Below are 72089 nucleotides of genomic sequence, written 5' to 3'. Positions count from 1 at the left end.
CTGACGGCTGTCTTGGCAAACAAAGTGAGGAGGGTTATTAGTAAGCTGATACATCCCGACCAGGCGGGCTATGTCCCAAATAGGAATATTTGCAATAATCTTAGGCGACTCCACCGAGTCATTGAGCATGTAAATGAGAGCGAAGGCGAATTGGCAATTGTATCATTGGACGCAATAAAGGCCTTTGACTCGGTCAAATGGCCATGGCTGATGGCGGCCTTGGTTGGTTATGGAATAGGACCCGGATATCTGTGGTGGGCAAAAATGTTAAATAGTGAGCCGTTGGCCAGAGTTAAAACAGGAGCAGTGATATCGGAGAGATGGCAACTCCGTAGGGGAACTAGACAGGAATGCCCATGGTCTCCTATGCTTTATAATTTGGCCCTCAAGCCTCTGGTGATATATCTGAGGTAACAGTACGACATGATAGGCATCGCCGTGGGAGGGGAACCGCATCTAGTCTCCCTGTATGCGGTTTACATGTTGCTGTATTTACGACACCCGGAAGAAAACCTCCAGTACATTCTGGAGGTGATGGAGAGATATGCGGGGCTGTCTGGTATAGCTCTAAACCCCCAAAAATCTAGCATATTCCCATTGGGTAGGTATAAAGGGACCCCGTTACAACAACTACCGGTGTAACAGGTACCATGGGAGGTTAGCACATTTAGATATCTTAGGATAGACATATACCATACGGTGGAAGAAGAACATCAGCATAATACAGAGGTAGCGATCCAGAAAATTAAAAACAGTATGAGGTTCTGGGCGAAGCTACCTTTAGCAATGATGGGGCGAGGGGCAATGTTGAAAATGGTAGTCCTACCAAGACTCTTGCACTACTTTGGGAACATACCATACCTGATAGCAAGGAGGTTCTTTGCCAGATTAGACAGCATGTGCAGGGATTTCCTTTGGCATGGAACGAGAAATAGAGTAGCCCTCCGGAAGATACAAAACTCATATGAGAAAGGGGGTATAAAACTGCCAAACTATGAAGTTTATTACATAGCAAGCCAGCTGCAATATGTGGCTAAATGGCTCTCTGACGAGCTGACCTCTGAGTCTAGGTTGTTCCGACAGGACTGTGCCCCATTCCACTTAAAGGAAATTGTGTGGCTGCCCAAGGAAGATATGGAAGGGCGCCCAAATATGATGACACTTGGGTGGAAGATATGGCGCAGGGCGTGCCAGGCGATGGAGAACCCTTTCCCTTGCTCACTCCAGGTACCATTAGTGGCGTTGGTGGGTAAAGAAAAGCAACTAAGGATGATTAGGAAACACTGGGAACCGGCAGGGATAGTAACAATGGGTGATATCTGGCAAGAAGGGACTATAAAAGACTTTGAGGTGTTGGGGGAGGAAACCGGGTTACACATAGGCCAGTATATCACATACCATAGAGTGGTGCAGAGAATCCTGGTCCGAGGCGGTACTAGAAGAGGAACCAGACGCCATCATAGATACAATATACTACATAGCAGAGGGGGGACATGAGATATCTAGAATATATGAGATGATGATGTCCAAAGTGGGGAAGGAGGTGGCACAACTGAGACAGGACTGGGAGGCAGAAGTGGGAGCCCCGATGAGTGATGAGATCTGGGAACGAGCCCAAAGATATCACAAAAAGGTGTCAAGAAACGCAAGGCTACAACAGATGAAACTATATATTACACATAGGGCGTATTTGATGCCCCAAACAATAGCCAAATTCAAAAATGCAAGTCGACAAGCATGTCCCAAATTCGACAAGGAGAATGCTGGAATGGTGCATATGTTCTGGTTATGCAAAGTGATTGAGCGTTTTTGGGGTGAAGTGGCACACAGATTAGCGGAGAAAGGTATTAAGATTGTGGTGGATACAGTGTGGGCCTGTTTGCTAGGACCACGAAAACTTAAGCAGGTTAGCAAATTGAAAGACCTGGCGTATGTACTCGCAAAAAGGAGAATTGCTATGGGGTGGAAGGCACGCCATAGACCAAGACTAGAATTGTGGTGGAAAGATTTACAGAAATGGGATGAAGCAGAAACCACGGTATGGCAAGAAGCAAGATATGCCGGGGGAGGAGGAAACAGAGACCCTGATGGCCTGGAAGCTATTAATAGCAGAGTTATTTGGGCCAGTGCGAGACTCAACGGAACACATGGAAGAGGAATCCCTATCTCAAGGCGCAGGAACAGAACATGAGATGAAGTAGGCTCAACAGGGGGAGAAGGAAAGGGAGAGGTGGTGGATATGATGAAGCGATGTATACTTAAAATCTAAATATATGCACTGCAAGTTTGGTTTGTATTGTTTGTTGGAATAAAATAATCTGCTTGCTGAGGCGTGCGATGCACCTCGACGACGAGTGTTTGTTGCCGTAAAGAGTTAAAGAAGAACTTTGGCCCAGCAAGGGCATCAAGTCCCCCGGCGTCTCTGCGGTCTTCAAGTGGCGGGAAACCCACCAGCGGATTCTCCTCGGTCGTCGACGGCCTTGACTTTCTACGGCAGGACGAAAGCGTCAATGATGATGAACAAGGGAGTCCTTGGATCAAAATGTTCTTAGGCAAAGGGAGCACAGCGGCTACGGTCGGTGATGGGGGTCATAGTCAGTGGACGGCTCTCTGGTGCTTCTCTTCATTCCCCTCGGCTGCCCCCTTCTCCGGTTGGCAGCCTTTCGTAGGTCTGTCTACCAGGGAGCTTTGGCAAAGATCATATGGTGCCCGGTGGTCCCTCGTAGCTTGGAGAGAGGTCTTCTAGCAAGGTCCTCTTTTGGATCAGTTCATTGAAGGCACAGTAGCTTTCAGATTAGCAAAGGACAGCAGCAGCAGTTCTTCTTCTTCCAGTGGGCTTCAAAGTTAAGCGTCAGTTTCGATGTCAGTTTCTACTTCAGCTTCTGTACGGTTTCTAGCAGTAAGAGGCCCCCAGATACACTGTTGATCTCTCATTCACTCTGCTGGGTCACACTCAGGCAACCAATCATTCAGAAGGGCATTCAGGCAGTCAGTCAGCCAATCAGACTCACAGTGCATTCTGGTCATTCTTTCCATCCAGACACTCACAACACGGGATGTGGATTCGGACAAGTACCCAGCCATTCTGCACTACACACTGCATTCATACCAGTTTCGGGCAGGGCTGTCTCGGTCATTGTGTCAAACACCAGATACTAGACACCCATAACACAGAATGCATATTCGTCACACACTCCATTCACCCAGGTCCCACCCCAAGGGCGTACCCACAGCATACAGTCATTGGGAAGGCTCCAGCAAGTCTGGCCTAGACTTCCCCACCACACCATATATGGAATGTCCACCCAATAGCCAGTCAGGGGGAAGGGACAGAGTCAGGGCTCCCTGGGACTTCGGGAAAAGTAAGGTAACAGGCGATAGAAAGCAAGAGGCCACCGGGGCCATCTTGTTTACTACCAGGAATCCACTGATTCTAATGACAGGGCCTGGGCATCCCAAAATGGAGGACGCTCAGGGCACCTGTGTTACGCTCACTTGGTATCCACGGGGACGCCCCTATGCCCTGGTTGCCGGATTCACCCTGGATGTTCCCAATTCTGGACAATGCCTTCTGTGGCGGTCGGGCCTGAAAACACAGGAGGAATGGACTTAGGAACAGACTTTGTTTCCTCCCACCAGCCCCCTGGACTCTACCTGATGGCCCACTCCTCACCTTGTTATGATGTCTGGCGTGCTCTCCATCCTGCCTTCTGTGCAGGGGAGTGTAGTCTTCTGCGGGTTGAAGCGACCGAGTTAACTTCACCGGTGCTAACCCATTCAAGTGTCTTTAAGGAGGTAAGTCTGGTTATAGCAGTCTTTAAATCTCTTTGCTTCCTTTCTTGCTAATAATGTCTTTTCTTGTTTGTTTCACCTTAGGTGCACGGAGGCTCAGTGGGTGTGCTAGTTGGATCAGGCTCCTGCTAGGATGATGGACGCAGGAGCGTATGATGGATGGTAGGTTAAGCGCGAAGTGCGGCGCGGTAATGTCTTTTCTTGCTAACCTGTATTCTTTATTCCTTTTTAGGTCGCAATGGTCTTTCTGGGCGTGTGAAGATTTCCAGAGCGGAACCAGTCAAGAAATGCCTAGCCAGGTGAGGATCTTGTGATTACTGCCGTGAATGCCGTGAGTAACCTGTTTAACGTTGTCCTTCTTTCTCTGTCCCTCCAGGTGCTTCGTTCCGGTGCGAGCGTGGTGTCCTGATGATGCTGCCAACTGGATGGAAGACCGCGAGCAGCAGGAAACGACGGATGGAAAGTTGCAGGTAAGAAGCGACTGCTAATGATGTTCTTTTGTCTCCTCTGCAGGTCCGCTATTGAAGGATCGCTGGGTGCTGGTCTCTGAACACGATGAGCATCACGCTGCTGGCTGCAGAATAACGCAAAGCACGTTCTGTAGCTTGGGTGCGGTTTATATAGCCCTCTGTAAAGTAGTCCAGGTAAAGTAGTCCAGGCTACCACACCCTAAAACACTGCACCGCACAGTCTGGTTCCTAGGAACTAGACTGTATGGGTGCCTCCATGTTGGCTGCAGGCCTTCACAGGAAAAGTAGTCCCTTCAAGGTTAAGTCCCTTCAAGGTAAAGTCCCAATCTGAACATGAGCCTAGCGCCAAAGGCGCCAGGATTGACTCCAGGAGAGTCTATGATGATAATGCAAGGGCCCTAAATGAACCCTGAGTCCTGACCCTACCTGGCATGTGACCATTCCAGTGGGGTTCTGGGTCACGGGTCGTGACAGCACTCCCCCCCAAGGCCCCTCCTAAGGTGATTCTCCTGCCTGGTCCAGGCTTGTCTGGAAAGTTTCGATGAAACGTTCTAATTAAACGTGGTGCATGAATGTTCTCACTAGGTTCCCAAGATCTGTCTTGAGGGCCGTAACCATTCCAATCGACTAGATAGTATAGTTTGGATCTGGTATATTTTGAATCCAGGATTTCTTTCACTTCAAATTCGGGTTCTCCATCGACCATTATAGGTTCAGGTGGTGGTTTAACTCGTGTACTGGGTTGTACTGGTTTTAGCAGTGAGACATGGAATACTGGGTGAATTCACATGTTGGCTGGTAATGCTAGTTTAACTGCTGCTGGGTTGATGATGGCTTGAACAGGATAAGGTCCCAAATAGCGAGGGCGAAAAGTCTGGGTTCCTTTTAGTGGTATGTACTTTGCGGCTAACCAAACTCTGTCTTCTACCTGATAGTCAGGGGCCTTTTTACGATGTTGGTCAGCAAAACTTTTTTGCTTATTTTTGGCTTGGATTAACTGTTCTGTTGCCTTTTTAAAGGCTTGAGTGAAGTTAGCACGAAGAGTCTTTACAGCCGGCATTTCTAGACTGGGAGGGCTGTCTAATTCGGAAGGATGTGGATGTCTGCCGTAGAGGGTGTAGAAAGGTGTCTGACCAGTACTGGAATGCAATGAATTGTTGTAAGTATATATTCGGCTATCCATAATAGGTTTCTCCAGGTTCCTTCGACTTGGTGCAGCATGCATCGTAGGTATTGTTCGAGAGTCTGGTTGGTCCTCTCTGTTTGACCATCCGTTTGGGGGTGATGGCTGGTGGATAGCCGGATGTCGATGTGAGCCACAGCGCAGCACTTTTTCCAGAAGTTAGATACGAATTGGCTGCCTTGATCAGAGACCAGGACTGAAGGGAATCCATGCAGTTTGATAATGTTTTCAAAAAACACCTTTGCTAGAGGGGATGCATCCGGAAGGCCTTTGAAAGGGATAAAGTGTGCCATTTTAGAAAATAAGTCCACTACTACTAAAATGGTATTGGCTGGGAGGTAAATCGGTAATGAAGTCGAGAGAAATTGTGTGCCATGGTGCTGGAGGTATTTCTAATGGTTGCAGGAGGCCAGCTGGTTTTTGCTTTAATTACTTGTTTTGTGCACACACCCCACATGACTGAACGTATTGGATGACATCTCGACGCCAAGTGGGCCACCAATAATTGCATATCACTTTGGCTAGGTTTTTGGCAATTCCGGGATGACCCTCCATCAAAGAATCATGATAGTCCGAAATGATTTGTTGTTGTAGTTTGGTTTTAGGCACGTACAGGCGTTCATCAAAATATGGAAATTGATTTTTAACGGTGTATTGTTTTCCTTTGGTATGCCATTCCAGTAACTTGTTCAGGGTTATTTCACGTTGGATCACGTTTCTGAGCTCAGTTTGTGTTAAAGCTGTGGTGAGGCCTAGAAGCTTGTCCTCAGGTATAATGGCCACTGGATCTGGGGTTGCATATTCTTTTTCATCGATGTCCATGCGAGATAGTGCGTCAGCTTTCCCGTTCCTTAAGCCTGGTCGATAAGTGATTACGTAGTCAAACTCAGCGAAGAAAAGGGCCCATCGTAATTGGCGCGAGGAATGCACTTTTGCTGTTTTTAAATATTGTAAGTTCCGATGGTCTGTAATTACAGTGACTGTATGCCTGGCCCCCAAGAGATAATGTTGCCATGCCTTGAAGGCGGATTTTAAAGCAAGCAGTTCCTTATCGGTGATGGCATAATTGAGTTCAGGAGGTGTGAATTTTCGCGACCAGAAGGCCACGGGGTGCAATTGGCCAGTTTCAGGGTCTTTCTGTGAAAGAACTTCCCCCATAGCCATGCTAGAAGCATCTGTTTCCACGATGTAAGGGAGATCCGGACGAGGGTGTCGTAAAATCGGGGCTGAGGTGAACCTTTCCTTAAGTTCTTGGAAGGCCTTTTCGGCGTCTTCTGTCCACATGAATTTTTTATTGTTTTTTCGCAGAAGTAACGTGATCGGATGCACAATCTGATAGAAGTCTGGAATGAATCGACAGTAGAAGTTTGCAAAGCCCAGCATGCTCTGGACTCCTTTTAACGAGGTTGGAGAGGGCCATTTAAGAATGGCATCCACCTTGTGTGCATCCATTCGAATGCCTTTCGGAGTAAGAACGAAACCAAGAAATTCTACTTAGGTTACATGGAAAAAACATTTTTCAAGTTTTGCGTATAGTCGATGTTGGCGCAGTTTGGCAAGGACAGCACGACTTGCTTAACATGGTCTTGTTTTGAGGTTGAATACACTAGGATGTCATCTATGTAGACCAAGGCACAAACATCGATCAACTCCCTTAGGACGTCGTTCATAAAATATTGGAACGCCGCTGGGGCATTACAAAGCCCGAAAGGCATTACCTGATACTCAACAACCCATATTTAGTACGAAAGGCCATTTTCCATTCATCTCTTTTTTTAACTCGGACCAGGTGGTACGCTCCTCTGAGGTCTAACTTAGTATAAATCTGGGCATCTTTGACTTGATCCAGCATCTCGGGAATAAGGGGCAGGGGGTAACGGTTTTTCACGGTGATCTGGTTCAGGGCACGATAATCAATACAGGTTCTCAAGTCCCCTTCCTTTTTTGGTACGAAGAATAGGGGACTGGCTGCCGGTGATTTGGATGGGCGAATGAACCCATTTGCCATGTACTGGTCCAGATAGGACTTTAGATGCTGGTTTTCTGGTTCTGTGAGTGCATAGATTCTGCCACAAGGGATCTGTGCACCAGGTATGGGGTCAATCTGACAGTCATAGGACCTATGCGGTGGTAGTGTATTAGCTTGTTCCTTCTGGAACACATCCTGGAAATCTTGATATTCTTCAGGGAGAGTACTGGTTGCGCCAAGTGTAGATATACCAATTCTAGGACTCGTAGGAACCTTGAAACTGGACTTGCTTTCTTGGAAATAACAGGTGGAAGCGCAATCACGAGGAAAAGTCCATTTTCTTACACGCCAATCTATCTGAGGGTTATGAGCAACTAACCATGGCATCCCTAATATTAGCTGAAACTGAGGCGCCTTGATGAGATCAAAGGAAATTGATTCCCGGTGTCCATCCTGGCACAGCAGGGTTGTTCCTGCTGTACATTGGGTTACTGGTCCGGAAGCAATTTCAGTCCCATCCACTGTGGTTACCTTTTCTGTGTTCAGCTTAAAATTTAAGGGAAGCCCCATCCGTGCGGCCAGGTCTCAATCAATATAATTCCCAACTGCTCAGCTGTCTATGTAAGCTTCAACAGAGTGCATCCTTGAAGGTTGTTGGTGATTGATTAGGATCACTGGTATTGCAAAATGTGAGGTCGGTGGCTCATTCTTCTCACTTGACAAACTGACCTCTACTTTTGTCGAGCTAGGCAGTTTTCCGACTCCTTACTCTCATCCTTTTCTGTAGCTCCCACAATTCGCTTGGGGGGTTTTATTGGACAGTCTTTTAGGAAATGCCCTGATTGTCCGCAGTACAAACATAACTGCTGTTGCCTTCTCTCTCTTTCAGCTTTTGTTAACGGTGGTCGCATTCCCCCAATTTGCATTGGCTATGTGGTATTCTCTGACGTGCGCAGAGTAGCATCCTTGGTTCGTGGATACACGGCCCGTGCGTCTGATCTGGACCGATCTGCTTTCCGATCTTGAAGTCGATGATCTAGTTGCACCACCAGATTGATAAATTCACTACAGCCTCTTGGTGGATCAACTACCTGAGCCAAGATGTCCTTTAATTCCCCTCAAAGGCCTCGGTGAAACAATGTGGTTCTCTTGTCTTCAGGCCACCTGGTTTCGGCCACTAACCTATTGAAAGTTGCTATGTATGTTAATAAGTCCTGATTCCCCTGCCGGAGTGATAAGAGTTCGTTGTCTACAGCTTGTTCATGGGTGTGTTGAGCAAAGAGCTTTTCCATTTCTCTTTGGAAGCCCCCCAAAGTCACGTAGTAACGGATCATCATAGCTCACAAGCGGCACTGACCAATCTGCTGCACTACCGCTCAGATATGACAAAATAAATGCTACTCATGCCCAATTGTTAGGGAATACAGAGGAAGTGAAGGTGACATTGATTCATAAATGCAGCATACTTCCTTGGATCACCTGAAAACCTTTCTGGCAGTGCTAACAGTATTGTTCCGGATAAGGTGATTTGCACTGGAGCGGCAGACGACGTGGTTGCCTGTGCCGGTGGATTTGTCCCGGGTAATGGAGCTTGTCCGGCCTGTGATTGCAGTAATTGCCTACTGATTTCTGTGGTGCGATCCTTGGTGACGACAAGGTCCCTTCGCAGGGTATTAGACTCTTGCCTAGTCGAATGCACTTTGGCGCGTAATTGTCCTAATAACTGAGCCAGTTGGTCCATTTCTGAAGTCTCTATGGCACCCAGGTGGATAATGTTTTGAGTCTTTGCGTTCTGTTACGCTCACCTGGTATCCACGGGGACGTCCTTATGCCCGGGTTGCAGGATACACCCTGGACGTTCCCAATTCTGGACAATGCCTTCTGTGGCGGTCAGGCCTGAAAACACAGGAGGACTGGATTTAGGAACAGACTTTGTTTCCTCCCACCAACCCCCTGGACTCGACCTGATGGCCCACTCCTCACCTTGTTATGATGTCTGGCATGCTCTCTGTCCTGCCTTTGTGCAGGGGCACGTAGTCTTCTGCGGGATGAGGCGACCAAGTCAACTTCACTGGTGCTAACTCATTCAAGTCTCTTTAAGGAGGTAAGTCTAGTTATAGCAGTCTTTAAATGTCCTTGCTTCCTTTCTTGCTAATAATGTCTTTTCTTGTTTGTTTCCCCTTAGGTGCACGGAGGTTTGGTGGGTGCGTTACTTGGATCAGGCTCCTGCCAGGATGATGGACGCAGGAGCGTATGATGGATGGTAGGTTAAGCGCGAAGTGCGGCGCGGTAATGTCTTTTCTTGCTAACCTGTATTCTTTATTCCTTTTCAGGTCGCAATGGTCTTTCTGGGTGTGTGAAGATTTCCAGAGTGGAACCAGTCAAGAAATGCCCAGCCAGGTGAGGATCTTTTGATTACTGCTGTGAATGCCATGAGTAACCTGTTTAACGTTGTCCTTCTTACTCTCTCCCTCCAGGTGCTTTGTTCTGGTGCGAGCGTGGTGTCCTGATGATGCTGCCAACTGGATGGAAGACCGCGAGCAGCAGGAAACGACGGATGGAATGTTGCAGGTAAGAAGAGATTGCTAATGATGTTCTTTTGTCTCCTCTGCAGGTCCGCTATTCAAGGATCGCCGGGTGCATGTCTCTGAACACGATGAGCGTCACGCTGCCGGCTGCAGAATAACGCGAAGCACGTTCTGTAGCTTGGGTGCGGTTTATATAGCCCTATGTAAAGTAGTCCAGGCTACCACACCCTAAAACACTGCACCGCACAGTCTGGTTCCTAGGAACTAGTCTGTATGGGTGCCTCCATGTTGGCTGCAGGCCTTCACAGGAAAAGTAGTCACAGTAGGTTAAGTAGGTTAAGTCCCTTCAAGGTAAAGTCCCAATCTGAACATGAGCCTGGCGCCAAGGGCGCCAGGACTGACTCCAGGAGAGTCTATGATGATAATGCAAGGCCCTTGGGGCCCCAAATGACCCCTGAGTCCTGACCCTACCTGGCATGTGACCATGCCAGTGGGGTTCTGGGTCACGGGTCGTGACAACCTGTCAATTCAGCACGGAGCTGCCACCAGCCCGCACCCTGCTCTGTGGGCCACACACAGGTGCCCAAAAACATACACTAGGAGTACAGGGTTGTACTCCCACCCATGGGTGCCATAAGGGTATCCCAAGGGTCTGTTCACCAAACCAAACAGAGGAAGAGCCGCACCGCCAGGAGTCCCACATGAACTCCTGCACAGAAAGCAAGACAGAACATACATGATAAAGCAATAAAGGACAATGATTCAGAGGCCCTGTCCCTCTGATGCATTTCCAGCATCACAGTGTGGGCCTGTGTAGAGAATGCAATGAGTGCATGTAAGAGAAGGTGGGAGTGAGTGTCTGGTGGGTGAATGAGCATACATATGGTAGTGTGTTTGAATGGTCTGGGTGGGGTTTTGTGTGTGGTGAATCCAGTGTGAGCGAGTGCGTTGTATTGGTGAGTGACAGGCGGGTGAAAGGGGATGCATGTGTGTAAGGCTCTGGGAGACTTACTTAGGAGTACTGGCATATATTGGCAGAGCCACTTTTGTGCCCAGTGCCAGTAATGATTCTATAGAAAAATGTCTTAAAGCGAACATAAGTATGGTCTTACATATGGGAATACTAGCATATGTTGGTGGAGCCAGCATGGAAATGTATGGGCACAGCCAGCATACAAATGTTTTTAGTACTAGCATATATTGCAGGGACCGGCATGATAATGCATTGGGAAATGCCCTGTGCACTTTTGGTGACTTGCATTTATTGTACCTTTTTTCATGATTTGCCCTACACCGTACAAAACCGATTGTTGGCCTTTCACCCACACTTTTGGCCTTTTACCCAAATCTTCCCAGAAAGTGTGCTGTGTAATGCACCATTTTAACCCATTATTCAAAACATTTACTCTGGGGAGGGAGAAGAATCCCCCCGTGTCCCCCCCCAACCCATTTTTGCTAGTTCGGGCTCCCTCGCTATGCTCAGTTTAAATCACATATTTGTGGCAAATATTTACACCCTCCAAAAAAACAACTCACCAGCTACCACTGGTGGCGGGTATATTTGTGGACCAGGCACCACCCCCTTCTCTCTATGTTACCTTAAAGATTTAAGCTTTGATTGAAAAACATATTTACTTCTTTCACATGCAGTAGTGCATGCCCCTGCAGCGGCATAATCATCATTGACGTTGCGCACACGTGGTGGTCCGTACTGGCCCGGGTAGAGGCGTGCCCTGTGCTTTGTTAAGGAGCTTCGGGGGGGCCCACCACATGACTCGCAGGGGAGCTGACAAATCTTGTGCTACGCCATTGGGCACCACGGGGTCTGACAAAGGGGTAGTGTGCAGAGCGCGCCTTGAAGTCTGCCAGGGAGTCCCTAGGTGAGAAGCAACTCGTGGTTGTTTTCAATTTTAAATAACTGTGTTGTGCTATGACTTTATGTGTGCAGCAATGATATTACAATAAATTGTGTTTTTTTTAAAGTCCTATGACACCCAGTATTACGCTTAGATAATAAAAACTATGGGGGGCTCTTGGGTATATTGAAAGAAACTTTCCCAGGTATTATACTCCAGCAAAGATAACATTATCAGGTGCACTCCCCTCTGTGCATGCAGACCAGTCTAATAGGTTTCTTCTATTGTAGTGGTAGCTGAATCATATATACATTTATAACCAGGGAATTTTGTTGATACTAAATCCTGGTCAATGATTGAATTTTCAGGCCTTGCTCGTGCAGCATTTTTCTCCTGGTTAAAGCGTAGCGCACGCCTCCCCAGGTCAGTGCTTTTTTGGCTTAACACAGCAATGCCACAGATAACACGTACTTCTGTGTCCATTGATCTATAGATGTTTCATACACTAGCTGTAGCCTGCGTTACAGATTTCGATTACCCTGTTGGAAATACTGCATTATGTATGTTTTACATATAGACCCCACGGCGAATCTGGAAAATGTCATTCACCAAATGGATAATCATGGACAAATCATGCCTGCCTCTGTGCCTCGGTTCTTATATCTGGCTGAAATGGGAGCACCTGGAAACACGGGTGCTAGATGCATCTAAAAAATCTGAAGGTGGTGTGCCATCACTTCCTGTGAGGTCACTTGGAGGTGGGGACAAATTACATCACCTCCTGTGATGTCATCGGGGGTTAAGGGTCGTATGATGTCACTTCCGCTACCCCTGGTATTTAGGTGAAATGACGTCCCTGGAGGAATGACAAGGGTTACAGACCTGCTATAGACTTTGGGAACACAACAGCGTGCTATAGTATTGCCTATTATCAGGATTCCGAGAACTCTCCTGCATGCCCAGCTTCAAGGAACCTCTGTTATGGTCTTCACACCTTTACTGTGTTCTCTGGCAGCGGAAAGGCCAAGGGGGCAACTGATAGTGCTTCCCAATTTCGGGGAGATCCTACTAATCAAAGAAGACGCACTGTACCCTCGTGTTCTGGTGGGTTTCTTTACAGGGACCTATGCCGTGGAAGAAGGTCTTTCACAGTAAGCTGCTCTCCTCCTTGAGGAATCTTGGACCCCTGGTGCCGGCAGGGCCTCCACTTCTGCCTGGTGGCCGGGGTTTACTGGGGGTTACAGCCGCATCGGGATCCCTTTCAAGAGCTACTACGTTGGTGTATTTTTGGCCAGGTTTGCATCTGCCTTTTGTTACCTCACTGTCAGTGTGTGAGGGTTGGTTATTTCCGCCCACTATTTATTCCCTTAAAGATGGTTCTGTTGGGAGAGCGTCCCCTAGTATGCTGACATCTCAAGGGTCTTTGCAGAAATGTACCTCCTAAACCCACTCCTCCTGTATGTGGGTTGTGGAGAGGATGCCCTCGCCTTATTTCGCAGAGGGCCTGAGCAAGCTGAGCCTCCTTTACGAGCCCACTCGGCTAAATTGTCTCTGTTTGTGTGCTTATTTATAGAGTTTTGGATGCCACTGGCAGGGATCTTACGCCACCAGGGGCGTCTTTGCTTATTTCCCTTAGGACCAAGGCAGGTCCTGAAGTTGTCGCTTTTCCCAAATTCAATGAGTTCCCTGAAGTGTCTGTTGTGCGCTGCCTTGAACAATATGACTCGTTGACCAGAGAGTTGGGAATGTCAGTGAACCAGTTATTAATTTCTTTCAGAATATCGTAGATCCAGTTGGTTCGCCTCCCTTAGCTTGCTGGGCTAGGTGGTGGGACGGGGTGGGGGGGGGGGAGAGGTCACAGGATAATACGATGGTGCTCGTTGGGCTAGGAGGGCCATGGTTTCTAAGACATGTCGGTCTGGTGGTAGGTACCGAGGTCCGTCTGCTGGCCGTCTACTGCTGACATTTGTCGTGGGTTTTACTGCGCCGCTATTGCGCACGCTTCTGTGGAGGTCTTGCCACGCGTTGGATTTGCGTGGTGGGGAGCCTGCGTGCTCTGCCATAGAACTGTGCTCCTAGTTGTGGAGTCTGGAAGCCAGCAATCCAGTAAGACTATGGAGGTGCATATTATATACCCCCGGGTCCCGCCCTTGTGACTTTTGCTTTCTTCCCTTTAGTCAGCGTGGATTTGGTAACTATAGTCTTTCTTCTGGGAGGCTTCCCGACACGGTGGATTTTTTTGCCCGGGACAGTATGGGTTGTCTTCGTGGTCAGCTTTCAGGGGCCAAATGACAGAAACTCTACACTGGTGCAAGTGTAAAATTGTACTCTATTAGGACCCTAGTGCAGAAATCATTGGGGGTATTTTAGAAAACGGTTGCACAATGACAAGTGCATGTTTTAAATATATATGTACTAGGGCAAACATTGCCCTAGTGAAAAAACATGCACTTTCAATGCATTTTTGCACAAGGGAAAAACGTTACCCTAGTGCTAATACTGAATGCTATTAGCACCAGGGCAAACTTTGCCCAAGTGCTAATACGCTGCAACTTTGCTCTTGCACACGTGCTAACTTTCTGTAATCTGACCCCCGATGCGTTTGCCAAGAGTTGCGTCTTCTCGCTGTTAATGGTTGCTTCAGAAAAGAAGCAGAGGATTGCATCACGTGTGTTTTAAGGGGTGGCACAAACTGGCGTCTAGAGATCACACGGGGGATATGACATATGAATTGGTGGAGGGTGTAGTCAGCTGTATTTCAAAGTTTCTTACCGATTTGATTGAAGGAGGTGTAGACTGCATAAGACTCGCTTCTGTTCATGGAATCTCAACGCTGGGCCCGTATCATGACATTTTTAGCGCAGTGCGCAAAGTGACTTTGCACTGGTGGAAAGTGACGTTGCACTGCCAACAAACACCCTGATTCTCAGAGCGGTGCAAAATGTATGTTTGTAGTGCAAAGTCAATTTGCACTGCAAAAGTACTCTTCGCACCGTCAATTGGGCCCTTTTAGCGCAGGGCAAAGAGTACTTTTGCTGTGCAACGTGACTTTACACTGGTGCAAATTCACTGTGCGTGGCGTTAAAAATTCCACGAATCAAGCCTTTTCTGACAATAGATATTAGGCGCAATTGAAATTACAAAACACACCACAGTTCCCATAGTCACACACGGTCAGGTACACTTGTGTCTTTCCTGCCTACTTTCCTATGATTCCCATATATACCAGGCTACAAGCCATACATGCCCCCTGCTGTGGGCAGTTAGACAGCTTACCAAGTTGACAACTTGGTTCAGCCTGCAGGGCACAGGTTCAAATCCAGGCAAGGGGGCGTATGCACGTATCATAGTGTTAAACTGATCACCACTAAAATGGATAATCAATCGTAATACGTAATAATATTACATTGCTTAGAAACAAGAGCAATCCAGCACACAGCGTTACATTAAACTATTGTTATTGGCGCAAGTGCTGTGTGGTACGTGTCGGCCATTTCACTTATTTTGCATTTTAAAATATTACTGATGCGGATGGCCTGACACGAACCATGTGGGAGGGTGGGAGGGAGGAAGGAAGGAAGGTAAGAAGAAAGGAAGGAAGAAAGGAAGGAAGGGGAAGAAGGAAGGCGGGGGAGGGAAAGAAGGAAGGCGGGGGAGGGAAAGAAGGAAGGAAGGAAGGAAGGAAGGAAGGAAGGAAGGAAGGAAGGAAGGAAGGAAGGAAGGAAGGAAGGAAGGAAGGAAGGAAGGAAGGAAGGAAGGAAGGAAGGAAGGAAGGAAGGAAGGAAGGAAGGAAGGAAATGAGGGAAGGAAGGGAAAGAAGGAAGGTGGGAGGGGGGAGAGAAGGAAGGAAGGAAAGAAGTAAAGAAGGAAGGAAGAGCGGGAGGCTGGGAGGAAGGAAGGAATAAAGGAAGGAAAGAAGAAAGGAAGGAAATGAGGGAAGGAAGGGAAAGAAGGAAGGTGGGAGGGGGGAGAGAAGGAAGGAAGGAAAGAAGTAAAGAAGGAAGGAAGAGCGGGAGGCTGGGAGGAAGGAAGGAATAAAGGAAGGAAAGAAGAAAGGAAGGAAATGAGGGAAGGAAGGGAAAGAAGGAAGGTGGGAGGGGGGAGAGAAGGAAGGAAGGAAAGAAGTAAAGAAGGAAGGAAGAGCGGGAGGCTGGGAGGAAGGAAGGAATAAAGGAAGGAAAGAAGAAAGGAAGGAAGTGAGGGAAGGAAGGGAAAGAAGGAAGGTGGGAGGGGGGAGAGAAGGAAGGAAGGAAAGAAGTAAAGAAGGAAGGAAGAGCGGGAGGCTGGGAGGAAGGAAGGAATAAAGGAAGGAAAGAAGAAAGGAAGGAAGTGAGGGAAGGAAGGGAAAGAAGGAAGGTGGGAGGGGGGAGAGAAGGAAGGAAGGAAAGAAGTAAAGAAGGAAGGAAGAGCGGGAGGCTGGGAGGAAGGAAGGAATAAAGGAAGGAAAGAAGAAAGGAAGGAAGTGAGGGAAGGAAGGGAAAGAAGGAAGGTGGGAGGGGGGAGAGAAGGAAGGAAGGAAAGAAGTAAAGAAGGAAGGAAGAGCGGGAGGCTGGGAGGAAGGAAGGAATAAAGGAAGGAAAGAAGAAAGGAAGGAAGTGAGGGAAGGAAGGGAAAGAAGGAAGGTGGGAGGGGGGAGAGAAGGAAGGAAGGAAAGAAGTAAAGAAGGAAGGAAGAGCGGGAGGCTGGGAGGAAGGAAGGAATAAAGGAAGGAAAGAACAAAGGAAGGAAGTGAGGGAAGGAAGGGAAAGAAGGAAGGTGGGAGGGGGGAGAGAAGGAAGGAAGGAAAGAAGTAAAGAAGGAAGGAAGAGCGGGAGGCTGGGAGGAAGGAAGGAATAAAGGAAGGAAAGAAGAAAGGAAGGAAGTGAGGAAAGGAAGGGAAAGAAGTAAAGAAGGAAGGAAGAGCGGGAGGCTGGGAGGAAGGAAGGAATAAAGGAAGGAAAGAAGAAAGGAAGGAAGTGAGGGAAGGAAGGGAAAGAAGGAAGGTGGGAGGGGGAGAGAAGGAAGGAAGGAAAGAAGTAAAGAAGGAAAGAAGAAAGGAAGGAAGTGAGGGAAGGAAGGGAAAGAAGGAAGGTGGGAGGGGGGAGAAAAGGAAGGAAGGAAAGAAGTAAAGAAGGAAGGAAGAGCGGGAGGCTGGGAGGAAGGAAGGAATAAAGGAAGGAAAGAAGAAAGGAAAGAAGAAAGGAAGGAAGTGAGGGAAGGAAGGGAAAGAAGGAAGGTGGGAAGGAAGGAAGGAAGGAAGGAAGGAAGGAAGGAAGGAAGGAAGGAAGGAAGGAAGGAAGGAAGGAAGGAAGGAAGGAAGGAAGGAAGGAAGGAAGGAAGGAAGGAAGGAAGGAAGGCTGGCTCTTTGCTCTGGTTGGAATAACGGTCTGTTCAGCATTAACCCTGGTTCACATAAGAATCCCAGAGCAGAAGACGAAATTCCGACTCAGCAAAGTGCGAGTCTGAAGAAGGGAGGCGCTCTGCCCTCATCTGTCACTCTGACAGCAGCCACCCAGCCCCGGCTGCTGTGGACTGCAGCCCCCCTGCCCCGGGGTGACACGGGCCCTGCAGCCCCCTGCAGTGCGGCGAACGGATTAGTCAAGGCAGAGGAACAGATGAGGTCTTGTTTAACTCTTTGCTGCTCCCTGGCGCCCGGTGCGGCAAGTGCCAGAGGGCACTCTGCACGCGGTGCCTGAAACTTCAAACCTGACAGACAACAATCAAACATGTTCAGCAAGCAGAGACAGCATTTCCAAAAAACCGCGAACACAACCCTGGAGTCAGAGCAGCTAAATGGGAGTCCAGGGGGCACAAGGGGGGAGGCACCCGACCCACACTGCGCAGGACCTCTGATAAAGCCAGGTGTGTGCAGGAGAAGCAGTTAGCTACAGGTGCACAGACAAATCAAATCGCTGCATTACCGCGAGCTCCGTCACGTGCCCTGGCCTAGCACAATCAGAATCTATCCGTGGGGGGCTGTGGAACAGGCATGGGCGAGCCCGGCGCGTGCAGAAGCAGCTGGAAGAGTGGAAGGAAGAGGCCCTCCCTGAATCCTTCGCCACGAGAGCTGCCGTAGGGACAGTCGGGCATTTAACTCGACACTACCGGAGAGATGTCCGGTTTGCTTGGTGCGCAAATGTGCTCATCTTTTAGGGCCGGGACACTGTTGTAGGGTGACCAGATTCAAAAAGAAAAAAAACGGGCCAGGGCAACTAACATAAAAGTAGGACAAACTCTTGAAAGTGGCTGTCAAGGCACTACCCTTCAGTAGAGGTTGGAGGAGAAGCGGGTTTAAGTGTTACTGTTCATATAAACACATATTATAATTAATTTAACACAAGCCAAGACGAACTTAAGTTGTAAAATGCAGCATTTCTTATGTGTGAGATTGTGCATTCATGCTTGTCAGCTATAAAAGACGACTACCACAAACTGGGACCACTGCAGTTTCAAATGGCAGCATAATCTTGAGAAGGAGGTCCGGGGGAACGCAAAGTGTTTCCCCCCAGGGTGGATTTGGGCGCTGCACAGGGCAGTGAGCTGGTCTGCGCACAGTGCGCCGTTCCAGGTGACGGGTGAAAACCAGGACAGTCCCGCGAAATCCAGGATGTCTGTCTGGTCAGTGTAGGGTGACCCTACACTGTTGGGATAGCAGGCCCCTTAGTTACCCCCTCCTTCACCTGTCAAAAAGCGTATCCCAACCCACTGATAGCACACAGAATGCACGGACGGGCGTGTTAAAAGGCGTGGACCTTCCGCGGAGAACGCACGGGAGGGGCATTTGACTCAGTCACGCCGATAGCTTAAGAAGTTTAGCCGTGTTCCTGAGACGATATGATATGATATATACATGATGTGTGTTTGGACCCCCACGCACTGCGACTCAGCCTTTCATCCTGACACTAGGAGCACTGGATTCTTGCGTTAGCTGCAGCGTGAGAATGTGTGATGGGAATACACGTTATTTGCAGCCCCCCCCTTCGGACGAAAACGAGGACTAGCAGAAAATCGCCCACCTGAAGCTGGGTGAGGGTGGCAGTCCCCGCGGCCCGCCCCTGGCCCATTGAAGAGAATGAATGCGGGCTCTCCGGGTGAGCCCGGCCACACTCTCCAGACAGTCACTCGCCCACTTGCGGCGCGCCCTGGCACCAATGGGCGATTGCAAGCACTGACTTGAGAAAAGAAAGGCACCGTCACATAATAAAACAGTGTTATCTGCGTGATTTTGCACCAATCAACAATGACACAAGGTAAGTGAAATTCTGAATATAACTCGCACACTGCCACGTGAAGTTGGAAGCTACGCCCCCGCAGACACTTAACGAGAACCAACATTACAAACATTGCGAGTGTTCCCACCGCGTCACCAAGGAGCGCCCGTTTCTAACTTGAAGAGTTTGATTTAAAAACTCCTAATAATGTCGGATTCGCAGAGAAATGATGACATATGCGTCATTTCGACATGCTAAAACCATGGGCTCTTCTCAAAGATGTTCAATAATCACTGACACTAGACTCGTACAGTGGGTTGCGCGCTCTCCAGCGGCTACCCAAGTTACCAGGCCCGCGTCTCGCAAACGCAGCCCAGTATAGGGAGCACGTGACCCGGGAAACGGGCGTCTGAGTACAGAGCACGTGACCCAACTGCCTAAACATCCAGGGATCCAGATTCTCCAGATTCGACACTCAGTGCCCAGAGGACGAGCCCCTGGAAGAGGAAAGCCCTCTTCTCACAAGACTTGGCGGCAGGATACATCAGGTCCGGTCATGTTTTTCAGGTACTGGTTAAAATATCACAGATGTGACCCCTATTAAAGAATAGCGATGGAAGAAGCTTATGCCTACACCTCTCACTCGGGATACGTGCGTCTACGTTTCAGGTGCGCTTCGAGGCGCTTTCTGGATGCCTTTTCTAAATATTATCCACTGCCGAGCAGCGCTGTGCTTGATACAGGCACGGGTGCTGAGGTGTGTATTGATGCCAGTCAGGCGCCAAAGGACACCATGGCCGCGTGGTGCCTTGGGTGTCGAGCCAAAAACGAGGCTGGCACCTCTATTGAGTACCCACCACACCACACCCTTCAAATCAAAGCGATGCCCTGCAAGTCTCCCTGCCCCACGAAGAGGTACCTGTCGTGGTTAGTCTCAGTGTGTGCCAACTAGGCCACACACAGGAGCGCAAAAGCGTCTGTGTTTGTTGGGCATCTTTGAGAGATAGGATGTGTTTCCGACCGTAAAATCTAATGTTTAACTGGCACGCCTTACCGATTAGGTAGTGGCGTCCATAACTCATTTTGCCTTGAAAATAATGTAATGGATACAGATAGAGGTATGTTAAAGGAAAAAAGAACTAAATGTTTATATAACTTTTTTGTTGAAGGAAATTCTGTCCAGATGCTTGCATTAGATTTTTTTTAAAAATCTTTGGTTTAATTCTGATTTACTGATGTGGCATAAAACGGTTTTAGCGCGGACCAGAAGCGCTCTCTTCGCAATACACTTATATTGGGGTGCATGTACCATTGGCTCGATACGGGACCGACGATAGGGGTCAGGCTGGGCCCAGTCACAACCATTTATCCTCCCGCGGTCTGGTGACACGGTGTATTACAGTGCTTAGAAACTTAAAGTATCCGATAACGTGCGCTATATATTATATGGCCATTATTATTTCATGATTTTTTAATGAAATTGCAGTTTCTTCATGTTTACCTCGGTGTTTTCTAGTTAAATAATAGTTCGAAAGTGCATTTGTAATGTGTAAAGGACAAAGCAAAGGGGTCAGCAAGAGTAGATGTGCGAAGGGAGGGGGCAGAATGCACCAGCAGAGGCGAGCAGGCTGTGGGGGAAACCGGTAACTGGGGACCACGCTTAACATGGGCCGGCCACCTCCGCGCATGCGCAGAGTGGACAGGCAGCGCCAGCGTGGGCGGCGCGCGAATGGGCTGACAGAGTCCCTGCGACGCGAGAACACGGGAGGCAGCACAAACTCGCAAGCCTGTACGTAGCTCGCGAGATGCGCACGGCGAACCGACGCACGACTGTGCGCACGGTGGGGTGAGAAGCGGCTGGCATACGCTGTCCGAAACAGACTCCAAACTGCGCAAACTGCCCATGATCTGTGTCCAGAAGAGCTTGAGCATGCATAGGTGCCAAAGGGAAGGGCACTGGTGTCGTGTATGGGCTGCAGATCGCTGACAGCTCCTTCTTGGCCATGCACTGGCCACAACGTTTGAGGGGACACAGAATCGGGGTACATACAGATTTTTAGGCAAGCATTGATGTATATACTTTAGAATTGTAGATTATTGATAGCAGCAATAACCCCGTGCACAAAGAGGACAGACACAGACAGGCATTGATTGCTACGGGTGTATATAATCTATGGGTGAATGACACATTAGCCCATGCATACTATGCCGAGGCGTCGGATAGCAGAACATGACTAAAATGTTTAGAAAAAAGAAAATGCATGTTTACCTATTTTCCATATGAAACGTTGAATAGGTAATTGTATGACCTGTATGCAATGAGCAAATACAATTGAAATGTGGAAGTCTGAACACACGCACATACATACATGTATTGTTCATTAAGGACAACGTATGTCACATATGTTGAACATGCAGATCGAAGGCAGTCGCATCCGGGTCCAACCCGCACTTTTTTTTAAATAGAAACCGCAGGATCTAAGTCAATTGTGCCGAATCTACAGGTCAAGAGAATCGTCACAAGTGCGACATCTGTAAGCGAATGATTGGTGATGTTATATCGGGGCTGCTGGTTAGATATGTTCCAGGTAATGGCATTGGATTTTTGAGGCTCTATACGTAACGTGACGCAGTGAGTGTAAATAATCCTTTGGCAAGCTAGACCATACATTGTGCCCGATTTGCAAAGCGTTTTTCAATGGAAAATCCCATTGAAAAACGCTTTGTAAACTAGGCCCATAAAATGTATCTGTGCACAATCAGCCCGCTGTGTCTGGCGCAGACACGGATGGGACGTCTGCAGTATGTTAATTGAGGGGAATATACACGTCGGATTGGACAATGAGTTAAGGAACTCAACGTGTGCTGGGATATATGTAGGCGATGTAAATTAGCACACCAAAAACCTTTAGGTGATCTGTGATAGCACATAGATGCACTAGTAAAGCGAGGTAATGCAACGCGGCGTGTGTATGTGCAACGCCGCTACACACATCACCCCAGTAATCAACGCCTCTTGCATAATGCGGGATAACACGAATACACAATGGATCAGTGGGTTAACTTATCCTCTCCTATTTATAGAATCCAGAGGCGAAAGCATGCGTGCACGTGGACGCTTTGTGGACAGCTGTTAAAGGTGTGAGAGTGACTCGGTGGCGCGTCCCCTGCCGCACGCGGCCGCACGCACAGGAAGGGGAACGTACTTGGCATATCTGCGGGATCTATTGGCAGAAGCACATTAAATCAAATACCCGCAGGCCCCTACGGGGCAGGAAACAAACCCAACCAAAATGACCACAAACAGGCTGGAATAAGGGCTCGTCCTCTTTAAGAGCGGGAGCGCGGGGCAGACCCGCCCCTTTCACGTTTTCCAATGGAAGGATCGGTCGTGGGCGGGGCGAGTGGAGCTGCCTCTTCATGAAAAGTAGCGGCAGCCCGAGCAGAGCCGCTGTATTCTGCAAAACTTTCCGCAAGGGCTAGCCAGCACGCCCAGAGACCCGAGGAAGCGCGGCTCCATCCGTTCCGCAGGTGGCTCCGCGCGTGCAGCTGTCTCGAGGCGCCAGCGCGAGCCCAGCCGCACGGGGACAGCCTCCTCGCGCATCCTCCACGCCGGGGCCAGCGCGAGCCCAGCCGCACGGGAACAGCCGCCTCGCGCATCCTTCACGCCACCCCTCGCCGAGGCCAGCGCGCGCTGTAGCAGCTCTGTGGCTGAGCACGGGACAAGGGGACCGCCGCGCGCACCTGGAGCGGCTCTGCTAGGGCGCCCTGCGCGCGCCAGCGAGGACCGGTGGGACCCTCGCCGTCCTCCGCGGACCGACCACCACGGCTGAAGGAGCACAGGACAGCCCCGCCTGCACGACTGAACCTTCTCGGGCGCAGCTGCTACTCTCGGGATTTTCAGGACATTGCAGCTTTTCAGACCTCGGCGTCCACACTCCTGACTGTGATGCACATTCCCATGCCCGTAATGTCCCCGGTGCATGGAAGCAGACACTCTGATGATTTATAATACTGCTACTTGTCCACGTTTCCTCGTGCTTGTCATGCAGCACTGCCAGCGCTGACTTGGTTGGTTCCGGGGAATCCTTTCAGCCGCCCCCCACTCATGCACATGGTCCACGCCTAGAAGCCCAGCCTTCGCTCTCTGGTGCCGTTTCTGCCGCCTCCCGGCCAGTGAGCCGCATCCTCGCCCGCGCTGCCTTCCCCGATGCTGACCATGCCCCTGGAGGAGCGGGACCCACCCAGCTGCAGCAGCCCGGCCAGCTCGTCCATGTCTCCGGCGGACTCGGACTCGGACTCCGCGCTGTCCCCGCGGCCGCCGCCGCTCGTGCCCAAGGCCGAGGGCGCGGCGGGGGAGTCGGAGGAGCGCTTCCCCGCCTGTATCCGGGACGCCGTGTCGCAGGTGCTGAAGGGCTACGACTGGTCCCTGGTGCCCATGCCCGTACGGGGCGCCGGCTCCCTCAAGGCCAAGCCGCACGTCAAGCGGCCCATGAACGCCTTCATGGTGTGGGCGCAGGCGGCGCGCAGGAAGCTGGCCGACCAGTACCCGCACCTGCACAACGCCGAGCTCAGCAAGACCCTGGGCAAGCTCTGGCGGTGAGTACCTGCGCGCGCGCGCGCCCCCGAAATGTACTGCTCCCAGTGTATGGTGCGCCCGACTGTACAGAGCCCTGCAGCGCATGCACACACCGTAGAGAGCCCTGCAGCGCATGCACGCACCGTAGAGAGCCCTGCAGCTCATGCACGCACCGTATAGAGTCCTGCAGCTCATGCACGCACCGTATAGAGTCCTGCAGCGCATGCACGCACCGTATAGAGCCCTGCAGCGCATGCCCGCACAGCATAGTCAACTGCACAGAGCCCTGCAGCGCATACACGCACCGTATAGAGTCGACTGCACAGAGCCCTGCAGCGCATGCACGCACATTATAGAGCCATTGGACGCACATTATAGAGCCAACTGGTCAGAGCCCTGCAACGCATGCACGCACATTATAGAGCCAACTGTACAGAGCCCTGCAACGAATGCACGCACAGTATAGAGCCAAGTGTACAGCGCCCTGCAGCGCATGCACGCAAATTATAGAGCCATTGGACGCACATTATAGAGCCAACTGGTCAGAGCCCTGCAACGCATGTACACACAGTATAGAGCTCCGCAAAAGTCTACACAACATCTGAAATAGTACCAGCGTGTGCACCCCGAAATGTACGCTCGCCAGTGTATATTGTGCCGAAGTGTACAGCATCCGGTACCTCATGTGCACACAGTACGGAGCGGGCAAGACCCACTGGTAAACTCTGTTGGGGAGTGTACATTATTGTGCCCCCAGGAATGTGTTGTCCCCAACGTGTACCGAGCGCCACCATTCAGCACTGTACATCACATGTACACAGTACCGTGCTCCTCAAGACCCCGTCTTATCAAAGCCTGGTGGTGAGTACTTCACCCACACCCCGGCATGTGCGGAGCGCGCTGTGTACTCTATCTCGCTGTGCAGTGTCTGACAATACATGTACACGGCACAGGACCCAGTACCATCGTGTGCGCCTCAAAATGTGTTGCACTCGGTGTATGCTGTACCCCACTATATAGCGTCATGCCCCACCAGAGCAGAGCAAGACCCCATGTCAGTGAACACCTCAGGGTGACCCTGGAACTGTGCTGTACCCCATTTAATCTGTATCCCAGGGTGAAGTCCTAAAAAATAAAGTGGGGGGAGCTCATTAACATACCAATTGAATGTGGTGTCACCAGAAATCAGCATAGCATGATGCCCTCTGAAAAAGTGTGGGGGGGACTCTGTCCACCCGCGTGTACCCTCGACTTAAGTCCTGCTGAGTGATCCCACATACTATATAATAGCACCCCTGCGCTGTATGCACACGGACAAGCTGGTGGGGAAAAGTGACAGCTCCTAAAATACCCATCCAGTAAGAACTTCAGCAAGATGCCAATGAAGCTGTGGTAGGTGTGTACCGCACGTGCACCAGGAATACACTGCACAGCGCAATTTACTCTACATCATCTGCATCGATTCCACTCCAATGTAATGCACACATGCATGTAGTGCTGCGCGCAGCTCGAGCCTGGCCCAGCAAAGCAGCTCTGACGGTCAGCACCGCTGGACGTTATGCCTGCTGTACACCACCACACGGCATCCTCCACCACGTGTACCCCATATAGGACGAGCAAGATCCCGGCAAGCAAGGCTGTGTGTGCAACCGGCAATGCACTGTCCCAAGGTCCCATGCTCATGTGCATGCATTAGTCCCCACCATACAATATCTAACGTATACATTGCATGGGGCTCGGTTGTGTATACAGTGCAGCAGGCCTCCTGTCCCCTACGCGCATCCATTGCACCCAACACCAGTTGTACGCTTAAATACACGCCTGTCCACCCACATTTCTGTTGCACTCAAGGGCCCGATTCGTGGATTTTTTTGCACAGTGTAAAGTGACTTTGCACTGCCAATAAACATCCTCATGAAGCAGTGCAAACATACACTTTGCACTGCTCCGTGAATCAGGGAGTTTGTTGGCAGTGCAAAGTCACTTTGCACCGTGCAAAAAATTCCATGAACCAGACCCCAAATGTGTTAACTGTATTCCACCATACACCTGGCATGTCCCCACTGTACCCCATGTGTAGCTGCCACTACATGTGCACAATACAAGACCTGGGACAAGCCCTGGCATCGAGTTCTTGCGCAAGTCCTCCAGTGTGCACTCTACCCCAGTATAACCTGTGTTCTATGCATTTGAGCCGTATGCGCACTCCAGCCGCCCCCACCCCCGCCTCCCCTGATACAGAGCAGCCAACAGCCCATTTGCACAATGCACGGCTCTGTTAGATTGCACATAGAATCTGGCAGGGACAGAGGGGGCACTTGTAGGTACATCCCAGTATGTACTGTACGAAACTACCTACTGTACTCCAGTGAGCACACACATCATATGAGCAAGAACCAGGCGCCCTCTGGCGGTGGCAGCACGTTCTCTTCCCAAGCCCATGGGAATACTGTAGCATGACACCTTGTTTAGGTGCAGGTGCACATTGCTGAATTTGAGAGGACCTGTCGTCAGAGCCGAAAGCTAGGCATGCCGCCCAGTCTCCGACTTCACTCCCCAGGCCCGGGAGGTGCCAGCAACTGTCACGGTGAAAACTGGACCCACACGAAGTCCTCACTGCACACTATCACTGCCCATCTTGAATCCCCCCCCACTGGGCCTAGTCTGAGTCGCTTTCACCACCGCCGAGCCACACCGCACAACTGCAGCACCCACGCCACCCATCTGACATTCTCTTAACCTTCTTCCATCCCCACTGCTCCCTTCTCCTAACTGTACCCTCTAGAACCCTCAATGCCCTCTTCTAACGCACCAGTCCAATACATATTGCACCCTATCTATCCCTCACGGCACCATCGGCCTCGGGAGGATAGCTCAGCGGCAACGTGCTCGCCTTGGAAGCAAGACGACACTGAGCAACACAGGTTCGATCCCCGGCTCGGTGGTTAGATGTTAAGGGCGTTATAAATATCCAATCCTATCATATCTCTAACTTTCTGTGTGCCTTACCCAGACCTCACTGCACCCTCTCCCTCTCCCATTCGGATTCGCTGCACCAATGAGGCTTCTCCCATTCTTGCTGCATTCTCTGAAGTCCCGACTACACCCTAACTCTCTAACCTTGGTGGGCAATTTATCGCACCCTGTCCTGTCCGGCTTGGATTATACCTTGCTGCACCAACTCTAAATATCAATGAGCCTACTGCATTCTGTCTGTCCCTCACTGTACGCCTTGCCCAACCCTCACTCTGCCCCATCCACCCTTTCCAATCCTGACTGTACCGTGTCTCAACCTTGAAGGGGCCTTAGCCAGACGTCACTGCACCCTACCGCGCCTGGATTATAACAACATGATACGTCACTGCACCATCTGAAGCCTTCGGCGACCCTTCTCCCAGTCTTGTCTGTCTCACTGCTCATCTCTAGCCTCCAGTGCACCGTGCACCTGCCTCGCTGCACCATAGTTACCCCTCCCTGCAGCATCTCTAACCTCCAGTGAGGCCACACGCCCTGATTACACCCTCTCTGCCCATCGCTGCTACTCACGCCAGGCTTCAAGGGGCCTCGCTCCACCCTCTCCAGTCTCTGGTACACCACAGGCGCCCCTAACTGCACAATCTCGCCCTACTTCTGTCCCCTCACTGCACCCTCCAGTCCTCGCTGGGTTTGTTTAGTGCACGTGCACGGGGTTCTGGGCACTGGCACACTGTGGGCAAGGCACACTGTAGCCCTGGAAGTAATAGGTGACATTTCAGACTGATGTCACAGTTGTAATGGGTCGCCTTTTAGAGGCGGGTGAGGCACATTAGACCCAATTAGACAACCACTCCTCCTTACACAGCCAAACCCAGAGCGCTCTCAGTGAGGCCGAGAAGCGAAGAGTGCTCTTTGTAGCAAGTACTGGACAGGACTTGCACAGTCGCTAGAAGGAGAACCCTTGCCTGCTACAGTGAAGAAACACAACAAGTCGACCGCTTGTACCTTGGTGGCACTATTAATGTGTAATGGTTATTTATAATATCCAGAGGTTTCTAAGAGGGGGATCGAACCTGTGTTGCTTCACGTCGTCTACTTTACAAGGTGAGCGCATTGCCCCTGAGCTATCCTCCCGAGACGATCAAGCCTCAGGGCTATGCTCGATCTCGCGCACAGAACTCCACTTAGTGCCCGATTTACAGAGTGTTTTTCAATTGGACTTTCTCATTCCAAAAGGCTTTTGTAAATGAGTACCTTACCCACCCACTCCCCTCGCCCACTGCATGCGTCCCATCCCTCTCCTATCCTATTGGCTGCTGCACAGAAGCGCAGGCCCTCCTCGCCTGTTAAACAATACTCCACGAACAAGCCACTGGCGCCAGGTTCGGGGCTCTGGGTGTGGAAGTGCTTGCGTGCTATTTTCACGGGCTGGTAAACGCCAGACTGCTTGAATCCCGCACTGCACATGGGGGAAGGGGTGGGTCTGTGCCAGGTTTAGATCTGCCCACAGAGATATAATAAAGACTGCAGTCGGCGCAGAGTGGGCCACAGCGGGCCTAAACATTTACTAATTTAAAAATTGCTTGAAGCTGCGACTGGTGAAACTTCGACATTCAGCTGTTAAAGGGCGGATCGCAGTAGAGGCGGACACAGGCTAGTATTCCGTGATTTCAGGCCAGTTGCCGAGCGGGCGCTGGGCCTGGCCACATCGCAGTGTTCAAGCACGGGAAGCCGAGCTCTCAGTTCGCTAGGTGGCGTAAGCACGCTCACTGGGAACTCCTGAGTTTACCTCCTTCCTGGGGAATAAATAACCTCAAAGCCGCTTCCTATCAGCAACCTCCCACCCAACTCCGGACTGCTGCCGTGGGGGCTTGCTTCAGTACAGTCTGCGACTCCAGTTGACCTTTGCACCTCTCTCCGAGTGGGCTGGCTCACCCCAAAACGGGAACCGTGGAGTTTCGGGAGAAAGCCCCACTTTCCTGCGTCTCCGTGTTTACAATTAATGGGTATATTCATTCATTCATTCATGTCAGTTATTCCTCTTGCGAGATGTAAACAGCGGCCCCTGCAGGAGCCTTTCAGAAGGAGATGACCGTTTCCCGTTTTCCCGCTGGTCTTTTTGAAAATGGCATTCTGCATTACAGGCACATGCATTCACCTCTAGGCGCATTCCTCGTGGCGCAATTGTTCACTTAACACAAGAGAGGGCCGGTGCGACTCAGGCCCTAGTCGAATCCATCGTGGAATGCGGGGTGAAGGGGGCGTTCGGGGGGGGAGGGGTGGCGAGAGCCTTCAGGTCATTTCCCGATGGCTTTACATTGGTGCTTAATATCGCAAGGGCATCTGGGTATACGCCCTGCCCTTATGGGGGACGGTCTGTTCTGTCCGGTGTCGAACTAAATGGAACAGTCATGTTGTCTACTGTAGCAGTGCTTGACTCTTGCTTGGGTGTTCAAACGCCGCCCTGACCTAAGCTGTGCAACAAAGCTGGTCTCCAGGGAGCAGCACCCCCACCAAGGCCTCCTGGCCTGTAAAGAAATGTACAGCTTTAACAGAGGAGTAATGTGCAACTCAGTGACGTGTGGCCTTGTAAAGGTGCTCCAGCACCACCGAACCAGCTCCCATCCCTAATCCCCCGATCCCATTAGTGAGTGTTGATAAATTAACGCGAAGTACGGGAGTTGCTGAAGTGGCGCATCTCCGGGGCTTTACCGCACTGGGGCGGGGCACTGAAGGGAAGATCCGGGGCACGGAACTCGGGGTGCCCGGTGTCCTTATAGCCCACGGGGGCGTGGATTCTGCAATAAAAGTCAAGGACATTAAAGCTCCCACCAAACGCACACTGAGAGTAAAGACTTGGCTCTCCGAGGCAAATTCACGCCTGCCTGCGAATCTCAACACCCGGAAAGTATAACTTTGGCATGTGGTTGCTCTTTGGCCATGTGTCCCTCACCGGACCATCTATGCTTTTATGGTCAACTGGTATTCTAGTCCTCAACTATCTTTACTCTGGGAATTAAAGGGTGCCCACCTCGAAATCCCCAGTGTGCACCATCCATCCATCACGTTTTCTCAACCTTGTGTCGCATCCACAGTTGGTCGGTTTTCGCTGAATTTTGGGGTACTTGAAATGGAGATGTCTCACTCGACGTGAATTCATTAGAATGTTGTACAACACACAAGGAGCGTGTCCGTTTTCTCTTGACATTTCACACACAGGAGACACTTTTTTGAATCACCGTTGATGCGCACGTTGGCAAACGACCAGGCGCCATTTTCTTTCGCAGATTCCTTTGGCCTCCAATCTGTGATGAAATCGCTACTTTTTTTGCAGACACAATCCTCCCGAAGCTCTTGTAAGTAATTTACATTTAACACGCCGACCATGTTGTGTTTCTATAAGTGACGACATCAGAATCAACTGCCATTCTGATATGTTTGCAAATCGAAAGGAAAACTGTAAAGACGTCCCCTGGAGCGTTGATGGGAACACCGTAGCACGCGTTGCGAAATGGACTAGGCCGACCTCTAGGCACTTGTCTGATTTCGAGGGGCTAATTTCCTGTACGTACCTGTCCGTTGGAGCGAATTAATATGGAGGTCCTTGAAGGCAGTTTCCGTTTTTCGCACTTCTGAGACAGCTCAGTTGTCTAATGCGCTCAATAAAGAGCGAACTGTCTGTGACACAGTGGTCTTCAAACTGTGGAGATGGTCGGGGGAGTGGGGGGGGGGCGGCGTGTGGGGGTAGGGGGGGCTTTTAGGAAAGGGATTCCGGTGATTGCTCATAATAGAAAATATAGCAGAAATGTTTTCTGGGGGGCGGGCAGTAACAATATGTTTACTAAAGGAGGACTCGCCCCCCCTCTTTGCACTCAGTTTGAATACCAGTGCTGTAACGTGTAAAGCAAGGCATCCTCACATGGGCAATACAGACACGCCTCTTGGGGAAGCGTTGGCATAACCCATATTTTGAACATGTTAACAAGTACGTTCATATTGTCACACGGAACATAATATGTGGTGTGTATGTTACTGACACTGTCAAGTTCGTAATGTTTCGCCACCGTTTTTTTTCTCCATTGCTCAGATGGCGCTTCGACGTTAATATAGGGTGACCAGATTTTCAAATTAATCAAACGGACACAGGACACCAACATAAAAGTAGGACTACCGTTTGACACTGAGTCCCATGACTGATATTCAGTAGTGGGGAAATGTGGTGTGTGGGGGACGGGGGAAGTGGTTGAAACATTTCTCTGGATACAAATGTGTGGTTTTGTCCATGAAGCCTGCAAGCATGATTTTACCAAGAGTTTTTTGCTCTGTAAACAGTTCCCAAGCAGTCATTGTGGCACAATTGTTTGACAGCCTTGTCCGGGTTTCGGAGAAAAAAAACACAAAAAAAACAAACTCGGGTCTGAGAGGGGGGCAGAGCCCAAGGGCTTAATTCCAGGACGTCTGGTCCCCCTGCAACACGTTGGATAAGGCGCAGGCCTCCGAAGGTTGGCTTAGCCCCTGGGGTCCATTAGGGAGTGCAGCCCACTTCATTCACACTCCCCGTAAATGAGCGAGGCCGCGCGTTATATAAGCCTGCGGGTGCCCTGCGGTTCGTTATTTATGAAGTGTGGCGCCAGGAGCGGCTTTTACACGCGCGTGTCCTCGGCGCCGCACAGTGAACTAGAAACTGCAAGAACATAAAGAGAGCCACGCAGCGGGGAAGCGTTGCGGGATCCCTCCAGGCCCGCAGCCACCGACGAAATGGCGCCTGTGAGGAGAAAGTCCTTGCCGTGCCTGCCACGGCAGAGCAAGCCGTGCCGTGCCGTGCCAGGCGCCCAGCAACAACTCTCACGCACCCGCCGCCTCTGTAAAGAAGGGACGTGCACCCGTGGCCACGGCCGTCTTCCACGACAAGCGCCACCCGCTCGGAAACGCAAAATGGCTTTGCAGCGGACGCGGGCGAATCTGGCGATTTCATAGGCTCCCAAGGCCTGCGGGAAGGCCCACGGGAGGCCAGACAACCACGCCGCGTTATCGTTTATCAGAAAGGCGGTCTCTCAGGCCAGTTAACTTGCAGTGGGACCACGCAGCCTAACCCCCCCTTCACCCTCTCTTCACTCGGGGCTGGATAATAGACATTTTGCAGATTGGCTTCCGTGTAAGCAAACATTTTTTTATTATTATTCTCGTATAGCATATTTATATAGTGCGACATCGCTCTCGTTTAGCAGCGAGCACACGGACTCCGGTCGCTTAAATGCTGTGCGCGATTCCCCAGAGACTTGCAAGACACTTGTGATAAATGTCATCTGTACTCTGGGAGAATTTAAGTATCGCCAAAATCGGCATAGTTGCAAAGAGTGGCGGTTTGTGTACTAATGGGCAAGCTGAGCAGTGGCTTTGTGGAGGCCCCACAGGCAAGAGACATGGAGAACTCTAGCGGACTATTTTCAATGTGTTCTTGGAATTTTGATATAGTGTTATGACTAAGTGTTGGTGTCCCTTGGCGATATAGTGGGAGAGTAGAACTGCAAACACAAGTAAAAGAGTGCTTCTTTCCACAAATGATAGCAATAAATACAGGGAGCTGAAAAGCACCCGTTCACCAAGTCGAACGGAAACTCAGATACCTAAACACAAGGCCAGGCACACAAGTCCCGAGGAAGTGCTCCCACGTGCGAAACACCTGTTGACTTTGTTTGCGCTATTGTTTGACATGTACATACATGTCTCACTCTGGCACAAAGTTAGACGTTTGGAAATCACAGAATATACACTGAATACATATTGGAAACGATTGCAGGAGCATCCCAGGTAAACAAAAACACCGTTTGAGAGTGCTCTGAGCACAGCGCGGAAATATGATATTAAACAGCTCACAGTGTGAGCGGACCCGCGGTGCTGGCTTCTGTATTACTGAAAGTCGATGGGCGCTGTAAACTTAATTTCCCCACAACGGTGCAAGCCCCCTATGCTGGCTGCAACGTGCCCCAATAGTGCCTGGTGGTACTTTTGGGGGTGGGAAAGCCTTAAAGTGGAAGCCAAACACTTTTCACTGAGAAGAAAACAGAGGCAGTTGCACTTTCGCCCCTTCTTTACGGGAGTTTTGAACCCCCCTCCTCCCTTCTATATAGACAGGAGGCGTGGAAAACTCCCAGTGGAGATCGGTGCAGGAGCGGGGCCAACACTGCCCACAGAACATCACTTTTAATGGAAACACGGATACGCACAGGCCGGTGGCTCATGCGCACGGGCCACGTCGCCAAGGAACGACCGCAATCGAAGTCATTTTGTTTTTTATGCACTTTTCAATTGCGGTGCTCTTTTTTCCACCTGAAGCAACAGTCCTATTCAAGAATTAGAATTGGATTTATTCGTGCAAAGTTGATTAATATGCCGAGTATGTTCGTTCATCCCGTTGAGGAGGCCACAGTGCACATTCCAGGATTATGCTAATATCTCTTATTTGCAGTGCTTTTAAGCCGAAATGAACACCGAATGTACATATTTTGGCACATGTTGTGCCTTTCGTGTACAGCGCACGAATCACTCTTTTTAATTATGGCAAGTACTAACCTGTCGCATGAATCTTAAGTCCCATTAACGCTGCAATATAACCGACCTGTGTTTTGTTGCCACATATCAAAGGCCAAACTATCACACCCTTTCCCCCAGTATTCGTTTTTCCGTCCTTGTAACCGAGGCACCCGTTTTTATGTCTTTTTTTTGTTATGGGCCAGGCCGCGCACTTCAGTGTAAATTATTCAGGTGGGCGCGCCTGTGTGGTGTCTCAGGCTCCCACTGTCTAGTCATGGTGGGGCGGCGGCGCCAGTTCCGGAGGTTCGGTGGCAAAGGGGCCCCACTCATGAGTGGAATTGTACTACTGAGCATGTATGCACTGCGCCACCACACACTGGGTGTTAATGATCGTATATCTGGAGCCGATTGGACATCGTGGTTCCGTATTTCCAGTCCCGAAAGGATGAACGGCCGAGTCGGTCGTGGCAGGATGCAGGTTACACACATGGCTCACCAGAAGGCGCGCGCGCCCCGCAGGCCAGGTGTACACCTGAGCGCGCGCAGCCCTTGCAGATATAGACGTCGCGGGCTGGCGCGTGACCCAGCCGCGCCTCGTCACGCCAGGGGAGCGAGCTCTGTAGCTGGGGGAAGAATGCACCTTTTGTTCCCTCTTCCCTGGATGTTTTACATCAAGGAGCCGCCAGTGCCGGATTTCTGGATGTGAAACAGCAGAGTCAGGCTTATAACACAAGACGAGGGGTTTACTCAGCCTCTCGCTTTTTATTGTACAGCCGGATCGTGACTTCTGCTTTACAAAGTAACCGCGTAACGCTGACCGCATATCAGTCGCTTTTCATGTCTCCCTTTTGCAGCTAATATTCATGACTTGCGCACCGTACCTTCATTTCTTTACAACGTAGAGATGGGTGAATCTTTATACCAAGCGGGTGCATTTTTAATACATGGGGCTACTTCTATTATTATAGATAGTTAATGTATATACATGTTGATTATGGCACCACATTTATAATAATTCCCTCGCCCTGCTCCTAAGCATGCAAAACGCGTCTAATTCCTGTACCCAACTCGGCGGTACTCATTTTATCTAGCATGGGGGGATGAAAGGGGGAGTCATCATCTCCACATCAAGGACTCAGACGTGTGCGGGCCACAATACATATCATTTGAAACACCATTTCCCTTTGTCGATAGAAGCAGCCATTTGTAGAAGGCTGTTTGACATCGGATTTCTCGCATGTTTATGAAGTGTGTAACTAGGTCTGTCTCCAAGTCATGCCCCTGGGTGTGCCGTGCGTTATGTACAACAACATGGTGCAATTGAACATGCCCATGGTTGTCTAATCATGAAATAAAAAATGTTTCAAATTCATGCATTACAGTTTTTTCAGGGCCACATACCGAACACATTAAAACCCACGATGTCCTATAGCAAACACATTTAAAAATCATCAGTCATCATGTATTGAAAGTATTATTAATATTAAGAGGCGAGGTGACTTCTTGTAGGACACTGTTGGCGTGTTGCAACGCTGTGTGACCTTGCAGTAGGATGGGTCGTAGCAGGGGCACATTGCAGCCTGCAATAGACTCGAGTGGCACACACCTGTAACGGGTTTATAGAAATAGTGTGTGACCGATGGCCATAGGCCTCTTTCCCATTCAATGAAATCAATCGCTTTTTTCATTTAAGTATTTTAAGTTATTAAGAGGTTGTATTCGTGCTAACACGTGTTTTGCTAAAGGGCTTCCAAATACATTCGGTTGTGATGTGGTGTCACTCCGTCCCCCCCCCCCCCCCTCGACCCTCCACACATTAGGAGTGATTCACAAACTGCTTATCAGTGGGGAAAATTCGCTTTGCAAATAAGCCTGATTGAGTTTACCTGGGCGAGGGGGTGGGCGAGGGGCTTAGAGGCGTAAGGGGGGGGGCAGTGCAGAGACTCAATCGGGATTTCCTGGCCTCACTCTCGGTGACGTGTCACTGCAGCCACCCAAAGAATTAGTAAGCAGGGCTTCTAAACCGTTGTACTTCCCCATATGAAGAGAGGGCGCCCGGGCCAGGCCAGCAGTCACCCTATATGGTCTCCAGCTTGACCCTGGCTGCCACCAATCTTGCTGCTTCTTCTAGGCGACTCTTAGCATTGCCTTTCTGTGCTTTAACTCTATGTGCATGTTTCCCGTAATACATGTCCGTGTTTTCATCTGCTTTTTCTTCGGGTGCGCTGCTCTTTTTCCTAACTGCTGGTTCCCCTTCTGTCCCCGCAGCTTGTTAAGCGACGGCGAGAAGCGGCCCTTCGTGGAGGAGGCCGAAAGGTTGAGGGTGCAGCACAAGAAGGACCACCCCGACTACAAGTACCAGCCCCGCCGGAGGAAGAGCGTCAAAGCCGGCCAGAGCGATTCGGATTCCGGCGCCGAGCTCAGCCACCACCCGGGAGGCCAACTCTACAAGGGGGACAGCGGCCTGGGCGTCATGGGCGAGGGCCACCACCACAGCGACCACACGGGTACGAGAAGGGTGCGGGGGGGCAGTGGCGCGTGCATGCTTCACTGACTGCGCTGGGCCGGTGTGTGCCGTCCAGTACTGTTTGAGTGTCCGCGTGTGTGTGGTGCAGTCTGCATGGAGCTACGTGCTTACGAGTATTCCCACTTTAAGCTGATTGAGGAGCAAGGACACACACTGATTTCCCCCTGTTCAGAGGCGAGTCTAGTAGGCCCAAACGCGAATGTCTGGCTAAGTTCAGCACACCCACGCTCCCTCGGAGTTGAGATCACTTTATATTATAGGTTCTTTTTCACATACCTCTATATCAGCATTTTGAGTGTTCCTAGCGGCTGCTGATTTGCTGACAATCAATGTATTTGTCCATGTGGCAAAGCCAGGGTGCGAGCTCTAGAGTCCCATTTCTAAAGCACACATAATTTAGCCACCTGAAGACCTTCAACATCTTCCCTGGACGTTTAAGGATAAGACGGGTCCTAAACATTTGAATGCTCATAGCCCCTTTCCACTTCGGAACGCTGTAGGTGGAATGAATGAACAAATAGACTGGCGTAGTGCGGCCTCGTGAACGGAATCACCTCCAGGCGCTTCCTCGCAAGGAATGAGTGCTGAATGAACTGTAGATACACGAGGTTTAGGAGGGCAGTTCATTTTGCGTGCCTGTGTTCTGAATTCCAAACCCTGCGAGAGGCGTGTGATGTACGTGTTGTACTCCGACTTGCCAACTGTAAATTGGGTGCTCGGAGATTGCCTTATGGTGACATTGAGCACTCGATAAATATGTTAATACGCCCATTACACGTGGGCTTCAGACACCATGCTTCTTACTGCTGCATTTCCACATTCCATTCGCGAATTACCCTCTCCAGCATAACAATACTTCAAATAATAAATCCTACAGAATAACAATAGCTACAGTCATACCGCCTGCAGAATAACAATAGTTACATTACAGGCACTAGGCCTGCAGAATAACAATAGCTATAATCACAAGGCATGCAGAATAACAATAGATACAATCTTCAGGCCTACATAATTCCAATAACCAGAATCATAAGTCATGCAGAAGAACACTCGCTCTGATAATAAGGCATGCAGAATAACAATAGCTACAATCATAAAGCAGACAGAAATACAATAGCTACAATCACAAGGCCCACAGAATAACAATAGCTAACATCATAAGGCTGGCAGATTAACAATAGCTATAGCTACAGTCATAAGGCCTACACAATAACAATAAACAGAATCGTGAGACCTGCAGTATGAAAACAGCTACAATCATAAGGCAAACAGAATAACAATATCTGCTATTATAAGGCCTACAGAATAACAATAGCTATAATCTTAAAGCTTGCAGAATAACAATAGCTACAATCATCATGTCTACATAATAATAGCTACTGTCACAAGGCCTCCAGAATAACAATAGCCGGTTAGATAGGACAGTGAGTAGAACGCTCACCCCTGATATCTGTGCGCAGCCTACTGTGGCAGGCTGGAATCCCGGGCAAGGTCAACTCAGGCTTTCATCCTTCCAAGGACGATAAATTGACTACCACTCTGTGGGATAATAATGTCATCTGTTATTTGAGCGCTCTGAGACCTATGGGTGTGTAGCACTATCTAAGAAATATAAATATATATTATTATAAGAAATAGATATATTATAATCACAGGACCCACAGAATAACAATAGCTACAATCACCAGGCCTGCAGAATAACAGTAGCCAGAATCCTAAATCCTACAGAATAACAGTAGCTACAATGGTAAGGCCTACAATAACGATAGCTACAATCACAAGGCCCTCAGAAGAATGGTGGCTACAATCACATGTCCTACAGAATAGCAATAGCGACAATCTTGAAGTCTGCAGAACAGCACTAGCTACTATCATAAGGACTACAGACTAGCTATAGCTACAGTCACATGTCCTACAGACTAACAATAGCTACAGTCACACGGTTTACAGAATAACAATAGCTACATTCATAAGGCCTACATAATGCCAATTGCCAGAATCCCAAGTCTTGCAGAAGAGCAACAGAGACAATAAGAGCTGCAGAATAACAATAGCTACAATCATAAAACAGACAGAATTGCAATAGCTGCAGTCATAAGGCCTGCAAAATAAGAATAGCTATAGCTACAACCATAAGGCCTGCATAATTACTGTAGGTGCAATCATAAGGCCTGCAGTACTATGGTCGTCTAGTCTGTAACAGAGTGACCAACATTGATCACCCAAGAGATGCATTACTCATTATAGTGATCAAACGAGGATGAAAGGCTGAATAGATCATGCCCGTTTTTGAAATCTTTATCTGCATTTTACACACAGATCTCTGAAGCAGGGTCATTAACGCACTAAGCTATTTTAGGAACTCTATACACACACTGTTTAATGTAAGAAAACAGAGACACTGCTTAGCATTTGGCAGGAATTAAAGTCAACGTTTACTGGACCGATCCTGTAAGGACTGTTAATTCCTGGCCTTTTTTTAAAAGCATGGTCCATAATTAGGAGTCAGCAAGAGCGTAAGACAAAAAGTTGAACTCCTGCTATGGAAAGTATGTAAAGTGCTTGTCACAGTTTGAAACGCTGGGAGGAGAAACACATCTGTCTTCCTTTCGAAGATCTAAATCTAAAATTTGTTTTTAGTAAAAATACCATGTCTGCTTATTAATTATTGAGCTTTTATACTGTGCCAAATCACCACTGTAGTGGTCTCAAAGTGCCTATCGGTATCTGAGATGTTTGCGAAAGAGTGAGTGGAGGGTTGACCGTTATTAAATTGTAATGTTCTTATGACGTTACGATGATATATTCTGTGTGAGGCCCTATCTGAAATGGGATAGTAGTATGACCTCACATAGACCACCATTTGAAGTTAAAAGCGGCTCTACATTAGATTATAATCCATTAAATGTTCTCTTAGTCTTCTAATTGGACGCTCTGCGGACTATAGCACATGGATAGTACACAACAGTACATTGCAATGCCACCAGAAGCATTGCAATGCCACCAGAAGCATGGCATATGTTCACAACTAATTCCCTTCAAATACACAAGCAGTTTTAAACCTGTCTGGGTGTTTGCAGGAAATTGCCGGCGGGACTAATGATATATATATATACTTTATGTTTTGAAAATAGATAGTGATTGTTATAGTCAAGGAAAATGTTAAAGGAGCTTAAACTTCTATAAATGCCCTCGCTGTACAGAAGCCTTTAAATATAGGGCCCACAACGCCCGTTATGGCTTTCGGACAGGGTCGATAAAGTATAATTAGAAGGATAGCGCTAGTTTGTTGACCTCCTGGCACCCAGTCAGAGCATTGAAAAAATACTGATATTGACAACCTTCCAAACTTTCCGACTTCAGATACAGACAGGAAAACAGGAAGCATTTATCTGAATTCAAGAACAGCAGTGCAATTTCCCAGCTACGTTTCATTATCGTTTGGGGTAAATGGTCCCTTTGGGCCAGGTCAATTATAAACATTGGGACAGGTCAATAATAAAAATAATGAATAATAATCCAGCAATATTGACCCTCCCTCTATGAGAACATCTGCTAAGAGAAGTACTGAAGGAGGGCATATTAAATGCTACTGATGGCGAGAGGAACAGGCACTTTTGTGGTAATCGGAACAATTCCAGAATGCGCATGGTTTCACCAAAAAATGAGATAAAAACATAGGACAAAATAATCCCTCCCCTCCGTGAACACCCAGTGCTGGTCATTGGGCCGGCTCTCGGCGGATCCGAGATCCGGCACCAGATCTGGAGCCGGATCTCGGGATCCGTCCAGAGTCAGCCGCCCAAGCCCATGAACGCGCTGGAATATGTAAAAAATAAAAAAAAGTGCCCGCGACGGCAGCATTGCCTTTTAGCAAGGCTTTGGCACTGGTGAGTAATGCACAATGCTCGTACATGTACAACCGATTCCTTTCAGTTGTACATGTAGCGAGCATTGTGCATTACACACCAGTGGCAAAGCCGGTAGTAAAAGGCAATGCTGCCGTCACAGACGCGTTGTTTTCTTTTTTTTTTTAAGTCTTCCAGCATTGCTGGATGTCCACTACTTGACCCGCCCCCTCTAGACCACGCCCCCTCGGATACCGCCCCCCCCAACTCCTCCCCAACCCCGGCCCTTGTTTTGTGGGATCCCCCACCACATATTTTCCATTTCCACCACTGTGAACACCTTAAAATAAGTGCCTTTACAATCTGCTGTTCTAACGGCGACAAGGCTAGTGGGAAAAGTTACTTCTTACCCAGAATAAATTTGAAGAGCCAACAGTCCAGCAAATATGGCGACTTGCCCCCCCTCCCCCATCATGCAATGAGATAATAATAATAACAGGGATTCGGGCTGGTGGACTCCGCAGGGCGCTGAATGACTCCAGCAGAACTGCCAATGTCCGGGAATTGAAGACGTGTTAGTGTTAGTTTTGGGCTGAACTTTGTTTGAAAATCGCCCTCGCACCTTTTAAATAACAACCGAGTGTTCCAGCGAAATATGTGTTCTTTCAGTTTCACCCCTTTCCTTGTCGAGAAGTTGTGCTCTTCCGCAAGGAAGTATTCTAGCGGGGGTAGAGAAAAATACTGCCTGTCGTAATTTTATTTAAAATTCGTATCATCGCTAAGTCTTCCTTATCGTAGAAGCCTTATTACAATTCCAAACCTGCTTTAAAAGAGCAGTAATACAAGCAACATTAGAACACTGCATGGAATGTTGATATTGAAAAAAGTAGTCTTGCATCATTCGTATAAGCACTGCCAAGGCAACATGGTAGATAGCCAGTGGCACCATTACAAATATAGATCAGTGTTGAGAGAATTCCTTAACTTCCAAAACCTAATGGACACGCACTAGAATCTCCTCAGCAAACATTTAGCAATTTTGGTGTGATAATCAATCCACCTTTCAGAAAATTGCAAATGTGTATGAACAGGTTTCGATTTTAAGACAACCATATCGTTTTATTGTTATTAAAGACGGGGGTGGGGGAGCAATGGTCATATATGCATTGTGGAGATGTTAACTGTTGAGCAACCAAATTGCATTATTTTCAATATTAAAACTAATGCGTTTCAAAATATCTTTAACATGGCCAATATTGGTCTTGAGAGGCTTTGTCAGGGAATACAATGCATTTTATGACACTACTGTATTTTCAATGTTGTATTGTCTTCACTCTAGGGAAGGCGTCTGCAACCTGTGTCACTCCGGATATGTTTTAGACTACAACTGCCATGATCCCTCACCATTAACTATGCTAGCGAAGGTTGATGGGCGTTGTAGTCCAAGACATCTGGAGAGCCAATGGTTGCAGACCAATGAAGGTAGGGGGAGATTGGAGAAGAGAATACGCACCATTTAAAATTGGGAAGGGGTAATGCTAATTAACAGTATATTGTAATAACGTATTTTTTGAGTCCTTATTTCAAAGTGTGTTTTTTCCTTGATTTAAGGTCAGACTCATGGGCCACCAACCCCACCCACCACACCGAAAACAGATCTTCATCATGGAGGCAAGCAGGAGCTGAAGCATGAAGGGCGTCGCCTGGTAGACAGCGGCCGCCAGAACATTGATTTTAGCAACCTGGATATTGGTGAGCTCAGCAGTGAGGTCATCAGCAACATCGAAGCCTTTGACGTGCATGAGCTGGACCAGTACCTGCCACTCAATGGCCATGCAGCCATTCCGGCTGACCATGGGCAGAACCCATCAAGCGGACCATACGCTGCTGGATATTCCCATCCCGCGGGTGCTGGCGGTGCATCCACCCAAGTCTGGACTCATAAAACGGCTTCCTCGTCTTCCTCTTCCTCCTCCAATGAATCAGGCCAGCAGAGAACGCACATCAAGACGGAACAGCTGAGCCCCAGCCATTACCGTGACCAGTCCCACAGCTCCCCTGCACATTCAGATTATGGGGCCTACAGCACCCAGGCCTGCGCCACCACCGCCTCCACGGCCTCGGTCGCTACTACTTTCTCCAGTGCTCCCTGTGATTACACAGACCTTCAGAGCTCCAACTACTACAACCCGTACTCTGCGTACCCCTCCAGCATTTACCAGTATCCCTATTTCCATTCCTCACGACGGCCGTATGCCACACCCATCTTGAACGGCTTGTCCATCCCGCCGGCTCACAGCCCCACTGCCAACTGGGATCAGCCCGTGTACACAACTCTCACCAGGCCGTAAGAGGGCTGACTTTTATGGCAGAAGTCTCTTTCTAGTCTCTCAAAAGTCTTTTTGAGGTCTTCCAAACGATATGCACTAATGAAGGAACACAAGAGAGCGCACTGTCACGCAAGATAGCTAAAAGTGCCTGCTGATAGACTGGAAACAAATCCCTTGCAATGGGACACCCTACGGCTTCAGATGCCTCCAAACTTTTGAAGAAGGGAGAATAGTTTCCCGAATATATATATAAATATATAAATATATTTTTCTCCCCTCTTTGTGTTGAAACATGACTGCATTTCCCTGTGGGCAGAATGAAGGAGAACTGTGCGACTCCTCTGTGAGGACTGAGTTCAAGACACACCATTGCACCTCTGGTGACAGAGTTTATATAAGGAGACAGAGGTACCAAGCAAGGCAACGCTAACACTGTTTGTCCCGAATGTTGCCTGGGCCAATCCGTTTCTCATGAACTAATCTATTCAATGAAAGAAAAATCTTGTGGGAACATTGAGGTCGATGGGGACCAACTTTTGAAGAAGTCATTCGCTTTTACTCGAAAGCCAAGCAAGGATTGGCTGTAATTAAACCATTTGTTTTGAAGTTTTTAAATGTTGATTTTTAAAAAAACATGTTTTTTGTTAATTTATGTTCTTTATTTTGATTTTAATTAATGAAGTAATATGTGCAAAAAGGTAGAAATGAAACATGAGTCTGGTAGCAAGATGCAGATACGAAATAGTGGGGATGGTGCAGTTGAAAGCATGGCGTGTGTGTGCTGTCGACCACTATGCAATGGAGAATGCCAGGCTGGGGTGGTGGCACATCAGATCAGCGTGCATCGCAGGGCGGTGGGGGGGGTGCAGAGTTCCCCACTTATCGTTCTAGTGCTGGATTATTATTATGGGCATATTCCCCTGCAATTACACTAAGGCCTAAACCAGTTGGACTAACTCTTGGAAAAGCACATTTTAGTGCAGGAGCTAGAAGACATGTTTGTTTAAAATTAGGCATGATTTTTACCAAGCACTGACCACACAGTTATGGCTACATTTTAAAGTTATCTAGAAAGTGATTTTTACTGCAGCAGACATAGTTCCTATTCAATCTTTCCATCAATTTGAAATCTGCAAGAAGGATGATTTTATATAGCAAATACTGCTATAGGTTTCATTTAAGGTTAGCACCTGGGTAGTTGGTGCCAGCCAATCAGGAGGCAGGCTGAAACTGATGAAAGCCTGTGTTCACTCTTCTGGCTGGTGCCTTACACCCCGAGCCTCATCTCAGCCATGCCCCGGTGCCCTAACTCCTTTTTCCAAACCCCTCTCCTGCACCGCTTCACTCACACTCCTCCTATGCCCATATACGACCTTTCACCTGGACAGATCCGGGACGTCTCTGCCATGGTTTCCCTCATTGCCACGTCATGGAAATAGAAGAGGGGACAGTCTTATAGAACTTGGCTAGTGTCATTATCGCTTAGCATAATGACTGTTCCACATCTTCTGGCCCTCGGTATTGCCTGGGGGTGGGCCAATACACCATGGTTTAAGAGGCTTAGTTACAGGCACTCGACACAAAGTATCATTTCTGTGGGCCTTCTTGAAGAAGAATCAAAAAACAATCTTTCTTGAGGTGCCTCCACCCCTGCACAGTCCCATCAATTGCCAATATACGTCTTCTTTGACACTCCATCCCGTTGCTGAGTCACTGGGGAAGCCATTTTGTAAAATTACAAAATAGAATACAATGTCTGAAAAGCAAGCTACATTCCCAGCCCCCCCACCTTGCCCTTCCCACATTCTCAAAATCACAACTAGTCATTAGAAAGGCACACTGCCGTTGCTGTTTCTCAAGACGTATGATAATGGTTTTGAGTTCCATTTTAATTCTGGCTGCTAGAAACCAGATGTTATCCATTAAGCTGTGAAACTAAAACCTCCTCCACTAATTTGTGTCTTAGATACTTAGTTTTAGCCTAATTTGATTTATGTAAAATGTACCGCTCCTTCTGTTGTATGCTGAGCATATAATACCTCCATCTATTTCATGGTAACTTGTGCCTTCAAAACTTTGTAAATCTAAACACGTTTTTAGATGTTATCTTTGACTTTTTCTACCTGTTCTTACTTTTTTTCTGAAATGTATATTTTTTGGAGGGGGGCAGAATCCTGATTCAAAAAAGGTACAACCTATGCTCGTTTTTTTACACAGTCTATTTTTCTGTATAACCTTTTTGAAGATGTTTTCACCGTGAGCTTCTCTTATTCTCCGTTTTCGCTATTTTTCTGACTGATTAATGCTAACTTTTGTACAGATAAATTTCTTGAAATTAAAAAAAAAAAAGCTTTTTATCAAATGCCACTGTGTGCTTTTCATTTTGTGGTTAGCGTGGGTCTACGCAGAACACACACACAGGGGAAAAAAGAGCAACTTGGAGAACAAAAGGAGAAACTCTGCCAATTTTCTGCTGATAGCAAAGCAGAAACATATTCACAAGAGGCTGCAACCCATTTCACTTCAGGGTTTCGCAGACTTGTTTTGAGCAGGGAACATTTTTTCTTTTTGTCGGATTTTGCTCGCTCATGAAAGCTACTTGCTTTGCGAGTCAGGGGAGGCAAAGGCATTTGCAGAGAGAGTGTTAGAAGAGACTATGGCCCTCATTACGACCCAGGCGGTAAGTTACCGCCTGGGTCGTACCCTTACCACCATGGTGTAAACTACGTTTACACCATGGTGGATGGCAGATTTACCGCCCCATTCCAAGGTGAGTGGGGCGATAAATCACGATTTCCCATTTTACCCTTCCCCATTCCCATTTTTGCCCCATAGGGCATAATGGGAATGGGGAAAGGCGCTAATTACGCCACCGTAAATTACGGTGGCGTAATTAGCACCAAGGTCCCTTTGCGGCATGGGTTTTAACGCCTGCAAAAAGCAGGCGTTAAAATCACCATCCCGCAAAGGGACCTTGGAATCAGGCGTTAAGGGTCGGCGCCGTTTACGGCGCCGTAATCCCCTTTACGCCTGGGTCCTAATGAGGGCCTATATATGGGAGCCGGGACACCCTAAATCACAAATAAGAGTTGCATTGCTCGATTTTCCAACCATCCAGAATGTATTGGGAGAAGCTAGGGACTGTGAAAAATAGGAGGCATGACAAGTGGCCAGGGCGGGCCATCGTGATGGGGGACGGAGGGTGGAGGTGAGTAGGGGTGGGACCCTAGATACTTGGGGAAGATGACATATTGATCGATCATGACAGCATCTTGGCGCGATTGTCAGTGTTCTCGTTCTCCAGGTTTACCCTTTAAGTCTTTTTGATGCTGAATGCAAGGAACCGACTGCAAGATTTTAGCTTGGCTTAGCCCAGCTGCATCCTGGGGGACTCATCAACATATCCATGCACTTCATGCAGGGAGAATGTTGCCATCTGCTATTCACGTTGCCAATGGCACAGTGCAAAACATAGCGAGGGGGGGCTCACCCAAGCTTTTGCCCTAGGGTTCACCAAACACTGTGACAACCCTTTAAGTGGGGAGAACAGGGCTGCAATTAAGGTTTCCAAAATAAGTTGTGGGCACAATAACCACCCTCTAACTGCGCAGAGTCTTCTAAAACTGTCTTTTGGTAACTTTGCTGCTTGGACACACACTAGTCACATTTCAGAATCTAGACCGCCTTAAGATTAAACCTTGAGAAAGAGCCAGAGGGTCAAAATATGTGTTTTCTATTATTTATGTTTTCACCTATTGCCTAATAAAAATAATTACATTATGTTTTGACTTTAACATTGATTGGCTTAGCACTTATGATCACGGGACCTAGGGGTTCAAATTGCAATGGAGGTCGTCTGGCACAGAGATACACAGTGACCAGTGCATTAGACCACAGCTTATTGGACGAATTAACCTGTACTAAAAAAAGAATAGGTATAATTAAAACTCCTTTCTTGGCAGTTAGAAGCTTCGGAATGAGGCTGTAGCGTGCCGGGAACTATTTAGATTGTGCGTGTCAGGGTTTCCTAACACGGGATATAAAGCACATTTACCCAAAGCTCTGTTCAATGTTATAGAAACAGGACAATAGTAGACGTGATAAAATATCAGAAACTAAAAAACGACACTGATGCATAAGCAATAGACTCCACACTTGGATGCCATCTTGAGAAGGTGCAAGCCCTGGTTTAGGAACAAGAAGAAGGTAAGGCTAAGATACCATGGGCAGGATCTAAGAACGCCAGGAGAAGGAAGCTGGTGGGGTTCGATAAAGTTAGGCAGATCAGATGGGTAAGGTTGTGAATTGTCTTGGAGATAGCACGTAGAAAATGGAATTGTCAAAGAATAGCCGGTGGAGATGGGGATAACATTACTCAAATATGATAGTCCAAATGAAACCCTCGTTTCCCTTTCTTTGGCCCCTTCCCTAACACCTAGGTCCCCACAACCACCATTCCCCACCCTACCTGAGACTCGGTGATCTGCTCCTCACTGTTTCCACCCGTGGTTGCTTGTAGACGCCTTACTGCCAATTTTCCTGTCCTACCCTGTTAGTTCCCCTCTCCCTTTTTCTCTTCTACCCTCCCTGCGTTCTTCCCCCCTATGATTGTAAAGCGCTCTGTTGCTTCCCGAAGTTAGGGCTGCGCTCAATAAATAATACAGATATTACTCAATCTCATCTCTCGCCCTCACCCTCTCCTACCTCCTTTCAACCCTCTTGCCTTCACTCTCCCGATTCTCCTACCCTCCTTCTACCTTGCCCCACCACAGTGTTTTTCCCTTACCCCCTATGTGCTCCTCTCTCATTCAAATTCTCCCTTTACCAAGGTTCCTTCTCCCCTACCCTCTACTCTGTCTCTCCTGTACCCTGCACTCACCTACCTCCACTGCCATCTCAGCTCGTTCTCTGTCATCACACTTCCTTGACAAATTCACCCACTTTCTTCATCCCTTCCCCATATTTCCCCATGTGTATTCAGTCGCTCCCGACCTATATGACTACACCATTCTCAGTAGAGTGTGATAAGGGAAAGAAATGTGTAAGGGCAGTCCAAGGGAAGTGTACTTTAAACGAAGAAATATGCTCAGACATATTGTGGCGTTGCCAGAGTCAGGCCAATTTCTAGGAACGGGCAAACCAGGCGTTGGCCCATTGCACAGTTGGGGGCAAGATATGCAGCAGGCAGCCTGTTAAATCTCCCACCTGGGAGAGCAAGGAGCAATCAAATTTAACATCATTTTGCACTACGCCTACAGAGGGAGGGGACAAAAGCTTGGCCTGCCCACACCCATCTACCGCCTATGATGTAGCCAATGGCTCAATTCCCGGTGGATTTTTAAGGCTGCTCCCACAAACCAAATTAGCACCTCTTAACATTCTTAAAAGGTGTGATAACTTCTGCAAATCACTGGTATGCCAGAATGGAGGGGTGGGTGTTATGGCAACTGAAAGTTTTTTTTTTGCTGGCTTAATCAAAAGGGACATAGGCAGCCTGCAGGAGTAGGTGGTTGTGGAGAAAATGGCCTAAGGAAGGCATAATATGAAGGGGAGGAATTATGGTCTTTCAGGAGGTGACTGGGATTTGTTTAAGGGATGTTTTAGGACAATCAAATAAGTGAATCAATGTCATCTGAAAAAAAAACCCCTCGGGTTTCTTTTTTAAAATCATGGTTTTCTTTTATGTTAATCCAGTTGAGTCAAGAGACTATCACTCCCCATATGCATTGATCTGTTACACGAAAGTCCAGGACCGGAAACACGTGTTCAGGTGATTAAGTAGGAAAAAGCAATGTTGTTGCCCTTTATGTTTGTCTCCCCCCTTTAATTTCTAGGAGTTGGCAACATTGAAGTTTGAAGGCTGAGGAGATTGCGCAGGGGATTACTTCCTTTGGTTTTTGTGTGTGTGTGTATTGTATTTACTGTGAAAACATATATGTGGCAAGTTAGAAGGCAATTACTGTAGTAACAATAAATGATTAAGCCTACAGCCTTTACATATGCGTAGTGAAAATCCTTTCATTCTTGCTACTGTAGGCCTAGAGATCACATGCCCATGTACATTCACGATTAGCCCAGTTTTACAATTGCATGTTCAATTTACCATCATTTGATAGGTTTTGCCAGGATGTGTTAACAAGCAGCCTACTACGGGTATTGTCATCATATAGTTAGGAACTCACATCATTGGCAGGTATTCACACAACTGGACAGCTTTTGCCATCAGACAATACCAGGAAGCACAATTTTCTAGGGATTTCAATCTGTTGACATTGAATTTGCATTGTATAATTATATAATGGTGATTTTTAGAGCTTCATGCAGATGGACCACTTCTCAGCTCTGTGCCTTATTATTACCCACTGATGGTACTCGATGCCCGCCCTCAGAATGAAGACGGCCCAGTTGGTGCCACCAGGGCTTCAAACTTGTTGCATGACATTCCTCCATTCCTAAAACCAGCACATTGCACATGAGCTATCCATATGGCATGCATCAATTTGCCAGACGTTAACATTATATGCCCAGGACCTCATACCATTAGGCAGCGATTGCCATACAATTCCCAAGTATTCGTGCTATTTTCTAGAAATTGCAATCCTATGCTTAGGTACTCTCATCATATACCAGGTTTTCCCATTAGATGCTCATGCCATTTGACAGGTATTGTTATACTTTGTCTAGGTACTCAGATCATAGGGCAACATTACTGCTTCACCTCATAGCCTACTTCTATGGTCTTCTCATATAATGCTTTGAAGTAGTTTTAAAGAACTCTTTGTTACCTAACCTTACAAAATATAGCTAGGAACTGTCTCCTCACCACCTCCTAACTCTTTCCATATATTTTACACCCATCTTCCATTCTTCCGCAGGAGCATTTGGAATGGCCTCTGAGCGATGTGTTCATCAACTGAAGAGCGCTGTAGGCTCTCTCTACACTTTAAATTAAGAAAAAATTGCAGAAAAATAAAATACATTACGCAGCAGCAACAGCTGCTTTTTTTTGGCGGCAGCAAAATTGCAGAAAAATAAAATACATTACGCAGCAGCAACAGCTGCTTTTTTTTGGCGGCAGCAACATTTAGAGGAGTGGTATTCATACAAGACAATACAATGGTACTTCAATTGCAATGGTTTAATGATTTTGGAGTGGGAGTGCAATGGGGATACCAGTAGAGGGCCAATGTGCGGGGGGGGGGGAGCAGTTGCAAAACACAAAATCTGAGGGCTCCCTGCAAGCCACACTGAGGAGCCTAGCCCCCAAGCTCAGCAACGAAGCACAAGCCACGCCACACTCCGGGCCGGCTGGGACCACCATGCATGCGCAATACACTTGATGATCATGCTGCTGCAGGGGCACGTGGTGCATTGCACTATGTGAAATATACAAGTATGTGTTATAATCAAACCTTAAATCTTTCACCTTGCATATAAACAAGGGGCCTTGCCTGGTGATGGGCACCCAAATGTACCAGCCAACTCTGTGCATCACCACTAATATATTGCACAGTAATTGGTTCATAATAAAACATGTTCATGCTGGCTCTGCCAGTATATGCCATTATGGCAGCTGGGAGCAGGTGCAAGTGGATCTAGGTCACCTGGCCTGAGCCCTGCCCACCTGGTGCCTTCCTGCCTGCCGCTCTTTTTAACCACTTAGCAAGCCCCGCCCACCTGGTGCCTTCCTGCTTCCCGCTCTTTTTCACCACTTAGCAAGCCACGCTCACCTGGTGCCTCACTGCTTGCTGCTCTGTTTCCCTACTTAAGGAGCCCTCCAGCTTCTTTTCCTTTGCAGATGGGGAGCAGGTGCAAGTGGATCTAGGTCACCTGGCCTAAGCCCCGCCCACCTGGTGCCTTCCTGCCTGCCGCTCTTTTTCACCACTTAGCACGCCCCGCCCAACTGGTGCCTTCCTGCCTGCCGCTCTTTTTCACCACTTAGCACGCCCCGCCCAACTGGTGCCTTCCTGCTTGCTGCTCTTTTTCATCACTTAGCAAGCCCCGCCCACCTGGTGCCTTCCTGCTTCCCGCTCTTTTTCACCACTTAGCAAGCCACGCCCACCTGTGCCTTCCTCCTTGCCGCTCTGTTTCCCTACTTAAGGATCCCTCCAGCTTCTTTTCCTTTGCAGATGGGGAGCAGGTGCAAGTGGATCTAGGTCACCTGGCCTAAGCCCTGCCCACCTGGTGCCTTCCTGCCTGCCGCTCTTTTTCACCACTTAGCAAGCCCCGCCCACCTGGTGCCTTCCTGCTTGCTGCTCTGTTTCCCTACTTAAGGAGCCCTCCAGCTTCTTTTCCTTTGCAGATGGGGAGCAGGTGCAAGTGGATCTAGGTCACCTGGCCTAAGCCCCGCCCACCTGGTGCCTTCCTGCCTGCCGCTCTTTTTCACCACTTAGCAAGCCCCGCCCACCTGGTGCCTTCCTGCCTCCCGCTCTTTTTCACCACTTAGCAAGCCCTGTGCACCTGGTGCCTTCCTGCCTGCTGCTCTTTTTCACCACTTAGCAAGCCCCGCACACCTGGTGCCTTCCTGCTTGCCGCTCTTTTTCACCACTTAGCGTGCCCCGCCCACCTGGTGACTTCCTGCTTCCCGCTATTTTTCACCACTTAGCAAGCCCCGCCCACCTGGTGCCTTCCTGCTTGCCGCTCTGTTTCCTTACTTAAGGAGCCCTCCAGCTTCTTTTCCTTTGCAGATGGGGAGCAGGTGCAAGTGGATCTAGGTCCCCTGGCCTAAGCCCCACCCACCTGGTGCCTTCCTGCCTGCCGCTCTTTTTCACCACTTAGCAAGCCCCGCCCAACTGGTGCCTTCCTGCTTGTCGCTCTTTTTCACCACTTAGAAAACCCTGCCCACCTGGTGCCTTCCCGCTCTTTTTCACCACTTAGCAAGCCACGCCCACCTGGTGCCTTCCTGCTTGCCGCTCTGTTTCCCTATTTAAGGAGCCCTCCAGCTTCTTTTCCTTTGCAGATGGGGAGCAGGTGCAAGTGGATCCAGGTCACCTGGCCTAAGCCCCGCCCACCTGATGCCTTCCTGCCTGCCGCTCTTTTTCACCACTTAGCAAGCCCCGCCTAACTGGTGCCTTCCTGCTTGCCGCTCTTTTTCACCACTTAGCAAGCCCTGCCCACCTGGTGCCTTCCTGCTTTCTTCTCCTTTTCACGACTTAGCAAGCCACGCCCATCTGGTGCCTTCCTGCCTGCTGCTCTGTTTCCTTACTTAAGGAGCCCTCCAGCTTCGTTTCCTTTGCAGATGGGGAGCAGGTGCAAGTGGATCTAGGTCCCCTGGCCTAAGCCCCGCCCACCTGGTGCCTTCCTGCCTGCCGCTCTTTTTCACCACTTAGCAAGCCCCGCCCAACTGGTGCCTTCCTGCTTGCTGCTCTTTTTCACCACTTAGCAAGCCCTGCCCACCTGGTGCCTTCCTGCTTTCTGCTCCTTTTCACGACTTAGCAAGCCACGCCCATCTGGTGCCTTCCTGCTTGCTGCTCTGTTTCCCTACTTAAGGAGCCCTCCAGCTTCTTTTCCTTTGCAGATGGGGAGCAGGTGCAAGTGGATCTAGGTCACCTGGCCTAAACCCCACCCACCTGGTACCTTCCTGCCTGCTGCTCTTTTTCACCACTTAGCAAGCCATGCCCACCTGGTGCCTTCCTTCACCATCACTGTCTTGTGGCCAATGCTGGATTTGACTTTTATGGACTTCAATCATTCACGGTGCATCACTCTTTCTCAACTCTCATGCTGGACTTCCTTTGCATCTTGTACTCATGGTGGCCCTGAATCATGCTGTTCCCATCTTCATCTTGTATCCTGGCTTGCAACATTATGTGTTACTACTGACTTCTGCAATTGTATTCGCTCTCCACTCTTGCTTCTCCACTCTTTTTGACTGCTTACTCTCTTTTCTCTCCTCCTTTCCCTTCTCCCTTTTCCTATCTCCTCCCCTTACTTTCTTCTATGCACTTACTCTATCAGAATTATCCCTGGACCTAATATGATAGCATTCTCGTCTGTTTCCTCCACCCTCCCATTACTGTTTTTTACCTCCCCACCACCCCTCCAGCACTATCTGAACTGTCGTCCGGCCTAGTATGATAGTCGCTTGTTTTGTTCCTCCCCTCCCTTTCTGCACCCCTCTCCCTCACCTTTTGTTTTTCTCCGGCTCTACCAGAAATGTCGTCAGGCCTAGTACGGTAGTCGCCTGTCTGTTTCCATTTCCTTCCCACTCTCCCCCTCCCTTCCTTATATATGTCTTAGCTCTTGCACTATCTGAAATGTCGTCAGGCCGAGTACGATAGTTAATTTCACATCCTTACTGTTCCTAGCCTGTAAGAATGTGGTTGTATTTTCCCTTGTTCCCTCCCTTGCCTTGAAGCGCTTTGAAACACATACTGTATAGGCGCTATATAAATAAACAATCATATCATATCATATCCTCAAGTATGAACATGTCTTGTTGGCTTTGCCCTTAAAGGCAGTAAAAATCTCAGGCCACATGAAGAAAAAATATGACTTGCTGCACAAATGTTATGTTAGGTTGATCTATACTGCACACCGCTACCATTTGCATGGTCTCCAGGTGCTCATGTGGCTCTGTAAAACAGTGGGTTGTGTAGGTTAGTGAGGGAATAGGATAAAGGTTGTGCTCTTCTGTTGGTGCTTGCAGGACCAGGAGAAACTGGCATCTGTGCGTGTCCACTTTCTGCGTGTGTTTGGATTGTGTGGTTATTGTAACCAGAGGGGCAATTCCCAGTGTTTGGGTGGGTTGTTTACAACAATTTGTTCTTTTGGTGGCTGTGTGTGTTGGATGTTTTGTGTATGGTAGGGCTAGCCTGTTAGGCCATGTGGGGTATGCTCGAGAGGAGTGAGGAACAGGGGTGGTTAGTGGTTAGGCAGTTTTTATACCAGTCCCAGTGAGTTGAATGACCAGATTGTCAGTCGTTTTCTGAAGGTATGGTGGTCTTCTGTCGTTCTTATTTCTTTAGGGATTGAGTTCCATAGATTGGCTATTAGATAGGAGAATCCGGATCCTCCAAATTTCTTTTTTCGTAGTGTTTCTATTTGGAGGTCGTTGCTTGATCTTAGGTTTCTTCCTGGTTGGTAGCAATTGATTTTGGCTTGGAGTAATTTGTCTCCTTGTCTGTGTAGTGATTTTTGAGCGATGCAGAGGGCTTTGAAGATAATGCATTTTTTAATGGAAGCCGGTGTAGGCTTCTCACGGCTGGTGTGATGTGGTCTCTTCTGTTTAGTCTCAGGTGTATCCTTGCTGTCATATTTTGGATGCGTTGGAGTTTTTTAGTGAGACATTCTGGCATTCCAAGATAGAGGCTGTTAGTGTGGTCAATTTCTGATAGTACTGAGGATATAATTGGGAGGGTTCTGTGTGGGAATGAGAGGTACAGGAGGATTCCTGTAATTAGTCGTAGGAGGTAGAAGCATTACTTTGCTATTGCGTTGATTTGTGGTTCTAGTGAGAGTCCATTGTCCATGAATATTCCCAGGTTTTTATCACGACAGATGCTTCCGGTTGAGTTCCCATGCCTGTTGGCCAGTTGAGCTGTGTGTCTGTTGCGTTATCCTCTGGGGGTTGATCATTATTTCTGTTTTGATCAGGTTTGGTTTGAGATTGTTCATTGTCATTCAGGTGTATATATCCATGAGGCTTTTATTGATGGTGTTATTTGGGTCCTGGGTGGAGGTTATCTTGAAGATGAGTTGGGCATCATCTGCGAAGTTGTAGGCAGTCAGTCTGTGGCTTCGAATGAGTTCATTAGGGAGAACATGTATATGTTGAAGAGGAGTGGGGAGTGGCCAGAACCTTGTGGTACACCGCAGGAGATGTTTTTAGTGTTAGATGTAAATTGCGGTAGGTAAGTTCTTTCAGTTCGTTTGGTGAGGAAAGATTTTAGCCATTGTAGAGTGGAATCTTTTACGCCGCATTCCTCAGTCTCTTGATTAGTCTTGTGTGTCTGATTGTGTCGAAGGCGGCTTATATGTATAGTAGTATGAGTGCCGATCAGGAGCTGTCTATTTTAGGACATGTATTGCCCAAATCCCGGACCACCATGTAAGAATACTCTTCATGTTTACTTTGCCCGCAACGGCAGTAAAACATGCAATGATATAATAAGGGAACATCCCCTTGTTTGACTACACAAATGCCTCCTCTTACCATGTTGACTTTGCCCTTAACACCAGTAAAACATGCAATGCCACAGTAAGGAAACATTTCTTTGCTGAATGCACAAGTGCACCCGCCCTCCCCATGTCAGAACACACATATTGGTATTGCCATTTATTTGAGCAAAAAATGCCATACCAAAGTAAATGTCCAGTCTGCATGCCCGCATGCAGTGTAAATATCCCACCCCAAACCCTCCTCCATGTAATAACATTCATCAAGTTGCATTTTTGCAAAAATGCCAGTAAAATATGCAAGAAAACATCCATGCTGCAATGCCACTTGTCCAGGCCCCAACTTTGCACTCACACATTCATACCCATTCATCCACCAGTCTCTCACCCAGTGGCGGCTGGTGACTTTTTTAATGGAAGGGGCATGAAATCTGCCAGAGTGATTGAGCTTAGTGAGGGCGCCCAAAAGGGGATTTAGGTGTGTTTATAGAGTTTGCTGCAGAGTCTTTTGGTCAGTGTCAGTGCAAGACTCTATTGCTTTTTGCTCCAGTTTGCGAGAGGAATTGAAGACCTCACTTGTCCTCTTTCTACTGCTACTACCTTTTGACTTTAAAATACCCAGGAAGCCCCGGAGCGGCCACAGAGTCTGCTGCAGAGTCTTTTGGTCTTTAGGCTCTGCAGGCTGCGTGGCACCGCTCCGCCCCGCTCCCAAAGAACAACAAAGGACTCTCGCAAAGAGAAATCCCCGTCACCTGGACTCGAACTCGAACAGTATACCATCAAAACCTCTGCCCTAGTGGTGAGTGATAACACCACCCCCTTCCTTCCGACCGTCCACTGCCTCGTTACCCCCCCACACCCTAACCTGCCTCCCTCTTCTAACCCGTTCATTTGCGTGTTCGGCCTCACCTGCCGTGCTGCTGCCTCCCTCCCGGCACCTGCAGGCCCCGCTGTGAGTCGCGGCGAGACTTCCTCTTTGTCCACCGTTTTCCACGACACGTCCTCGCCAACAACATCGGCACCCCCTCACTACACCCAGCACCCACCCCTTTGTGCTGCCCCAGCGCCCCTCCTTCTACAACCCTCCATACCTGTAAGATGCTTACAGAACCCCCGCCCTGCAACAGGAAAACAACGTCCGCCCTCTAGTGCTTACCGCAGCGGGGGGTGCTCCCTGCTGTGTGCCTCCGAAGCTCAATTCTTTCACCCGCGCACGCCGGCTCCCGTGGATCCACTGGGGGCGGACGAGCCGCGGGTCTGTGTTCGAACCTGCTCGCTGCTGTGTGGCTTCTGCAGGCTCCTGCAGCGCGTCTGCCCCTCCTGAACTGCCTGCGGCAACGGCCCATGCCCGGTCCATGTGGGGCTGCGAGCACCATTGCATCAGTGCCCCATTGGAAGCGTGGGCTGCACCTCATCATTGCTCCATCAGCATTGCAATAGACCTCATCTAGTGGCAATCTGTCAACAATTGCCAGTTAAGAGAATTTATCTCCAAATCTTTCTCTGCGTTCACCCAAACAGTGCCGCAATAGAGACTGCCTAGCACCAACTGTCAAGTGCTGCAATTAGAGAATCGAACAAAGAATCTCAAAGTTAAAAGAACAGGCGATTGCAATGACTTCGCCTGAAGCAGTCACTGCACAGGAGAACACAGGGACTTTCTACACTTTGATCCTGCTTACCACCACTCTCCGGGTGCTATCCTAAGAAAACTTCCCTCAACAAAAGAAAATTTGAACTCTAAACAAGACAGGAGTCTGTCGGGGCACTCCACCCTTCGATCCTGCCTACCCTCACCCTCCAGGTGCTGCACAAAGAAAACCACCCTCAACAAAAGAAAAACCGAATCTTAAATAAGGCAGGAGACTGCTGGGGCTCTCTCTCCTTTGATCCTGCTTTTCACTATCCTCCGGTTGCTGCAACAAGGAAACCATTTCCGCCACAAGAAAACTCAAAGGCCTCATAAAACAGGAGACTGCTGGGGCTCTCTCCCCTTTGATCCTGCTCTTCACCATCCTCCGGGTGCTGCAACAAGAAAACTGGAAGTTTACACAAGACCCGAGACTGCAGGGGCCCTCCCGCCTAAGATCCTGCCCAGCACCCAGTGCTGCACCTTGCCGTATAAAGTGAAACACTTCTATCGCAAGAACACCGCAAGAACACCTGAAACAACCACAACACAGGAGACTGCAAGGGCTCGCTCCCCTTTGATCCTGCTCAGCACTGACCCCCAGTGCTGCACCAAAAGGGTAATCCTGCGCAAAGGCCATTTGGAGCATCCAGGAGAGATTCAGTTTAATAGCGAGAAACCAACACTGCACTCCCCCTTTTTGATCCTGTCCAGCACCAATCCTTCTAGTGCTGTATCAAGAGACATATCCCCCCAGAAAGGCAAATCGGAACATCCTCAAAAAAAGAACCGGCGAAAGCCCAAGAGACGGCAGGAGCCCTTCTACCTGCTTCAATGCAACAAAAAAACAGACAACGGGGCCAAATACAAGACTCTGAGGAAAGCTCTACGCAGACCCTTCACAATCAACGATGGAACAAGCATTCCAAAAAAAGAAGACAAACATCGATCCCTTCGAAACACACATTCCTGAGCACAAAACAGATAACCTGAAGAACTGGTAATAGACCTCTTCAGAAAGCCTAAGCAAACCCCCACCCCAACCAGAATGTGTACAAACCAAATACCCGGATCGAATAAATCAAAGCAACACACTACCGCAACCGGGAAAGCAAAGCACTCAAGAGCTACAGATCCCAACCAGTTGGGTCCAAACTGAAAATCTGTCAACAACAGAAAAAAACGACCAAACCCACCAACTAACCCCTAAAGCTCACATGGAGAAAAATGAGAATTATCAAGGATAAAAACAACCTGAAATGCAACATGCGATGAAAGACACAAACAAACAACAGAGCAAGACAATTATAGAACCAAACCTCGCCAAAATCCAGCCAAATCCACCAACGTCCATCGCCAATGATTCCTCTAGAGACACACGACCAAACATAAATACAGACCCTCCAACTGCAGAACACCCAGCACCAAATCAACAACGAAGAATCACTAAAACAATCAAGCCGAATGTAAACTCCAGGAGCACCAATGGCTGGGATTGTCATTAACTTCAGATCACGCCCCTTTTGGACCTCCTGGTCCTTGTCTCAACAGGGCTTGCATTCCGCACTACTTCCAACATGGCCGTCCAGAGCTGAAGCCCTTGCTCGCTCCATGCGCTGAATGCGGCGTGGTCTATTTATAGACCACGCCTTCCGCGGCTCTGCACGTCTCAATGCTATTGCAGAGTAGCCCAGACGTGTGTTCGTAGCTCGCTGTATTGTTTTCCTTGTCCCAGTGCTATTACCCATTCCTTTTCCTTTCCCCCTTCCTGGTTCCGAGCTTTTCTAGCCTTTTCTAGTCTTCCGGATTTCTGGACTCCTTGATCCCGGAACTAAACGCAACCTGGAACCAGACGAATCTCGAGCAGCGCTGTTCAAGACCAGGAGCGTTCGCAAGAAGGCAGCGATCGAAGTCACCGGCAAACATCGGACGCAGGTGAGAAGGGGGGAACTCCTTGACAGAGATGACTAAAAAAGAAAAAGCGAAACAAGCAAAACTACAATGGCTACAAGCCCACACAGCTCAAAAACTACTGAAAGAACCTTTGAACCTCCAATCGAACACAGCAATAGGCAAAGCAGCTTGTCTATCCTTAGACATTACTGAAATAGAATCCATCATGACCAGTGCAGAAAGAAGGAAAGAAATCTTCGGCGCACCAACAAACCTGGCAACACCAACCTGCACTTCGACGCCCCTGCCAAAAAACATTAACCAACAGAACTGCGAAAGCCGTGAAGACCAAAGGCCATACAGAGAGCCATCACATCATCCGCACCTTAAAATAAAAAAGGAACAAAAAACAATGCAATTCGAGTATGACGCTGAAGAATCCTTTCATACGCCAGCACAAGGAAATGATACAAATTATCCAACCCCGATAATCGGCGACACAGGAAAACACATTCCCCCGAATGATGACAACCAAAATCAGAGACTACCAACAACAATGCTAGAACTGCAAAATATGCTGCTGGCAGTGGTATCCCAATCCATGGTACCTTTCCTTAAATTACACGAAGCAATAAAAGAAAACATACGAGACCAAGCTACACTCTTGGCAATGATCCATACTAAACAAATACACAAAGAAGACCTCATAAACACGATAGAAAAATGTCTAGATTCCGAAGCAGAACAATCCCGTATCTGGCAACAAAGACTATTCGAGATAGCACGAGGAGACAGAGAAGAAAAAACCCAACTTACCAAAGAACTCATGGCACTGCTCAAAAACCAACAACAAAAAGCGTCTACACCTCAGAATATACCAAAAGAAAACACACCACTCTGCATGATACCAGAAAAATTGAACCTTGACCAGCAAAGATCTATATCCCCCAAAGCATCAACTTCCTCACCGACCCAAACAACAAACCCACCTAACGCACATAAAGAAAAAATAAAGCCAACAAATGACCGAAAAAACACGACCGCCAATGACATCTTCGAGATCTCTGGCCCAGCAAAGAAAACTGATAAAGAATCAGCAAAAAAAACAACCAAACAAACGCAAAAACGAACAGGCTCACAAGCATTTCTACGAAACTTGTCAATACCAAAGCTGGTCAGAGAAAAAACACCTAAAAATCAACCGAAGAAGTCCACATCGAACCAATCCAAACAACCGGACTTACTCCCAAAAACATAAGTAAAAAACCGGCAGCTGCAACTGCGATAATACGCAAGGAACAAAGCATGGAAACAGACAATCGACTTGACCTAACGACGCATGAGGACCTACCAATACAAGAAAAAACTAAAGCGAAAATACAAATGAACGATTCAAGCCTAATAGTCATTGATGAATATCAACCAAATTACTCTGTCAGCTACACGATCTCGTGTGAAGAAATCTCAGACAGATCAATGACTGACTCAATCCACGACCCAAACAACCAGCCAACATATGATGAAATCTCTTCAACCTCACTAGCCAACGAAACAAGGTGTAGCACCGAAACAAGTTACTACACAACTCGTTCAGCACAATAAAATTCCCGTATGAAAAACCCAAGAGAACATACAGATCAATCCCAACCAATATTCCTGAACCCATTCGAGTCAACGGAAAGTTACACGGTGCAAATAGAAAATATCATCAATAGACCTTCCCAACTGGTTCTAAATAGGGCGAACATCTTAATACTCTTTCAAGCAATCCCGAACCTGAACCAACTTCGCTCCAGAGACATTGAGCTAGTCATCTTTGTAGATGAAAAATCCAACGATAAAATATCGCTAAAACTACACAATAAAACAACCATGGATCAAATCCTAACAGCAAGAGACGCACTATATAAACTCGGCTTTAGCTGCACGCCCGGTACAAAACCAAAGAAGTAAGAAATCATCATAAAGGAAATCCTAAGAACGCCTCTACATCAACTCAAAGACAATAACATCCTAAGAAGCAGCAAAAGGAGCAACATAATGGCGCAAACAACCTTGCAACTGTGTCCGCCAGTTTTTCCAAGAAGCCTGTGAACTACAATTCCGAAGCCAAGCATATTGATACAACCAACAACAATGACGATTGCCAGGTCAGACGACAGTACACTTCAGAAGACAGTCTAAACTAACCAGATGAAACAAGGGTGAGCTACAACAACGATCGTCCGATCAGACGTCAGTACGCATCGGAAGACAGTCTAAACTACTCAGACGACACAGGGCTGAGCAACATCTCATAACCACTAACCGACCCAATAAACACTTGGACCCTGTGCTCATGGAATACACGGGGAACCTTCTACCTGTTTAACGACCCATCACCTGAATTTGATTCGTACCAGATCATCTGTTTTCAAGAAACCTGGCTTTCCAACACCCCATGTTGTGATGGCTTCATAGCTTTCCTCAACTCAGCCCCAATAAGATAAAAAGGAAGACCCTCATCAGGTCTGTTAACGCTAATCAAGATCGACCCCGCATGGTCTATACTGCAAACCACAAATATGAACCCGTGGATACAAAATACAGTCATAAAAATAAAAGGAGGTCCAAATTCTGACTCCTCAAATCTCCAGCACGAAAGAAAAATCTCAATTATGAACCTGTATTGGAACCCTGCTGCAATTAACAACAAAGCTTTCTTAGTTGGTGTCTTCCTAACAATGGACAACCTCATCCTCAAGTATGCAAGAATCAAATTCATATTATGCGGCGATTTAAACTTCCATCTATGGCATAAAGACGGACAACCTATCCCTAATGGAAAACTAACAATCCGCGCCAAAAAATGGATAAAAGAAACCAACATCCGTAACCTTCTACTTATCGATTACCCTATGGACGAGACTAGCAAGCTCCTATCCACCTGGTCCCGAGGCAAATCATCCACCATAATCGATTACATCTACCTCTCGAAAGAACTGAGAGCCACAGTAGAAACAGCCAGTATAATTACAATGACAAAGAGCGACCACAACCAGCTAGTCATACATGGACAAAATATGCTACGACAACCTCAGTCCAATCGACCCACTCCGCTAGAAGTCTGCACAGCTGGCAGAAAACTGCGTATAACCCAACAAGCAACAACCTCACTCACAAGACAATTCCTGCAAACCACTCTACCTGACGATCAGAAATTAAACTATCAATGGCTACTTCAACCCTACTATAAACCAAGCAGCCAGCAAACCACGAAGACTCATCGACACTCCTATAACAAGGAGTTACTGAAAGGAAAAGGGCGCTGAGAAACACCGTGCGACAACTAAAGAAAAGAAAAGACAAAGAATCGTTCATTAAAATAAAAGCGACTAAACAAAACTATAACAACTGGACTGAAATGCATCGCATGACTCTACTACAAGCAGATACAGAGGCAATCCTAGAAACCTATAAAACACACAACCTCCGAGACCTATGGAATTTGTTGAACAATAACTCAGCACACCAACAAAAACTGACAGGAAATGTGACAGAACAATGATGGATCCAACACTATACGAACATATACAAAGCCCGGCCCTCAGAAACCGAAAAAAATCACAGACACAGAAGGCAAAGTGGACAGTAAACTGTAACTACCAAGACATTTTAGACATGATACAAAAACTCAATATATCCCGTGCTCCAGGCCCTGACGGGACCTCAAACGTGATGATCAAGAAAGATCCACACTCATGGGCCAACCTCATGAGTAACATCATGGCACTCATAAACAAGCTCAACCGGATACCTTCATCATGGAAAACTGCAACCATTGTGCCATCCATAAACAAGGACCGAGAGATGACCCGACAAATTTCCGCCCAATTGCGCTACTTGACCACCTAGGGAAGCAGTTTGCATCGATCCTTTTAAAAAAACTCAATCAGTGGGCAACCGATACACAATGATTTTCAACAAGACAAACTGGCTTCACCCCAAACGTGGGCACAAACATCAATCTACTTCTGCTAAATCTGATAAAACACGAAGCAATTCACAACAAAACAAGAATCTTCGTGGCCTTTATAGACCTTCATATGTCCTTCGATGGAATATCCCGGCAAAAACGATGGAATAAGCTTGAAAAATGGAAATATCCTAATGACATCTTGGGGCCAATCAGACAACTCTACTCAAACACCTCAATAACAATAAGACTCATACGAGACGGCCATACAACACCGAAAATATCAGCTGAAAACAGACTAAAACAAGGATGCCACCTAGCAGCTACACTATACAACCTCTTTACCGCAGACATCGAGATTCACCTACAACCCGATGCCCTCAAGCCCCCAAAGGTCAACTCAATACCGGTTAAAATCATGACATACGCAGACGACATCATCCTCCTGGATAAGACCCCCCCAGGCCTACAAAATAGTCTCTCTCAATTAAACCATTACATGAACCTCAATGAACTTACTATCAATATCAATACAATATCAATACAAAGAAGATGAAAATTATGCAACTGAGCAGAACGACCAATAACAATGGAAAACAACTAAAAATCTATCTAAACGATAACCAGCTTGAAGAAGTAACAACATTCAAATATCTGGGAATCCATATAAATCAATCCAAATCCGAAAAAGAATGGACAGCGAAACTAGAACAAAAGATCCAATCTCTGGCAAGACAAGGATGCATGATCCAGCAAAAGTACGGGAAATACTCATTCAAACCCATAACAACATACTACAAACAAAAGGTGATTCCAACAATAGTTTATGGAACAGAAGCCATGATAGACAAAACTAGAAGCCTCCTTCTGGTGCAAGATCCTGTATCTGCCACCCTCTTTCCCTATGCCTACAATCAGACATGAAGTAGCAGTACAGTCCATCAGCTCAATTGTCCTGTGGAAACAACTAGATCTATACCACAAGCTGCTCACGGACGAGAAAACACCAGCAATCCAAATCTTAAGGTCTCACGATGGAGCAATGAACAACACAATGCTTGTAAAGTGGAAAGACAATCTTGAACAACTTATGAAAACAGAAGAAATTTCCCATGAAATGCTCACGCTACGCCCTCAACATGCAAAAATTAAAATAATGAAAAATGACTGGATAAAAACCATTGAAGAAAAAACAAAATACAACCTGAACATACAATGTAAGACAGACATCAGATCCATTAACGAACTCCCAGCCTACCTGACCATCTTCCGTGACGCCAAAATGCGAGCAATATATCTGAAAATCCGAATGAACACAATACCAACACACTTCTATCTAGCCAAAACTAGACAAATTCCACCAACAGAACATTTCTGCCGTTTCTGCTCAGACACACAAAAGTCAGAAACGGTCTTCCACCTACTAATGGAATGCAACAAACTCTCTGAACAAAGATCCAGATTTAGTACTTACTAGAAGATTAGAGAACAGACGATGGAGACAGAAGAAAGATGGACGGAGATGCTCAATGGCAGATCAAACAAACTCATTTTTACAATATGCCAATTTCTACAAGAAATTCTAAATCTTGGCAAACCTGCAATGAACTAAAAGGAAAACCTTGCAAAACTGGAGACAAATGAACAGTTTTAAAAAATTAAACTATAACATTAAAAAATAACACCATGGTTACTTTATCATAAATGCCCAGTAAAAAATGTCATGCACAGTAAAAAATGTCATGCAGCAGTAAGACATGACTAGACAGTCTGCACCCAAATGCCAGTCTAGCCACGTGATAATGCATATCATGATTGCTTTATCATGAATACCCATTAAAATTGCATTTTAGTGCACATACCACCCCCCCGCCCCCGCCATGAGCAGAGGGGCCGGAGTGCCTGTATCTTGTACCAACAAACCGGAACGGAAATATTTTCTTTCTGAAGTCACTATGTCTTCAGAAAGAAATTATTTCTGCTCCAATTATGAAGAAATGATTTCTTTCTGATGTCCAAGGGGGACCCCATAGACATTGGATGGTGGGGCCCTGGACCCTGCTACGCAAATTAGGGGGGCGTATTTTGGTGTTTCGACTCATGTCACAATATTGTCTAGAAACTGCCCTGGTTGCCATGGGAAAGGAAGATAGTAGGGCCATAGTCTGAGAAGTGCTGCTCTTAAGGTGGCAAATCTTCCAAGGGAGGGTCTGAGGGATGGTACCATCAAGGACACAGTTTGGTGCAGAAGATTATCTGAGAGCGCACTCTGTCCACGTGGCAACATTTTAAATGCCTGTAACCTTCCCAGAGCATTAAAACCCCTCCAAAACATGTGAGTGCCCCATTTCAGGGGCCATGCTGCAGTACTCATGTGCTCCGATTTCCAGGTGATGCACGCCAAAACGGCCATACCCACTCATTTCATAGGGCTAGGTAGGCTATGCATTCAGTCACACATACTGTATAAATGCGCCATAGGGGTCTTATAGGACAACAACAATAGTGATGTCACCAGTCATGCTTTTTTTTCAAGGCAACCTTCTTTGTGTACAGAACAAATTATTTTCATGAAGCAAATAAATCCTTGCTCTGTGCGCAACCTTGGAACTTGGATGCATGTATGTAGGTGATTTATGTAGTGTGAACTAGCTATAAGGCAACACAGCGCTGTACAATATAGGAAGTGGTAGATAGGGGGGGCATCTTGTCAGTGTATGGTACCCATTTGTTGGTGAAGAGCTCCTTAACTGTCAGGGGTTTCATTGCTTTCCTGAACCACTTTGTGTAAAGTGGCGGAGCCAGGTTTTGATGCCGAGGAGGGTCAAAGTGCTCCTCAGGGGTGCGCCGTGCCAGCCCAGTCATAGAGGGGTCGGGGTCACTACAGTTTCCTTAATGTTGTGGGTATAACTAGGAACTGTTGATAGGGAGGTATACTTTTTTGTGCATTATAGCTGTATGTTGCAGCATTTATGAGGAAGGGCCAGCCAAAACACGCAATATATATTCCTTCCTTTATGTATTACTTTCATTAATTCGTTATGGGGCTAACAATGTGCGCTCTCAGTCCCTGACTCTTAAGCAATGCCCCCATCTCTCCATAGTTTACTACTTCCTAATACACCACCTTGAACATTGCCCCTTAAGCCTCAGCGCACACACTAAACTCTGGCTGACCGGGCATCCTGAAACCTCCAGCAAGCTCAGTTGCGTCAGGATCTTGCTCTGGAGAAGAGGATTCCTGCAACATGGACTGAGTGGCTAGGACGCCACGGCATGCACGGCCACCAGCAGCTGCAACCCGTATGAAACTCCAGAACGGTTTAGAAAACAACACTTTAGGAGTGGTGTTTCCTAGATCACCTTATCCAGTAATTCTGCTCTCAGTTACTGGGAGATGTAATGTGGCTCGAGACTTTGGTAGCTGGATAAATAAGGCACTGGTGATGGCAACTAAGCACATTTTGAGGGTATGGAAAACAAGGAAAAAACCAAAGGTAGAAGGCTGGCAGTCTGATTTACAGATTCTGTCCAGCTATGAGAAACTCATGATGCAAAATCTGAAACGAGAGGGAGAATATTTGTAGATGTGTGGACCGTTTAATGAATTGTATGGTTGAGACTAATCTACCATTGTAATAGTTGAGAGAGTTGAGGCAAATGCGTGATTTGTTATGTTATGTTGCCTCGTCTTGTAAAGCGCATGGTCACCCGAAGGTATCATGGTGCTGATGGAGAGAGTGAGAACTGAAGCCACAGCAGATCAGAATAAATAGGTTTTCACCAGCCTTCTAAAAGCTAAATAATTAGAACTTTTCTTAATGGCACATGGAAGGTTATTCCACAGAGCTGCCGCAGCGACGGAAAAAGCCTGACCGTCAACGCGACACAGTTTGTATCTTGGCACAACAAGTTGTTCTGCAGTAGCTGAGCGAAGGTTATGGGTGGGGAGGTAGCGGGTGAACTTGGCTTGGAGATATTCTGCACCCTGATTGTGGAGGGCGCAATGAACTATATATAAAGCCTTGAACTCCACCCGCTGAGCCACCGGGAGCCAATTGAGAGTTTGAAGCACAGGAGAGATATAGGCTCCAAAGGGTGTGCCAGTGGCTACCCGTGCGGCCAGATTTTGAAACTGTTTAATCACGCCCTTAGGTTGGGCCAGGTAAAGGGAGTTGCAACAATATAGCCGCGACATGACCATGGCTGCTACAACCGGAGGGCGCAGTAGGTCAGGAATCAGAGGCAGTACCTTCCTCAGTATTTTCAGCTGGAAGTGACCAGCCTGGCATACAGCAGTGACTTGTTGGTCCATAGAAAGTGATGCAGATAGAACAACACCCAAGTTTTACACTTTCTTTACCGGGATCGGAAGGGATCCCAGGGAAGAGGGCCAGAAGGAAGACACCCAGAGTGTAGGATCAGGGGGATAGCCCATCATCATCACATCAGTTTTATCTCCATTTAATTTGAGCCAATTGTAGTTCACCAGTCTCCAACAGCTGTCATGCACTCCCGCACGCAAAACGACACTTCAGCCTGATCAAGATCTAATCGGATCAGAATCTGGGTATCGTCGGCGTACGAGTAGCATCTGACGCCGAAGGAGCGGATAAGACATACAAGGGCCCAAATATAGATGTTAAAGAAAATAGGAGACAGGCAGGAGCCCTGTGGCACTCCACAACTGAGGTGACAAGGAGCAGAAAGAAAAGGGGGCATCAAGAGGGTCTGAGTGTGATCCGCAAGGAACGACGTGAACTTGGCTAGCATCTGCCCTGATATACCAAACTGGGCAAGACGGGATAGCAGGATGGAGTGGTCGACCGTGTCGAAAGCCGCCGAGAGATCCAACAAAATCAGGGCACCCACTCCACCTGCATACACCAGCCTTCACATGTCGTCCATGACGGTGACCTGAACACTCTCCGTGCCTCGACCAGGTCGGAACCCAGACTGAATCGGGTCCAGAAGGTTAGTAGATTCCAGGAATGTAGAGAGCAGAGGAGACACAAGTTACTCTAAAAGATTAGCCAAAAAAGGGAAAAAGTGAGATAGGCTGGAAGTTAGATGGGGTAGTAGGGTCCGGGGTAGGTTTCTTCGAAAGAGGAATTACCCTGGATGACTTCAATTCCCATGGGATAGACACCATCAGGAGTGAATCATTAATAGCATTAGTAATCTCCGAGAGCAGATTTGGTGCAATATCTTTTATAACACATAGAGGGATGGCATCCGAAGAGGAGCACAATTTAATTTTTTCAATAGCTGGTAGAAATGTTTCCTCAGAAAAACCAGGGAAGGTAGACCAGGTATTGACTACAGTAGGAGCAGGAATGGCGTGGGGAGAGATAGTGTTGCCAGTTAGTGCATCCTTTGTTACTATAGAGGATATGCTTTGCCAAATAGTATCAATCTTAGTAATGAGGAAGTGCGATAGAGCATCGCATAGCTCTTGAGTGGGCGTGACAGTAGGAGTGAGTATCTCTGCTGAGGCAAGAGCCTTGACAGCAAAGAACAAAGCCCTCGGCGGAGATAAAGAGGACTCGATGTTAGCGGTACAATATAACATTTTAGCAGCTTTAATTTTAGCCGAGTAGGTGGTAGAGCATATTTTATACTCTATTTTAAGAATGGGATCAATCATATGTTCTATGCCAAATTACGCAATTTGAGGCGTTCCTCTTTCAAGAGATCAGTAAACCACGGCTGGTGGCAGCCTACGTGGTTGGATCAATCGAAGGGGCGCAACAGTATTGGCGACATCAAGAAATGACTCGGACAGGGAGGATAATGGCACTGCTGACTCATTGCAGCATTTGGCTTGAATAATGGTAACCAGGCTTTGAGTGTCCACAGCGTGCTAAGAGCGTGCTGTGTGAGGATGTGAGTGGGTGGGATAATTGTGTGTGAGTCGAGTGGTGTCATATTGTCTATACATGTCTGCATAAGTCTTTGCTTTGTGTTGTCATTTCCCTTTTTCATATCTAGTAACATTGCATAGGGTTAGTTTCAGATGGTTGCTTTATGATGTATGACTCCACATGGAGGACTGGAACTAATCTGCGTTGTTCCTCCTTTGGGAAAGAACCATCTGATTTGTTAAACTGTATCTCACCAACTCTATTTTGATGTTTGTGATGTTTTTAATATTTTGAATTGATTAAAAATAAGTTAAAAAGAAACAAAACAAAAAACACTTTTATATTTACCCCCCTCCCTCCACACACACACACTCCATGGAGACTGAGAACCCACCTCTATGCTCAGAAGCACTTTCACAAAAGAAGACTGTCACTGATTACATGGCTAGGCCAAAACGGCATCATGTTCTCTCTCATTTTGTTCCGAGACCGAAACATCAAACATCGTACAGTCCGGAGGCAGTGTGCAGAACAAGCTATGACAAAAATAAACATAGCTGTAGTGCATAACTTTTGTAGATAGTGTTTCTTCTTACCATGCTTTGCACCACTAGTATGGAGATAGAGAAGGAAACCCAGTAGACACTATATAAGCACCTGCTAAAAGTGTCTGTTCTATCTATTCTGGGTAGAATAAAGTATTGAATATAAGAAAATAGAACTAACAGGGCAGGTCAGTGAAAAAAAAAACTGTTTTTATATTTTAATAATACAATCACATAGAAAGAAGGCAAAAAGAATGATACATCAATAGACATATTTATGATTATGAAATCTGATGTACCATTCTTTTTGCCTTCTTTCTATGCTCCAAATTGAGTTTTAGCCTATGAATAGGCTTTATATTGGAAAATTGTATTCTGAATATATCTGATTTAATATTGGTTTTATATATGTGATTGTATTATTTAAATATAAAAACAGTTTTTTTTTCACTGACCTGCCCTGTTAGTTCTATTTTCTTATATTCAATACACTGGTACACATTATTGGCCAGAAAGAAAAGACTGTTTTGTTCCTTCGTGTGATTGAACAATAAATACTGTGAACTCAGACCTCAGCAGCAAGTACCCAACACAGACACAGAGTGAGCTATCTGATCTCTGCAGCAACATTAGTGTACAAGAACAGTGTGTTGCTGACTATCTCCCCAGGGGGTCAGCCACAGATTGCATCGGTCGGTTTAGTCACTTTAGTGCAGTGCATAATGATTGACCTGGGGATAACCCTGCCCCCCCCACAATACGCTTAATCCTGTAGGGAGAGGTTTGTTTTGGCAATGCAACACGTGCTCGGTCGGTGGCCGGTGCCCCCGCCTCCCCCCTGACTGCCATTAGGGTCGGGACTCGAATCTCACCGCCTCCTCCCCTCTTTTGGAACCCAACTGTCTCCTCCTTGGCCTTGCTGAGGCTACAGAAGCCCAGGGAAACCGAAACCAACTCTCACCGTAGCATCGAAAGACATGGAGGGCAAGGCAGGGTGCGCTGTCCATCAGACTGTGTCATGTCCTGGACCTCAAAGTGCAGACACATGAATTGCCTAAAGAAGAAGTATTGGCAAAGCCAACATTTTGGGCTTTTGTGTAGGCATGGGGAGGCATTTGCCAGGCACTGCCATAATTCTGCTACTGGCTATATAACATGGCAACAGCTGGAAAATGGTGTGATTACCTGGGCATGTGATTGTAGTGCCTGGTCAGTGCCTATCCCATGCCTACACAAAAGCGAAACTGTTGGCTTTGTCTGTTTTTCTATCAGGACTTGAGGGCAAGGAACAGATCTAAATCAAGTGGCGGATGGCATAGATGGTTAAACAGTTGTATTACATCAGTAGCACATGTACAACTGCAGTTAAACAATTACCTCTCAGAAGACTGCTTAGAAATAACACTGGGTGTGCAAAGTTGGATGTTACTGCTTCATAGAGCTAATTCAAAGAGAGCCCAGAATTATGTGTTTTGGGCAGGGTGAGGCAGGTTGTGGAGGGGACGGGCCATAGGGGTTAGCATGGCCATGGGTACTCAATGTGTGGGTGAATAACAAAAAAAAAACACACACAGACACACGGTGTATCCCTCCTCCAATACCATCTACTACTAGCTGTATTCCCATCCACAATTTCAGCTTATAAAATGTGGCTTTTATGCACAATAGCCAAAACGGAAAACCAGCATGTGTTGCCACGATTTGAACCCCAGTCAAGTGTGCTGCGCGCAGTGATTTTGGGAAGACTTGTGTGCCGGCTGGGCTGGGCCCTGCCTCGACTGCCCTGGGCCTATCTGAGCTCCACTGGGCAACGTAAAACAAATTGCACTGACTCATCATGTCATGGCTGCCAAGTTACAACTCCGAGCACCAGGGGTGGCAGAGGTGGCATTCTATGATCTGAAGGGATGACCGTGGGAAGGGAGGGACATGATGACAACTGCCCCCATCCCGCACCTCTAGCTCTACCACTTGATAGAAGATATATCATCCTATGTTGTAACTATGTAAGCCTTGCATTTTCTCATTTCTGCGCCCTGCTACCCATGGGTCTGGTGCGCATAAAAAGTGAAACAAACAAACAAACAAACATTGGGAGCCATGACCCTGATAAATCACATACACACATACACAATCACAGGAATACTTAAATACCAGAATCTCTTTAAAAGGATTAGGGCAGAAATGGGGACAAAGAGAGCACAATGGTTGTTTACAGGTAAGTACATTATAGTTACTTTTAGTGTGTTTCAGAAGGGTTGTTTTAAGGATTTAACAGGATATATCCAATAATTCTCCCACGGTTATAGTGAAAAGATAAGTACTTTCTATGTGTTGGCCAATGGTGCGAGGGGAGTGGCAACCAGTAGGCTGGGTAATGTGTGGAACCCCGCCAAAAAAAGCTGCCTAGGAGAACCTCAAGCTCACTCACTGCCCTACTACAGTCGTGGTCAGGGAGACACAGAAAACACTAAAACCAGAGCCCAGAGACCCTGTCTCGGGAGGGAAGAAGGACACCCACAGTGGAGGCTTGAGCAGACAGAAAGAGCAGCAGAACATGCTCATATACACGGAACAACTTTATGGTACATGGCCCGCCGGACAACCGTGGGGGCCGGCGCACGGGTCCCAGCTAAGCTCAGGTGAAAAAGGGCAGCAGCCAGCTCAGCTGAGCATACGCCCCTCTACACTACACACAACAATGTACTGAACACAACACACAACTTACTTTCTCACAGTAGTTGACACAGTCACAGACTGGATTCTGATGATTCCAAATTTGGGCCAGGCAGGCAGCAGGACAGCGGCAGTGCACCAGCAGTCCAGGGCCAGCGGTGCGGGCAAGCACTCGAGAGCAGAGAGACTTGAGCCACGACAGACAGCAGTCGGGCAGATGCACGTTCCAGGCCAGGACCAGGCCCAGGGCACTGAGGGCAGGGAGTATGCGGCACGCAGCAGGCCAGCACCAGCAGTAGTCTCAGTCAGTGGCACTACGCACTACAAATATGCATATGACCAGGCAGGCCTGGCTGGCAGTTGGCTGACTTAAAGCGGGTGAGTGCGTGGCGTGCATGGACATCAGGAGTCAGGTCGCTCTTCCAAAGGCAATTGTTGGGTTGGGCGCGGATTTGCTACATTTATAACAAATTTTCCCTGGCTGCTTCGGTCTGGGGGCTCCAGGCAATCTGGCCTGCGTCGGGCCAGCCCGGCATGGGGGAAATCAAATGTGTGACATTTTACCACCCGTATGCGATTTTCAATCATTGCATGAGCCTCGGCATGGCTGCAAGCCATGCATGAGCACCTCCACACCCCCTCCCAGGCCGGCGCCGCCGGAGGCCAGCACCCAACATCAAACTCTTTGCCTACGCCTGGATCATCACCATTATCGCAGGCTGGCTGCTCCCTCAACAAATACACAAAAAAAGGCACGCTATCTGCCAGATACCACTAGGGTGCCACCCCCAGAGCCCAACCGGTTGGTTTTGCTGATGCAGAATCAACCCCCAAAAGATGCCATCGCAGTGAGTCCCAAAGAGCTATCTATGCCTATGCACCACCCTACTACGACCTGGGTTTAACAGAGATCTGCAGTGCATAGCTGCAGACTGTTGTTCTAAAAACACTGCCACAGCCGGCGCTGAGCTCAAAGCAGATCTTTGCGTTCAGGTCACATGCGATGCGTTTTATGAGAATAACAACGGGCAGTGGGGAAAAAAACTCCACTTCCGCCAGTAATTATGTCAGGAGTGGCTGCCTGCCGCCTGCTCACGTGCTAGTCTTTGCGTGTGGTAAATCATGGTGTAATGTTCCATTCCGGCCTCAGGATTTCTACTAGTTCGGGTCCGGCTCAAGTTGGCTAATATGGATAATATCATACGATGGTAGTAGAAGCAGCAGGGACGTCATTTCACCAAAATGCCAGGGGTAGCGCAAGTGACATCACAGGACCCTTGACCTCTGATGACATCGCAGGAAGAGATGTCATTTGACTCCAAACCGAAGTAACATCATGGGAAGCGATGGAACACAACAATTTACCCCTTGACAAACCAGGAAGTGGCATCCCATAGCCTTATTCCTAAGTACACTATGAAAAATATGGTTGCAATATCCCTGTAACGTGATATATACATTTCATACTAGAATGGATCACCATAAAAACATCCTTTAACTGCAACTTGTGAAAAGGAAAGTACATAGTCCGAAATGGATGCTTATTCTACTCTAAATGCTTTTTGGAGGATTTTGGGCCTCATTACACGGACGGCGGTAAGGGTTAACGGTCACCGTTAATGGCAAC

The 72089-nt window shown here is 47.8% G+C and overlaps 1 protein-coding gene across 1 annotated transcript; it reads left to right on the top strand.

Annotated features, from left to right (window-relative positions):
- The first annotated feature begins 22424 nt into the window (after positions 1-22424).
- SOX8 (SRY-box transcription factor 8) lies at positions 22425-44144 on the top strand. Its single transcript, XM_069647256.1, has 3 exons — positions 22425-23587; positions 35346-35584; positions 41064-44144. The coding sequence occupies exons 1-3, from the start codon at positions 23199-23201 to the stop codon at positions 41801-41803; spliced, it is 1368 nt and encodes a 455-aa protein (XP_069503357.1). The 5' UTR covers positions 22425-23198; the 3' UTR covers positions 41804-44144.
- The last annotated feature ends 27945 nt before the right edge of the window (positions 44145-72089 follow it).

This window comes from Ambystoma mexicanum, chromosome 2q, assembly GCF_040938575.1.
Source record: "Ambystoma mexicanum isolate Mex_15411 chromosome 2q, UKY_AmexF1_1, whole genome shotgun sequence".
Classification (NCBI taxonomy): Eukaryota; Metazoa; Chordata; class Amphibia; order Caudata; family Ambystomatidae; genus Ambystoma; species Ambystoma mexicanum.
Note: the sequence above shows the minus strand (reverse complement) of the source record. Positions and strands in the feature narration are given on the sequence as shown.

What these genes read in the sequence shown, in the direction of transcription:
- SOX8 (XM_069647256.1), top strand. Translation starts at nt 23,199, where the DNA reads ATGCTGACCATGCCCCTGGAGGAGCGGGACCCACCCAGCTGCAGCAGC. An exon ending in ACCCTGGGCAAGCTCTGGCG is followed by an intron (nt 23,588 to 35,345) that starts GTGAGTACCTGC and finishes CTGTCCCCGCAG; the next exon opens with CTTGTTAAGCGACGGCGAGA. An exon ending in CCACCACAGCGACCACACGG is followed by an intron (nt 35,585 to 41,063) that starts GTACGAGAAGGG and finishes CCTTGATTTAAG; the next exon opens with GTCAGACTCATGGGCCACCA.